This window comes from Epinephelus fuscoguttatus, linkage group LG6 (genome assembly GCF_011397635.1).
Source record: "Epinephelus fuscoguttatus linkage group LG6, E.fuscoguttatus.final_Chr_v1".
Taxonomy (NCBI): Eukaryota; Metazoa; Chordata; class Actinopteri; order Perciformes; family Serranidae; genus Epinephelus; species Epinephelus fuscoguttatus.
Window position 1 is genome coordinate 32,629,607 of NC_064757.1, and position 54,913 is coordinate 32,684,519.

The window sequence follows — 54,913 nt, forward strand, 5'->3', positions numbered from 1 at the left end:
AACCCTGGTGAACGTTCAGGTCATGGTAAGTCTATTCTTATCTTTCCCTCTGAGGTAGGGAGGGACAAAAGGCAACTATTAATGCCTAGCCAGATATTCCATGTGGCAACCATTGCGCTAATGATTAGCTCCCAAATAAACGGGAAACATACAGACCGACCACAACAGAATGGGAGGGAGGGGACTTCCGTGGTATGGCCTGTAGATGCTGACATCATTTCCTAATATCACCACATTACTGTAGAGCTGCAACATTCCCTGATTGCAGGAGAGATTGAATAGTAAATACGCCACAAAAAAAATACGAAAATAGATTTGTCATGTTGCTCTGCATCACTACGGCCCATAGGTTTCTGGAGGGCCTGAGTGTGTGCGGAGGCAGAAATGTGAATGAGGGAGAAAAAGAGACATGACCTGTGTCTGACCACCCACTTCCCTCAGTAATCATCCACAAACACACTAATCAATGACAGCTGCCTTGATGCAGGATCAAAAGACCGCAGGGAGAACATTAACACCACAGGCTTCCGGGCCTCATGTTCTCGTATCCCGCCTCTGTGAACATCCATCTCAGCGAGGGCATGAAAAATCAGGAGAGCAGACCAAGACAGGAAGGTGAGAGATCGTCTTCACTCTCAAATTTATCCAAGTCGGCCCTTGACTGTGGCTCCGGATTGCAAACAACAAAAGGTGAACTACAGGAATCCAGAGTACAGAAAAGCCTTTGCTTCAGGCTGTAGTATGTTGTCCTTTAATGTCTTCTTAAGGAATCACCACGACGAATGATTAATACCGAGGAATGCTGCAGAGCATTCCACCATGACAGTCATGGCCAATGGCAACATATGGAATACTATTTCATGACCATCTCTGCACCATACACAGCAGTGACTATTGCATTTTCCCTGCTCTATGCAATGTGGTGTGACTGCTGCACCTCTGAGGCCAGATTCATAACAGCACCCTGTGGATAAACCTGTAGATTTACCTGTAGATTAGGAAATTCAAAATATCGAGTGCAATGTCATAAAGAATATAAATGAAATAATCTAGAAGTCTGTCTTTGACTAAATGGACTTAAAGCATTTAGATTTTTGTATTCCTTTGTTTATTTCAAAACTAAAATTACAAGAAAAACCCAGCTGGCACCGGACGTCAATATTACGTCAGAAGAACATTGAACTCTTACGTTGTACAGGCGTAAAATTTTGGGTGAAAGGAAAATCAATTTTAGTCTCCTGACATGACAACCCAGCCAACTCAGCCAACTCAGCCAATTATCAACATCTAATGACAAGCAAACCAGCAAGTAACACACATTAGGAAGGTTAATTTGGTCTCTGGTGTGAAGCTATACCACACACAGCCTCAATAGACTTAAATTTGTCCTTAATTGCTCTGTATATACCTTAATGATGAAGTTAATAAATCACCAGGGATATAAGCTACATGTGTTCTGCTCAGACTTGAAACTCCACATTTTTTTTTTTTTTTTTTTGCATTTAAAACCCGTGGCGATGAGTATTCTCATGACCCCCCCTCAACACTGATCATCTGTCACCTTGTGCATTCCTGAGATTTGTGAATGTTTGAACTCTCTCCAAGACACTGACACGGAGGGAAAAACTGCAATAACTGCAAATAGGGGCAGTAATCAGTTTATCAAAGTGGGTCTCCGCATTTCTGGCGCGGGCATTCTCTGTGGCATAATGTGATCCAGCTTTGGGAAACAAGTGGAAAATGACTGGAGGCTAAAACAACTAATGAATACTTACACTGAGAGGTCTGGTGCAACACATGTTTGTAGTGGGCAGCTACTGAGAGAGTAGAGCAGGGAGAGAGAGGCACCTCCGTGCGGTTTGCACGGGTCCAGAATTTCCTCTATGATGCGTAAATGTGTGTCAGTTTAATATAATTATCCAACTCTTGGTGCTTTGGCAAATATTTTAGATCAATGTTCGATTACATAAACAATTCGACAACCACACAAACTCTTTAACGGATCTGTTATTACTCACTCATGTTGTGCAGACAACCACTGTCTAAACCCACAAACAGGGCTAACAGTAGCTACACTGCAGACACTGAAGTCATGTCCTCAGCATTTTTTGTGGGGGGAATATTACACAAGCTAACTTCACATAAAATCCAACATTTCCCAGTGCAAAAGCATACACTTTTTTCCCTAAATGTGAATAAAGGCAGAATAAATAAAATTTAAAAAATCATGAGCTTTAGTATTTCTCTTCCAGCATCCCTGCAAAGTAGATGGTTTTTTAAAGCATTAACAAAGATCTTGTGGCAGATAAATTTAAGAATAACTGAACAGCTGGATTTATAAATATAATGACAACAGATTTGATTTACAAATTGTGTTGGGGTTTTACTGGAGGGATTTGAACAGCAGCTTATATGGAATGATGGTCTGGAAACACATCTTCACAAAAAAAATAGCCTTGTTATTTTATAAGTTGCTTTATGTTAGTTTATACTTTTATTTCATTACATTTCAGGGAGAAATACTGTACTTTTTGCTGTATCTTATCACATAAAATAATGTCATATACTAGCCAACAATAGCTGAAATTAACACTATCTAGAGCAGGGGTGTCAAACTCCTTTTAGTTCATGGGGCTTACTTGATCTCAAGTTGGCCAGACCAGTAAAACCACTGTAGAATAACCTCAAAATAATAACAACATTCACATTTTTCATTTTCTCTTAGCGTAAAGAAGTACAAGTACATTTTGAATGTATCTATTTAATAACAGATGATGAACAGCCTAAGATATCTTAACAAAAAAAGTGCATATTCAACAATATGTCTCAGTTTTTCCACATAATACTGGCATCACCACACCAAACTAAAGTGGAAGCTATTGAAGAAGCAGGTTAGGTGATCTGTCGCCTTACATACAATTTACTTATCTAAAGTTTTGGCCGTACCTTAGCTGTAGGGTTCCACCAAAAGTATTTTAAAATAGAAGTCTGACACTGAGTCTTTTGTACTGGAGCTGCTGGTTGACAATATTTTGCACAATGTTCAGTATCTTAAATATGACCACAGTAAGTATTTATTGTATTTTCAGAGAGCTGTATTCTGGTCAGGGTGGAAAAGCCTCTGAAGCAGCATTTTATATGAAGTAGGATACTCATTTAACTTGCTCCTGAAAGCTGCACCTCTAAGCCTTCACAACTGCTTCAATATTAGATGTGCAAAGTCATCTAGTGGGCCGGATTAGAGCTGGCCCCATGTTTGACACTCCTGATCTTGAGCAACTACAACAGTAAAATGCTACTTACACAAGTAAGCATTAGTAATAATGATCCAATAATACAATGTTCAATTAAGGAATACTCACAGGCGGCATTTTTTGCATGGTGAGTGATATGTACTTTTCCAACTAATACATGTACTTTTAGGGACTGTAAGGAAACTATTAGGGTGGAGAGTGGGGTTGGATCTTGAATTTCATTATATATATATATATATATATATATATATATATATATATATATATGGATGTATTATTATTAGTGCTATTATTGTTATCTATCATAAATCTTAAAAGGGAAGAATTAATCTAGCAAAAGAAAAAGGTAAAAGACCCTCACAGCATTAAAAAAAGAAACATAACCTGACCACCGCCACCCTTTATCATTGTGTACTTGAGTAAAATTGTGAATGTAGGACTTTTACCTAAATACATGCATATTTAATTTAGGTATTTCTACATTTACTTAGAGGTAAATAATCTAAATAACCTTACCGTCACTGATGAAACTGTGCTGTATTTTGAGTCTGCACAATGCACCATTAATGGCTGCACTTCCACTCCGCGCCACAAGAGGGAGACACTTGTATTTTGATATCACGCGCTGTCATTGATAATCAGCGACAGCGAGTTTGTTGTTAAAGGAAGTGGTCAAAAAAAGTTGTGTATACTGTGATACCAACCGACAGAGGGAAAAAACACCATGAAAGAGAGATAGGGCGTGTTTTGTTGTCATATAACACAAGCGATTGCTTCTACGCAAAACCCAAAGCGGTGATTATCTTTTCTTCGTCTTTCTCTGATGCTGCGTTGAGAACAAGCGAGCAGTCATCATGAACGAGAGTTTCGACCGAGCTCCTGGATCGGGGAGAAGCCGAAATCTCCCCACAGACCCCGGGCTAGCTGATATCGTCGGGGACGGGGACACCAAAACCCAGCTTTTCAACCAAAGGGAACCGCTGAGGCAGCCGCGAACATCCCCGCCTTTCGCTGAGAACAACATGAGCGCGGCCAACGCCATTGCTGCTGGAGGTAGGGAGCTGTCAACTAGGCTAACGGTAACTGAGCTAATTTGGCTAAATAGCTACTTTCAGATTCGGTTTTGTGTAAATGCAACTGACATGACATGGCCACTAAAGGCCAGACTGTGTTTCCCTGAATTTAATAGTAGCTACAAAATTTCCTCTGGCTGACAGCTTGTCTAAGAAGCACGTAGTGGTTGAAATTTTCGTTTAACCTGTTGTTAATCTGGTGTTGTCAATTAGTTAGCTAGCTGCTAACTAGCGTTCCATTAATGTTAGCTTGTTCAACCGTTAGCATTTTGGCGTTGCGACATGCACCTGTTGGATTGTTATTTCATGTGTGGTAACGCAGTGTCTAAATAAAGCTCCCACTCAAATGTCACATCGTTGGTTAGTTACGTGTCACAGTTAAAGCTGTCTTACCCAGCTAAAACTTTGGAGAGCTAACATCCACTGCAGCTAACTAGCTTAGTGTAAAGTTAGCATAATCAGAGCAAAGGGGAAGAATCAGTTCCCCTTTTAAATCTGATCAAGTATTTGGCCTTAAATTGGAGGGGAAGTAAAGTAACAGTGAGGTAAATCACGGTGTAGATATACTGATAAAACCTTATTCTTTGAGTATCAGTTTCACAGAATAAGACCAGTGTTTGGAGCATTGGATGCCCTATTGTGATCTGTTTCTAAAGGACTATGCCTCTGTATGGCCATGGCCAAAACCACGTGATTACATGGGCAGGTCTGAAAAGCACAACTGCATCTGTATTAAAAGTCTCCTAAAGTACATTAGTATCAACCAGTATGGGTGGAAAATGTATATATAATTCCTGCATGATCCAGTACTCATTTCTGGGATGGTAGCCAACCAACCAAACACTATCCCACTCCAGTAGGTTGATGTGCACTGCACTCGAGCTGCACCTACAGCATGACCTTAAATGTTCAGTCAGGCAGTTGGGAGCTGTACCTGCACACATGCATGCGCTGCAGCACTGGGGGGCAGGTGCACACACACTCTGCTGCCAACATTAGTCTGTGTGAAACATGTAGTGTGCGCAGCAGCACTAAAGTCAGTGGTACATAGCAGGGAGCATTATGTATTATGTGCTGTATTGCAGCTTTACACTTATTTTTTGTACTTTCTAAACCCTGCAGGACAGTGCTGTGTAGTGGTGTGTTCCGTTTAATTCTGGTGCACTATGCCTCTGATTTCCTATTGATCCGTGTTCGTCAGATCTCATAAAACGGCTAAAACCAGTGAAGAATTTATTCTACTAACAAGTAGTCTGTGGTCTGAGTAGCTAAAGTATATTGGTATAGCTTATTCTTCTGTGTGGAAGTCTCACATTGCTGTCCAGGAAGTATCAAAAACACATCAATGAGCCACATTTTTGCAATGGGTGTCTTCATTACTATAAACATGGACATTGTAGGGTTTTTTTCTTTATGTTGAGTCAATCCCATTTACAGAAACCTTCTGCTGCAAATGCTTGCTGGTGCAACAAGTCTTTGGCTGAAAATGGTCTCAAACAACAGCACAACTTACTCCTGTTTGACTTAAGTTTGCTAAAATTACAGTGCCCAGCTGTTACAGAGAGTAAGTCAGTCTTAAAGTATATTTGTGAACTGTTTCGAAGGATCGAAATTTTTGAGTCAATAGTTCACAACAAGAATATATGTAGTATTACCAGCTTTGTCTTTAAAGAAAAAAAGAGAAAGTGAACATGTGGGTTGAGTGGTGTCGCAGAGGCCTAAATCAAAGACTGAGAACATTTTTCTTCTTCCTCTTTCAGACTTTAAAAGACAGAACAAACCCCAACAAAGTGCGAATGCCAACAGTATGTCTGCCTCCATAGGTTTTAATGAGGTGGATTCCTTGGTCAAGTCATCAAAGCTTTCAGCCAGTGCCCCAGAGTTTGTCCCCTCGGGAGTCAGCCAGTATGAAGTAAGAGGCATTTTACACTATCACTGCCTTTACTCTGATGCTATTGCTCTTATTGTTTTATATTGTTAAACAACATGTATTGTAATGGTTCCAAGCTTCCAAGTTGGACCTGTGTCAGTGGTGCATCCATCATTACATCTGTAAAGATCAGAATATCTTATACATTTAGATGTCTAACTTAAATGTTACTTGGCTAATTTGAAGTAGCAAGACAAAGTGCTTTGGATTTTTTTTATTAATTTTTTACTGTGATTTTTGTGTAGGACCCCTCTTATTATGATGACAATGAAAGCTACTACAGTGAACCAACCTTGGCTGAAACGGTCACAGACTTCCTCGGCCACCTGAGCTCCTCACCAGGGTCCTTCGAGTCAGATGTTGAACAGATAACTGCCATGCTCAATTCCTGGGTTACTACTGAAGAGTTGTTGAATGAACTGGTGGAACTGATCTACACACAGGTTTGGGGCGACATATTCAGTCCAAATTGAAACAAAACTTGTCTAAACACAGCATACACTTTGAATTTAAATATAAATGTATGTTAGTGACAAAACACACGATTGTATAAGGTACCACACTGGGTATTAAGTTTTCTTCTCATTGCAGTCGACAGCCATTCCAAACTTCTCTTACACGGGCGCCAGGCTCTGTAACTACCTGTCCCATCACCTCACTATCAGCCCACCAAGTGGCAACTTTCGACAGCTCCTCCTGCAAAGGTGATTTATTTCTGTCTTTACTGGATTTAATGTGGGTTAAAGATCTCATAACAAATATTGGCTTAACTTGTCATTAAATACAATTTCTTTATAGTTAGAATGTTGAAACAAAGGTGACAGTGTTGTTACAAGATGATGCAAAATCATCTGATAGAAATTTTGGTATCACACAAGCAGTAATACAATTAAAATAATAATAAGGCCAACATGCAGAGCATCTTGACCTGTCACTGTTCAAATGAATATTAAAAAGGAAGAATGTTGTCTGCTCTAGATGTCGAATAGAGTATGAACAGAGGGATGCAGCTGTTCGCGGAGAACTGGAAACCCAGAAGAAATTCCACTCCTTTGTGCTCTTTCTGGGAGAGCTATACCTTAACCTGGAGGTAAGAGGTTCTCTTGTTTAAATGCATTTATTTAATTTGTGTATTAAATTTTACACAACACAATCCTGACTTCCTATTTGGACCATGGTTGTTTTGGTAACACCCTGCTTGAATTGCTGCCAGACGTTTAGGATGTCTGGTGATGCTGCTGGTGCTTTCCGTTGTATTCTGGTCACCTGTATACATGTTGTAGATCTCAGGGGAGGGATTAACTTTGCAAGTTGGGTTCATAAGCCATTAACACAAGAATAGTTTGCCTTCAATCTTTTCATTTTATTAGTCAGTCGTTGTAATTTGTGCCAATCTGTTTTTGTGTCTTCAGATTAAGAGAGGGAAAGGACCTCCAAGTCGAGCAGATATCCTCCTCAATGGTCTGAAGGACCTGATGAACAGCCTGTTCTCCAATCCTGTGGATGCAAATCTCATCTGCGCTGTGAAACTGCTTAAGGTTTCATATCTCAATATGTTTACACATTGGTATAGAAAGCTTTCCAGGTAGTTTTGTTGTTTAGGGGGGTAATGATAATGTGTTTTGCATTTGCAGCTGACAGGCTCTGTCCTGGATGACGCGTGGAAAGAAAGTGGGAAACCACACATGGATGAACTGATCCAAAGAATAGAGACTATTCTACTGGATGCCACCTGCAGCAGGTATGTATATCAATGTGGTCTTTTGTGTGCAGTGAATACTCCAGGCTTATGCTTAAGGTTACGTTAGATTTAAAAAGCTTGGAACATCTGAGATGCTGCAACTTTGCGGAGACATTCACAGAGGTGTCTGCTAATATAGTTGCACCTAATGATCATGTGTGACAGTCATCCAGCATCAAAAAGCTATGGATGAATAAATATTTCACAAAAAATGAATCAATTATATACAGATGAGGTCTTAGGTTCGGAGTTTTATGAACAATGGTAATGAAGCCAATGTTTACCCGAGTGTTATGTTTTAACACACACTGCACTTGAAACGTGCCATCATTCAAAAATCAGCCATAACCTGGCAAAAGACTAAGCAGTTAAGAGTTAAACCCTAATAAAGGTCCTGGGTAACTCGTGTTGATATGAGCATATTTTGTCTTCAGAGATGTCAGACAGATGCTTCTAAAACTAGTGGAGTTGAGATCAAGTGACTGGGGCAGAGTCCGTGCTGCCGCAGCAGCCAGCAACGCCACACCAGACAATGACCCTAACTACTTTATGGTGAGTGTCAAATGTACCATACTCACCACTTTTCTTCCTTTTTTAAAATATTATTATTCTTTTTCATAATCTCTGTATTTCTGTTTGTCATTTGTTTTTCTCCTATTAGAATGAACCTACATTCTACACAGAAGACGGCACTCCTTTCACAGCAGCAGATCCAGGTGACTCAAGAAAATATGAACATGACAGATCAGGACAGGCTAGCATTGGCTGTGTATCAGCCTGTCTATAGCTAGCTGTGTTTAGTCAGTCACAGGCACAGTTGACATGTAAGATAACTCTCTGGTGTCTGCTTTTAAGTAATAAGTAAAAAAAAGAATAAAATAAAACGGTTAAAGACTAAAAAAAGAAGGCGTAATATTTCCTAATTTATTTTTTGATATTAGAGTTATAACAGTTATATCTATAAAACAGTGGTTTTATAAGTGAAAGAATGAATCAGTTCTATAAATTGTACTGTTGTTAAATGTTGTTTAGTATATTGCAATCGACGCAAAGGAAAAATTGGCATACTCATTTATATCAATCATGTGCACAGTTAAAACTGAAGCTATGCCGCCTTTTAATTCTAGGCAAAAATTCAAAATGGAAACAGTGTTGATAGAAATGGACTTTACATTTGTTTGCGATGCATTATTGTGCTGATTGTAAAAAAAAAAAAATCAGTTCTGTAATTGGAAGATGGCAACATGAAGCAGTATGCAAACAGCTTTTTATTAATACTTTTGTTATTTTTATTATTAGCATTTAAATTTATTTATTTGTTATGTGATATGTTATTCTCCAGCTAAACTACTATTTATTTGAAACGTTACTACAAAATATGCTGGTTAGAAAACGGACGTTGCCTCACAAACACACTGCATAATTTATTTTAGATAACAATATTTGTAATAAATTTGCATTTTGGCCTGATTCATCCTGTTTACTCTTCTCAGCCATCTCACTCAATAAGTCTTTTAAATTGTGGAAAAAGCAGTCATCTCCTACTTTAAATGGGAAAACATCTGCAGTCATGTTCTAGCCTCTTCTGTGTTTAAGTGTCATTGTCTCTGCTTTTGCAGAATATGCTGAAAAATACCAGGAGATCATGGACAGGCAGCATTATTTCCATGACATTGATGGAGAAAATGGAAATGACCTGTAAGTACATATCATAGGAGTAAAAATAATATAGGTGGGGCATGCATGATTTTCTTTTAGTGCACAGCTACCAACTTTACTGGATGACCTGTTGATGCTTGTTGCTATGGATACCTTTCATAACACATACTTTTCCGCTTATCTGTAGTGATTTTTATAAATCTATATTTTTTTGGTGCGAGTTGCTGAGTGTTTGCAATATCAGCCATAGAGATGTCTGCCGTCTCTTCAATACAATGGAACTAGTTGGCACTCGGCTTGTGGTGCTCAAAGTCCAGTTTCATGTAGGGACTGTTGTCTTTCTACTGAACTACACCTGCCAACCACATTTCTGTGCAGAAGGAAGTGTGCATCTCTTAGCTCACCTAGCGCGAGGTGATGCCATGTAGATGTTTACGTCTCGCACTGTCACGAGCCTCTCGTAGACGCACGCCTCCTTCTGAGCAGTGAGCCGGTTGATAGGTGAAGTTCAGTAGAAAGAAAGTAGCTCCTGCATGAAACGGCTCACAGCAACATGTACAAGGCAAGTCTGAGAGTCATTGTCCCTTTCCAACACAGAAGCTGAGTGTCACTGTGAATGAAACTGGTCCTATCATATATACTGTATATTTCTGCTGTAGTACGTGCATTTAAAAATGTCCTCAAAGTAAGAAGTTGGGACAGTTTCATTTCTCATATCTGTGTTATTCTTCACCAGCCTATTGTTATTTTTCAACCCATATCTATAGAGGTTCAACAGTACCACCGTGCTGGTACATCTTGGGTCATGTGACTACATTGTGGCTTCACACAGGTCATATAACCACCTGTGGGCCCCTGAGCTTGGCAAAAGTGTTTGACTGGCCCACAATGCAACAGGGTCGACCGTTCCCTCAGATTCAGTGTAGTCAGCAGTTCAGTGTCAAAGAGGGCTTAGCTCGCTCCTGTCCTCTCTCTCAGAACTGTGCATGTGTGTGTGAGCTTGTGTTTTTGTGTGTCGTGTAAATGCCAGTTACTTGCACATATTATCATTAGTAATACACACTCCATCTGCACATACAGTTAAAAGTAAATCACTGGTTTTGTTGTGTTCACAGATACGACTCTGAAGACGAGATGGAGCCTGAGATAGAAGAAGCTTTTGAGAATTTTTGTTTAGAATCAGAGAGGAAACGACAACAATGACGTGAGAGTGAAAAATCCGTGTGACACAACAGGCACATACTGTACTTCTCCCACTCGAGTTGCTGGAATGTTGAAAAGCGAAAGGAAACTAGCATCAGATAGGTTCAGACTTCTAATTTACTGCAAACAAGCAATTTAACAAAAAGAGCTGTTCTTAGTTGCACTTCTGACACTTTTTTCAGTCAGTGTTGATTAGTAAACGGGGACGATCAACAGGGTTTACTGTTCGGAATATTGAGTTCTAACTTTTTTTTTTTTTTTTTTTTTTTTTTGGACATGAAAGTTCTTTTGTTGTTGTTTTAAATTCTTTCAGAAACTTATTTCCTTTACGCCTAAACTAAATGCCAAGAGGGAAATAGTGTGCTGTGGATTTTTTTAGAGTTTTTTTTCCTGAAAAGACGGATTTTATCAGATGTGTGCATAATTTGTTGAATACTAATTAACGCCCCACGCAAACAGTGCAGGCCAAAAAAAAATACATCGTCAGAGATGCGTCATCTTAATGTAAAACGCACTGTAGAAGGGTAAGGTGGTTGCTTTACTACATATACGTTGCATTTCCAGCTTTCATCTTGACTTTTGAGAACTACCGTCTCTCGTCAGATTGCCAACACTATATTCAATGCTATTCACTTTCTCATCTGGCTGCAGTTGAGTGGTCAGGAAGTCTGTGAAAGGCTGTGCAGTTTGAAACCTGTTGTAAGAAAACAAATACTTAAATTCAGTTTTAAACAGGAAGTGAATATAGTAAAACAAAGGTAAAATAACCAAATTTCTAAGAATACAGTGTATCTAAATTTAATTTGTTTCCTGAATGTAGCTTTAAATATCTAGACATCTTGCAGTTTGCAGTGGTCCAGGTGACATAATGCAGCTGCAACAAAGGATTTAAAGTTATCCCAAGACTGAAAGACTGTTTACCAGCAATCCATGGAGCCCATGAAAAGGAATGTTGTTTTATAGTTTGTAAATATTATTTATGGTATTGTTTGCCTGCAATAAATTCTTTATAATGTGAGAGTTTATTTGCTTGATTTGTCTTTGAGCCCTTTTGAGTCAGAAAGAGATATTTGATGCCGAGAAACCGGCCCAATAACACAAAGCTCTTGACATCCTGTCAGAGACAAACTGCACAAAGTTGTGTTTTTGCCTGTATAACTAACTCCATCCTGATCTGATGTGATCACAACAAGAGCTTTAAAATTATATAATATACAAATAAAAACATTTCATATCAGAATAAACTAAGAAATGTCATCGTAATTTCTGTAACATGTCATTTTAAGGGTCTTCTTGTGGTCACATCAGATTGGTATATAGTTAGTGAAAAGGGCATTTGCAGAATTTGTCCTGTTGCAGTGTTAAAGGTCAAATTCTGTTGTCCTTAGCATCATGAAAATGTGACTGGTTGATAGATTATCCTCTTAAGATTTGCAATGACATATGACTTCATGAAATTATGTGTGTGTTATTCTTTTATACTGGCTCTATGTGTGAAATGGGGCAAAACATAATTGTAATGAAGGAGGGATGAAAAACAGGAGTGATAGCACATACAGTACTAAGCTGCCATTGGTGCAATGCTATCATGTATTTCACAACACTAGGGACATACTGTAGACCTTTAAAAATAAATCACCATGAGATGTGGTCCCTCAAAATTAGCATGACAGCCACATTCTGGGGGGGGTTTGGCTTATGGACTAGGGGAGGTTCACTCTGTATGTGCTGCAGCCTAAAAGAATAATTATTTTTATGCTACAGTCACATTAAACATGAACAAACTGGCTTGATTTCTTGTAAAAACAGAGGAAGCAGGTCGTGAGCAACGGAAGAAGGAATGACCAAAATAATTAGCAAGAAATTGGTAAAAAGAGAAAATTAAAAACTAGTTAAAAATTAGTTAAAACAACAAAAACAAAACAAGGAAATGGCCTGGAAAGAGTGCTTTAAAGATTCTAATAATTCTCTGACATAATTTTAAAATGTAATAATTACTATACATATAGTCTTTCCCTAGCTTTCCCCAAATTTTTAAAGGATAATTTTCCAAATCTATTTTTTATTGCAATTTATGGGACATTTCTTACCAAGTTGCTCATTGCCTTTTTTCTCATGTCTTTGGCAGAAATTGAACCAGGGTTCAAAGGTTTCAATACTTACTATACTGCACAAGAAAAGTGATGTCGCTCCAGGTTTCAAAGGGTTAATGTTCCAATCCAGAGATTCTTTGTGAAGGGACTTAATGGCTGTGATCACAGCAGTTATACTGAGTTACCAGTTACTCAGGTGCAGCAGAACATAATTCATATAAAAATAATATATTAAAATTGCAGTAATTCCAACCTTTTTTTTTTTAAGTGTATCTTTTTTTTACTTTCAATGCTGTCAATGAAAAAAAAGACTATAGATTTGCATCTATAGCACCTCTACCATATGAAAATAACGTGATAGATACTGTATTTTTTTTTTAAATAAATAAGTCCCTTTTCTTAGGATTAATGAAAATATTGCAGCAAATAAATTTGATCATGCTGTAAAAAGGTAATCGGATAATTGCTTTAATTTTATTTTGAAAGTAACCTGTCCTGTTCTGCTCTACATCTATATGCTGTGTAATGAATTCAGAAATATTTCCTAACTTCGAACAAGTCAATCTGAACCAACTCTGCCATCATGTGGTGACTTTGTGTCTGTGCAACACTTTGCAGATCAGACTTGCACAAACAATCACCTCTGATGATTAAGTTACTGCTATTAGGACAGGAAAACTCTAAGATTTGTAAATATATTCTGTGTCCTGATAAAAGCAAGAACAAACATCATGCTCTTACAGTATCTGTAATGCAGATAACAATTTGCAGTTCTTAAGAAGATTGGTGCAGAAATACTACAGCATGCTTGTTTACGGCAAACTAGTACATGGAAAGAGAAGGCTGATTTCATTCACAAGTTTCAGACTTTTAAATGGCCCAGTTCGCCATTGTTTTGTGCATTATGCAAACCTTAAAGTATCTGGTTCATCAGAAACAACAACAATTGAAATATTGATAGACATGGATAATATTTTGACACAACAATAGAACTGTGTTGCTTCATATTTCAAGAGTGAATCAGTCAGAGTTCACCATTTGTTTTTGAATACAGTACAGTATGAGCCCAGACATTCAGGGATTAGACACTCCACCACACTCTAATTATCTAATTAATCAAATCTGTGTAATTAATTTTCTTAATTCCACATGGTTTTTATTTTGGTTTAACACGTATTATCTGTACTCCAGTTTGCAGCATTTCAGCTCTATGAGCATACAAAATGGGCAAACATTGACAGTAAATGAAATTGTAATATTGAAGGTATAGTATGCAGGAATTGTCGGCTACTCTTTGTAAACAGTCTCCCCAGTAAAAGTGAAGTGAACACCAGCCCCAGATTTACTGCAATTTGCATTTCTGTCTGTGCTGTGTCCACAACATGTGTTATGTGGGATGCATGTTGCTTATGGCACCCAGCACCTGGTTGCTACTCAACCTCACCTGCACGCTGTGCACAGAAACATCCCTGCAGAGTCTCTGAGTGAAGACAGATAAATGCACCACCACACACTTCTAATGGGTCATAAACGATGACTTGAAGGAATTACTTTTGTATGAGTTCATACATTTATTTTAGGAAACTTCTGCAGAGTATATCTTTAAGAGTATGTTTGCAAAGATTCATTTTTACCAAAGGGTTATTACTGAGGAATATTATTTTAAAATCTGTCAGTGTGCACATTATGTTTAAGCTTTTGCTGCCACCTGCTGACCAAATTGAGTAATGAGTGTTTAACCATCGTGGCCCAGTTGGTCAGAAGTAATCTGATGAGATTTTGGTTATCAGATTGAATTGAATCTTGAAAATAGGATGTTCAAAAAAGGATTCTGAAATCAGATTAGATCAGGTAATCAAGTCTTGATTTTGATCTGGCTCATATCCTCAACATGTGTTGCTTAAAACCTTTCAGCAGGATTGGGATACCTTTGATCCAAGAAATCAGGATTACTAAATAGATTTTTGGTTTTAAGTTTAAAAAAAAAGTTAAAAAAGATGTTGTCCTGACAACATAATCCCCCAAAGATCTATCAAACAAAAAAATATTTGGTTATAATCTTTGGTGGCTGCCTATATTGTGACGTGTTGTCCCATTTAGAGCACTGTTAATCTGGATTTAGTAATCTTGAAAAGTTTCCAAACTGATCCAAACTAATTTTTTTCTACAACCGGGGACAGGTCTTTATTTTGATGATCACTATTTATACCATTGTTGCTCAAAGTGTGGCCTGCAGGCCAATGGCAGCCTTCGGAAACATTTTATGTGCCCTCTGAACATTATCTGAAATGCATGCATTATATGTCAGTCATTTGCAGTCCATTTCAGTCCTTTTACTTTCAATAGCTTATATTTAATACACTACAAAGAGATCAATGCTGGCGCTGTTAGCTATAGTTAGTGATTTCGGTGGACAGCTCCCGTGCAGCCCACAGTCACATGCTGGCTTCCTAAACTGGCACTAGTCATCAAACCTTTGAGCCCCCCTGATTTATATTGGTCAAGTAATACAAGTGAATGCAAGCGTCTGCCTTCTCTTGTTTTCCACATATAAAAAATAAAACATCTTCGTTGCCATGTCAGAAATTTGTCGTGTGTTCAGAATGGCCTTGAAAATTCCTAGTGGTTGCCTGAGCTCAGAGGAAAATGACAAACAGACATACCATGACATTGCTTTGCCCTCAATGACACACCACAGCTATTTTCCCTGCTACAATAAAATAGCTCCTTTGTGCTTTCAAACTCTCCGAGCACACATGTATGTTGAAAGTGTAATGCACACATCTTGGATTACACTGAAGAAAATTGCATTCTTCTCTGTGCTACAGTCTATATTTTTTTAATTTCTGTGAGGGGTACTGCACACTGAGGCATCCTGGTGACCCAGGGATGCAGGATGCATGCCATACAACCACAACGGCTCTGGTTCCAGCCCTGTTTGGGATCTTGTTGCGTGTCATCTCCTCTCATATTGAGTGTCAGAAACAAAAATCAATCATGGGGCACTGCTTGAAGCTAGGTAACACACTGTACTGTGGTTGCCCTGTCACATTTTAAATGTAGGATGTCATGTTCTTAGCATACTGTTTCACTGTACTTACAATGCCTCGCCAGGAGGTCATGTAAATTGTTAGCATCTGCCAGTTGTTACTACTGTGGACCATATTTGGTTTAAAAAATGGAAACACTCTCTCACAAGTCTGTCTCCAATTTATTGCCAGCAAACACTTGTAGCACTTATCAAGACCAAGCACAGCGTACTGTTTCACCATAGATGTATATACTCTATCTGGGAGGACAGAAATAATCTTAACTTGCATGTGAATGTGTTTTTAATGTGTGTGAGTGTGTGTCATCTGTTGAGGAAGCACATTGCTCCCTGCTGATATCTTAATCTGCAAACCACTGGCTGCCAACTCATGACTTGCATAACATAATGTATCCTCTTGCTCACATTTACAGCATTCATCACTTCCTGTGCTTCTCTTGAGGATTGTTGGGATGCACCTGTGCAAATCTAACAAAAATATTGGGGGGGTCATGTGACAGGACGGTAGCTTCACCCGCAAGTCACATTGCCACCGTGTCTGTGTGCAGTCATTGACTCGTGAGCCCCTCTGAGCCGGCTGGATGTGACTGCTGTCTGGCTCACAATGCAGCAGGGAAAACCTGGGCCTTAGATTCCCATTGGTCAGCAGATGGGTGTGAAAGAGGGATTAGCGCTGTGCTACAGTCCACCCAGAATTTTGTGTGTGTGAGTGTGTGTGTGTGTGTGTGTGTTTCTGTAACTGTATTCATGTCTCTGCATATTGCATAATGTTTTTTATAACATAGGAATTTGAGACAAAAGCTGTCAAACAAGCGCTAGACACAAAATCTGTTTAATACATTTCATAAATATTTCAATTTTATACACGTTATGAGTTTGTTGTCCGTTCGCACATATTGTTTTTGTCCTTCTCATACATATCTAATATTTTTCAGTGTAGGTTTGTCACAATATATAACAGTTTTTATTTTATTTCACTGTTGGTCCCTTTTTATTTATTTGGCATTTAAACTTTTTTTCTTGTTATTAAATATGTTAATTATTCGAAGTATACATTTATGTCATTTTCATTTGCAATTTCTGTCAATGTGGTTTTTTGTTTAGTAGGGCTGTACCAATATATCATGTGACCTGTGTCAGACCTGTTTCCAACGCATTTTACACCCTGATGAAGACTCTCTAGTTGAAACACAATGGATTATCCATGTATTGATAAAGGATTTTTAACTACAGTCAGAGTACCTCAGATGCATTTTTGGACTGCCTGCCTGTACTATGGACTTTTACACTGAGTGAGCTGGTCAGTCGTTGTAGTCTTTGCCCCATCCTCAAAGAACTAACGCAGAGTCTTAATCCAGTGCAGTACTCCCTATTTTTTCCTCATTTTCAGAGACAAAATCTGTGACTTCAGTGTCATTTTTTTGCAATAATGTTTACAATTTATTCTGTGTTGCTGAGAGTATACCCACCTATCATCCAAAAAGCTACTGGATATAGGAGATTATACCCTCATTCTCCTTGGTAACCTACATCTACATAGTAGTACACCCACTTTATCAACTACCACCATACCACTGGTCTTAAGTAGTAACTTTTGTTGGTAAATGTGAGACTTTTGTGTTGCATCTTCACAACCTCAAACAAGGAAGTCAGACTGATGATGTGGAAATTACTATCATTGGTCAAATTTACAGAGAAGTTGTGGTAACTGGACAAAACTGCAAGATTACACAGAGCTGCTGGCATCACAATGTTGTAACACCTGGGAGGGAGTAAAAAAGATATTGTCTCAGAAACAGGATCTAACTTTATTTCTGTGGATATGTTACCGTTTAATCTTTTAAATATAATCTTTCAAAGAAATCAAATCAAATAAAACCAAAACGACTTAGAATTAGTGTACAAAACTATAGTTAACTTTTCACCTCCCTGTCCAGTACCGTCATCTTAAATGTACTTCCAAGAGGACACTCTCTGGGATTGTGACAAAGGCAAGTAAAATAGTTGGCAGTGAAAACAACCCTTGACCCAATTCTTTACAGAGAGGACGAGGAGGAAAGCAAGGAGTATCTTGGCAGATAGCTTCTGTCCTCTCTTTAGCCAGTTCAGGCTCTTGAGCTTCAGGAGGCGATATAGAGTCCCTCTAGCAACTAAAATGTATTTAATGTATCCTTCATCCCAAGTGCCATCAGTGTCCTTAACTCAACAAAGTCACTGACGAGTTTTAAACCACAGACAATGAGCTGATTTAATATGTTTTGTAATGTAATGTTGTCTTTTGTGTCTGGTGAGCCAAAGACTAATTTCCACCCCTGGTAGACAATAAGGATATAATCTATTCTCTTTTGTTCTATTCTACTTAAATGGCAAGATGCCAACAGAAGCAAATGGAAAAGACTTTTTAAAATAACATGGTCTAGTAAAAAAAATAGACAAAGGCTTGTGCTGTGATTAAAAATGGTCCTCAAACATCCCGTCCGACTTCAAATGATTCATAGTCCTCCTCAGTGGGGATTTTTAATCACGTCCCCACACTGCTCCATTATGTCGAGGCCTGACAGGAAAAAAGACCACAGGCTTTGCTTTTTCAAGATCCTTCCTCAGATTGTTCAATGTAATTTAACAGGGTGAGAACTTTCTGCGCTGTCAGTGACATTATGTATACAAATGAAGGAATGCAGGATCCTGTTAAAAGGGAGGGGGGTTTTACACGTGTAGTGAGTGAGACTCACCTCATAAGTTTTTACCCGTTTTGACTTCTGTCCAAAGTAATCGGTTCAGGATCTCTTGTCAACAAAACAATTACAAAGAAAAGATTATCCTTTTCCAGGAACTGCGCTGTGTCACTACCACACAAATGCATGAAGTGGCTCATTTTGAAATCTCAAGGTGCTCTGGCTCACCAGATGACTTACACACGAATCATGACTGCACAAACAGAGCAGTAGGCGTAGGGGTTCACAAACTGAATAAGGTAGAACATTGTTTCATCCTGGCCACAAGAACCCATTGAATCAACTTATCTGAATCACATAGCTGTGGGTTGTGCATCTGTGGCCAACCTGCCTCCCTAAAGACCACAGTTTATCTGGACACTGAAGTCTGATACAGATCATCTGCTGCTTCAGTGCATTTCAGCCCCCACGGTTACGACTGCATTGGGAATTCTAGAAAACTTTTATCATCTAAACTTTTATTTGCCTCACAGCTCCTCGCAGACTGTGAAATAGAGAAGTTTGCATGCTGATTTTTGAAGACCAGAGAAAGCCTTTAATGAATTTTTGTGGCTGATGACATGAAAGCTGAAAGTTTGGCAACTTATAGGGTACGCCTAAGTTCATAACTGTGATTTAAGATTTGACCTACTTGGGAGGGTGGAGATAGATAATGTTTAATCATCTGTGTCATCAGTCAGTAAGTTCACTGGTCTAAGCAAGGACAGCAACATAGAAGCACCACAGTGTTACAGTAAAACCCATCTGTAGGCAAACGTTAATATTGTCACTTAACTGTATGGAATAATGTTCCTCTACTGAGACAAAATAATGAAGTAATTAACTACATATATGATATAAGTCCAGTCAAATGTCCAGTCTTTACATCACAAACTGCTGCCTGTGCATCTCTGTTCTGACTTTCACCTTTCCAACAGACTGTGTCAAAGTAAAAGTGGAGGTTATAGGACCATGATTAGTGAGTGTCAGTCAGCCTATCAGGACAACAGCAGCCTTTCAAAGCAATCACACTGTGATCATTAAGTTAATGGACAAATTATAACCAGTAGTGTCTGGTTAAATGAGTGCAGGACTGTGAGAGTGGTTAAAGGAAAAGTTCACCCCCATATCAAAAATACATACATTTCCTCTTACCTGTGGTGCTATTTATCAGTCTAGATTGTTTTGGTGTGAGTTGCAGAGTGTTGGAGATATCAGTCGTAGAGATGTCTGCCTTCTCTCAAAATTAATGGAACTACATGGCACTCCATTTTGTGGGTTGTGGTGCTCAAAGTGCCAAAATAATACTTCTGAAAAACTCAACTGCAATGTCTCTTTCCACAAATCCTGACCCAGTTCCTCAGATAATCCACAGACCTTGTTGTGAGCAGTTTCATTGAGGAACTATTTAACTGGGTTGTGATTTCTGGAAAGAGACATTGCTGCTGAGTTTTTCAAATTAATTTTTTGGGCACTTTGAGCACCACAAGCTGAGTGCCATCTAGTTCCATTATATTGGAGAGAAGGCAGACATCTCTACAGTGAATATCTCCAACACTCTGCAACTCACACCAAAACAATCTAGACTGATAAATATCCTCACAGGTTAGAGAAAAAATATGTAATTTTGATTTTGGGGTGAAATGTCCCTTTAAAGAGGTGCTTTAAAGTGGCCTTTTTACTCCCTGGCCACCCAGATCAGACAAACTGAACTGGGTGGCTTCTTCTATCACAGTACTTCTGCAAAAGACAGCTTATCTCTCAGTGAAGTCAATAAAGGTTACATTTTAAAACTGACTATAATCATAGCAGCAGAGATACTGTATCTGGACTTCTAATCCCTTATATATGTGAGGCTCAGAAAGCACTGTATCCTATCCAGTGTTTCCCATAGTGCAATCAAAAGCATCTTTTCCTTTCCACCCTTCCTGCCCGGTAAATGCCCACATCTTTCAAATTCCTTAACCCCACTTCACAATGCAGGCTTTCTATTAAGAATCTGTAGCTGAGATGATGTCATCAGAGTCATTTTCTTCTCCAGACTTCTCCAGAGCCACAAAAGACGTCACACAGCGGCTTCCACAGGCTGAGTTATACCTCCAGTGACTACTACACTGTTGTGAAATGTCCCTTTAATAATAATAATAATAATAATAATGTTGAAACTTGACTCATTTTTCTCATCAAACAATATGACATCAGAGGGTGTAATAATCTGTGTGGATGTTAAGCAACAAGCACCAGCTAGCATTCTTTCCAAAATAGCTTTCTGGAATGAAACCACTCATTGAAAATTAGATGTCTTTGAACTCTTTCACCACCCTGCTTATTTCCTTTACAGTCTCTCACACACATGCTCCAATAAAAGCTCTTACATCATTGTTTTCCAGCAAAGAAAAAAGGCTTTGGATGTCCCGCTAACTGTAAGACAGCCTATTGTAAAATAGAATAAAACATCTCATAAAAACTGTTTGTTATTCGGGGTCTTCATATTCTGAATTTCTTATTCATGTCTCAAGCAGAGCTCTCTGCTCAGCAATGAGTTGTAAATGCAGAAATTAAAGGGTTCAGGAGGATGAGAGATGAGACAAGACTTAAATGAAGTTTATTTTTATTTTATTTGTCATTTGATTTAGTGTTGTTTGTCCATTCATGATGTGGCTCTGGAAGGATATTAAAAGTTATTCAAATTAACACTGATGGGCGGGGGCTTCTTTTGAACACTTTTTACTTCCGTTGAATTTACATTTGATTTTCTTAAGAAGTAATTAACTTGGACTTTCAGCTTGTGGTGACGTATATCTGCTCTTCCTGCCTGATCACACCCGGGTTTCAACCCACAGGATGTGTCTATAGCCTCCTTTACTCAGCCTAGACTTTATGACAGACTGAATTTCACACCCTTTGACAATACGACTTGGGTCAAAGTTTGGATCTGCAGGTAAAGGCAGAGCACATGTCCTTATTTGGTCAGCGTGTCCGGTGCGTCACCGCTGAGTCTCCGCGCTGCGCAGCCACAACTTTGACAAGTGCGGCGGCTTCATTTAATCAACTCATACAAATGGAATAAAGACGACCATGGAGCTCTTCTGGGGACATTTAATCTTCACTATAGTCGTCATCAGTAAGTATTGAACATGTTTTTGAACTTTGAGCGTGTTGTTGTCACCCAAAGAGTAAAAAGACAGGAATATTTTCGCCACAAATAGCGAGGGTTTTATATCGTTTTCATAAGATTAGAGTGGGTACAGTTTATTAGTCGTTTGTTATAGCGTTGTATGAGATTGTTAAATGTTTTCATACACTTTAAAGACATCTGAAGAGCAGCAGATGAGTGCGTGCTCAGTCTGCAGCCCCTTTTACTGAATGAATCTGCTTTTGTTTTGGAATAGATTTCACATCACCCTGCAGCGTTTCTCCCTCTGCAAACGCATGCATGATCCATAGTCAGCCAACATGGATTAAATAACACCACAGCGGTTGTTTTACTGTGCATCATCTGGTGTATAGTGTAGAAAAGAAGCCACATAATACACAATGTTTCTCGATGTTTGCTGTGTAACCAGTGGAGGGTTTCAAACAGCAGCCAGACAGAGACTTTTGATTATTCTCCCATATATCTGAAATGAAAGGAGATGTTAATGTGTTGTGGGGTTTGCAGAGTGCTGCTCTGTGTTGCAGGTAAGCAGGCGTGGCAGGAGTCTGTGCAAGTGAAGGTCTCTTGAGTCCAGTACCCATCCACATTCCTCTGGCTGCTGATTGAGGGGAAGGCAGGCTGATAGCTGAGCTCTGCCTGTATGGGCTTGTGGGTGTGATTCTGCAAGACTTACTACTAGAAAAAAATTCCATGTCCTGAGGGGGTTCAGAAGGGCTGTGTTTGAAGGTGGATTGTGTCTATGGTGAAACACACTGTTCCGGGACGAGCAAGCGAGTCTCTTCGCGCAATCTTTGTATGACCTTCATGTGTTGTAAAGTTCCTTTGGTGGGTTGTCTCGTCCTTATGAGTCAACCTGATGTGAGTTTTTAAAACATACATGATTCAGCCACAAAACCACCCCCTTGACTCTAAAGAGGAAGTCATGATGCTGGAGATTTAACATGACATCCTCCCTTCATAAACAACCAAAGTCATGGTAACAATTTTGTTTAGAACATTTAGATGAAATTATTGGTGGTGTTGATACAACTGTTTAGACAGTGTCATTATTATCAGTGCAGAGAGTTATATGATGATCAGTGTCACTGTCATGCAACCTCATCCTTCTCTTCCTCCAGCTGACAGAATTTGGCACGCCACATGCTTCAACGTCGGCACTGCAGGTGCCAAGATTTTCAGCGGACCAGCTGCGGAAGAGTTTGGCTACACAGTCCAGCAAGCGACAAACCATGAAGGCAAATGGTATTGATTTTAAGTATTTGTTTTATTGTCTGAGTCCTAGACTGCACTGCTTTTATCTGTGTTTCCATCTCAAACGGCGTCCTGTCTGGGTGCTATGGCTTTCAGTTCAGTTAATCATTCATTTAGTTAATATTTCTTTGCAACTCCTTTGAAAAAGCAATAAAGGTGAGGAAGATAATGACATCCCATATCCCATGACATGCAGAGAGCAGTTTTACACATTCAGTGGGACACTCATGTAGACTTCGTCAGTACAAGGCTGTACATCTGAACGGGCTGAAGTCCAGAACAAAAGGCCCAGTGTGTAGGATTTGGGGGGATGTACTGGCAGAAATGGAATATAATATCATAAGTATGTTTTCTTTAGTTCATAATCACCTAAAAAATACGAATCATTGTATTTTTCTTACCTTAAAATGAGCCGTTAGTATCGACATACAGAGCGGGTCCTTTCCTACAGAGTTTGTCATGTTGATTCTACACTAGCCCAGAATGGACGAAGCCAAAGACTGACTCTCGATAGGGCACTGTGATGAGAATGTGAGAAACTGCTTTATTCTGTGTTTTAACCGGTGTAAATCACCGGGTCAGTTTGTTTTGGAGAGGAAGAGACCTCTGTGGATAAGTCTGCTCCTCGTAAAAATCTCCTGAACATCTCGATCTTAAGTTATCAGAGACAAAAGGTGAGCGCACATAAGCAGGCGCTGGGCTAGTAGCTAGTTTGTGACCTGCTGAACAGTGTTGGAGAAACGCTGATTTGTATCATGAAACTGCTTCGCTCAGTGTTTTCACTGGTTTTAATCACCGGGTCCATTTGTTTTGGAGAGGAAGAGACCTCTGTTGATAATTCAGCTCCTGGTTAAAACCTCCTGAACAAGAAATTCTAACCTGGAGATGTTTCAGCAGGTTGCAGTCTGCATTCCTCACTGCTAGATGCCACTAAATCTCACAAACAGATCCTTAAACAAGGTGCTTGACATGTTTCACAGGACAAGCACTGATGTTGGTCCTTACTGACTTACCTTCAAACAGCTGCGTGTGTGTGTGTGACAAAAAAATCCTTGTAGCTAATCTCAAAGATGCAGGGATACTGAAATTGCTTTGCCCTGGGGGCCACTTTTACAAAAATGACAAGATTCCAAGGGCTTAGTAGACAAACTGTAATAATAATTATTAGCAGTATGTAATAAATGAATTGCTTATTATCAAACTTTCAGTGTTTGCTGTCCTCACTCATCTTTGCAAAGATGTAAAGCCAGTTGCAGCAGCTGTGCACAGATCAGGTGTACGCAGGGGTGTTTCTAGGATTTGAGGACATTTGGGGCTTACCCCAGACATCTGTCAGGTATTTTTTGGATAAACAAGCTCTTTTTTGATGCTTTTGAAATAGAATATGGTCAGCAGGCCGCCTGGCTCCCTATCCGTAGGTCAGACTGTGAATTGAGTATCACTTCTCTACAGGGCTGAGATCTTAGGCTGCTGTTGGTGTACACTATCTGTATCTGTAATATTTCTGTATCTTTGAAGTACTATGTGTCACATCGTGGAGAATTTTCCTGGCAGAAGTATCTATTTTGCAAATGAAGGCCTGTTGCAGTAGAGTGATGCACCTGGTCATCAGTCCTGTCCTGGTGTTCAGTGGCATGTAAACAACTCTCAGAGCTGTCACACTGCCACCACTGCAAGCCTGTGCTGGTGACAGCATGGAGCCAAGGGTTCACTGTGCAGTCATCAGTTTGTTGCCACAGACACCATGATTTAAGAAAACATCCCGTTTCATGCAAGTCCAGTTCAGCTGTATCATTTTGCTTTTAAATGAGGGGAATGAAAATTGTAGTGTTTCCTACTCAACGCACTTCAAGGTTGGAGGTGTAGTGTGTTGTTAAATGCGTCTCTGCTCTGTTGTACTATCACCTTTTTAGATGTGCTCATGGCACAGCTCTAGGGATGGCAGTGTCAGTCTGTCAGTCAGCTGCCCAGTCCACCAATCCACAGATATTCATCTCCTGACTTTCCCCCTAGCAACACCAGTAAAATGGCATTTGTGTTTTTTACTGAAATATGAACATGTTAGCATACTGACAAAGCACAGGCGTGTCTAATGCTGCATTCATGTGCTCCTCGGATGGTCCCATTTCCCAAGTTGAGAATTTGTTTTGCAGACTTTGTTGTGTTTATGAGTTTTATGACGTAATGTGGAACAAAAGGGATGCTACAAAGAAGTTGTGCTGTATTTAATTTGTATGAACAACACACTGACAGATGTTTTCTGTATTTGTGTGACAACGAAGAGTCATACATTCATAAATTCCCTAAAAAATACAAAAATATCACTTTAACTGACTTATAATCAGGGCTAATGCTAATAAATAGCTTTTCTTACTAATCTAGGTCACTCTACGTGGACAGCAACTATAGCGGTTACAACTTTATACCATATTATAAATTACATGACAGCAAAAAATTGGTATGCAGTATGTAAAATACTTTAAAGTTTCCTATTATCAACCAAACATTTACTTTTGTCTGCCATGTTTCTGCATAGATGACGTCAAATTTGACAAATCTTGCACCAAAATTTTTGCTGACTGCCCGAGTTGTTTTGACTCGAGGGGGCATTCACATCAATCGTCCTAGTCGAGAACTAATTTTTCTGATTATTCGAACATCAAATTAATGCACTATAGGCACAGCCTCACAGAGCAGCTTGCTAACATGGCTGTAGAGTCTTTTTCATGTCAAATACCTGGGCATGTGAGTGGATGTAGTGTAGCAGGCTCTGTAATCCAGCCTCTGGCAGCCAAGTTACATGGATATATGTTGTTTATCGTAATAAGTTTGTCCATGTATCATTGCTTGACCACCTTGGCAGGCACAGTTAACAGAGTGTGATCCTCACAAGATGACGCCCCCTTCCAAAATAATTGAAGACACCTTCACATTCTCCACAGCAGTTAGTAAGTATTACACAAGATTTTTAAGGTGGATGCAGATTTTATCAGTCTAGCTCCACCGATAAGTTGATGTTGCAATACACTGTTGATGCTTCCTGGGTAGATTTCTGTAAAACTGCAGAAACTGTGGTCTTAAAAACCCCTCAGTGCTCAGTTTTGTTTGAGCTGCTACAATCTGCACGTCACACAAACAATCCTGTCACCTTTAAAGCCTCCTACACATTTGTAACACTTAGTTAAACATTAACTGAGCTTCTCCGTGATGTCTGGATGTTGTGCTCTCTGAGTCACTGTCTCATAGAGTAACTCACTGTCTGGAGGAGTGTCCCATTTGCATGAGTAGGGGGAGTGTCCAGTATCTGATAGCGCTCTGTCACTCCATATTGCACAAAACTATCCATGAGAAAGCAGCAGTGGCACATCCTGTTTCCTGTCCTGTCTAGCTAATAGAGAGGAATGATGTGTTCCACTTCTGGAGTCTTGTTTGACACTGTGGGAAAAATACAATATCTTTAGGTTGGGACTTACATATTTCTGTTAGCGGTGGTTTTGGATTTTGAGAAATGTCTAAATCTGAATGGTCCAGTGTGTAGGATTTAGGGGGTTTATTGGTGGCAATTGAATGTGATACAGTAAGTATGTTTTCTTTAGTGTATAATCACCTGAAAATAATATTTTTTGTGTTTTCATTACCTTAGCATGAGCCGTTTATATCTACATAGGAAGCGGGTCCTTGTCCACAGAGCTCGCCATGTTGCACCACCATATTTCTATAGTAGCCCAGACAAACCAGATACTGGCTATAGGGCCATGTTTTTACGTCAGCCACCGTGATCTGCAGCCCCTCCGTGACAAGCTGATCAGCACTGGTTAAAGCACTGATTTTTAACATGAAACTACTTTATATTTGCTTTGTTTTTGAGAGAATGAGACCTCTGCAGATAAAAACTTCCTGAATGTCTGGATCTTAAGTTCTCAGAGAAGAAACGTGACTGCACAGTAGCAGGTGCTCAGCTAGCGGCCTGTCCGCGACGAGCCTAACAGTGTCAGAGAAACACTGATTTGTAACGTCAAATTGTTTTATTCAGTGATTTTTATGGTTTAAATCATCAGAAAGAGACCTCTGTGGATAATTCGGCTCCCAGTAAAAACCTCCTGAACATTGAACCCTGAAGAAAATCTAACTGGTTTCAGCTGGTTGCAATCTGCAATCCCCACTACTTATCCAATATGGATGCATATAAATCCTACACACTGCTCCTTCAAGTAACAGCTTGATCAGCAGCAAGCAGCATCTGAATGTAGAGATGTGGAGAAAATGTGTTTGAGGTGGATATTTTCTGTGTGAACTTGCTGAAACTTGTTTGTTGTTTCTTAAAATGTTAAAAGCATGAGATAACTGACTTGTTGCCACTTGCCTAGAACAAGACTACGGAAGTGCATTGGATTCATTGAATAAATAAAATTATCTCGTAATTACGAGATAAGATGTCCATTTTTAATATATACAGTCAATGCAATGCTCTTTTGTACAGATTACTAGTTACCTGTTCGAAATGTAATCCATAATTTTTTTTTTTAAAGATATTTTTTGGGGGGGGGATTTTGCCTTTAATTTATAGAACAGCTAAGCGTGAAAGGGGAGAGAGAGAGGGAATGACATGCAGCGAAGGGCCACAGGCTGAAGTCGAGCCCGGGCCGCTGCAGCAACAGCCTTGTACATGGGGTGCCTGCTCTACCCACTAAGCCACCGACGCCCCATAATCCATAATTAAACTATTTTAATGACTTCATCATAGTACTGTACCTTATTACATTTTATTACTTTTTGATTATTTTCTTAATGTTTTAATTGGGCAATAAAGCTGAATTGAATCTATGAGATCCCTTTATCATAATTCAGAGATCCTTATCTATGAGATAAGGTGGATTTTTTTTTTATTATTCAGTGAATGCAATGTGCTTCCATACAAGACCATATAAAGTACTGTTACAATATTAAAGACTGATATTTATGTATATTACATATTGCTTTTCTATTACAATTGGCCCAGAGGTTACTGCAGTCTGATTCCTGTTTTATTTTGACGTATACTAGCAGGAACAGTAGTAAAGAAAACAAAACAAGATATAACAACAAATAATTTGGATGACTTACATTCAACTGCTGTATATAAAGCTGGTCATGATCTGCACCCCAAAACATCCAGAGATGACTCTTGTGTTTATGGGAGTGGTGACGGATATTGTTGTTTTCTGTAGGCTCCTGGTTAGTGCCCCATGGAGTGGCTTCAGTCAAAACAGGAAGGGGGATGTTTACAAGTGTCCAGTCTCAGGGTCCAGAAACAACTGTGACAAGCTCAATCTTCAAGGTAAGGTTTGGTGTTTTACTGTTTAACCTTTGACCTCTCTACCAAACATTGGCCATGTACTTAAAATGCCTAAACTGAACTGAACAGATACGTCATCTTAAAACATCTGGGAGGTCTCCAGACATTTAGCTTTTTTGTTGTATGTTTTAAAATATAAATTGTTTTACAGCAAAGCATTTGTATTAGTCGTACTTATGATGATTATATACATTCCAGATTTAACAGCTATGATGTGAACTTTAAGAGTATTTTCTTGTCTTGCCACTTTATCCACAGATTCTGTTCATATACCAGATGTTAAAAGTGTCGATGTCAACATGTCCCTGGGTTTGACTCTCACCCGGATGCCTGCAGTGAATGGTTTGATGGTATGTGTGTATGTGTGTGTGTGTGTGTGTTTGTGTTTTCACTCAAAAGATAGAGAGGAAGTCATACTGTTCCTGTGATAAGGAGATTATATCTTTTCTTTTTAACCTAAAATACTACACGTTTACTATGAATTTATTTTTTGCCTTTGTGTTGGTTTTACATTATGATACATCTTTATTAACATGGCCTTTGATTGACCTTGACCATGACCTTGATTTCCTTTGAAATCTCTCGGCTTAAGGAAATGTGTCAGTGGCTTCCGGTTAATAAGTTACTGTAGCAGGAAGTCGTGTCAAGATACTGCAAAACTACTAATGTTGCAGGTTTCACTTTGTTGTTACTTAACCAGTGGTGGAATGTAACTAAGTACATTTATTCCAGCACAATATTTTTAAGGTACTTGTATTTTACTTGAATATTTCCATTTTCTGCTACATTATACCTCTACTCCACTACATTTATCTGACCACTCCGGTTACTTTGCAAAATCAGATCATTAATACAAAATATAAATCACTTAATAGAATATGATAAATTGTTCTAAGCTATGCTACCCAGCATTAAAATAATTTAACCAGCTGCAACATTAAAGTGATTAACACATTTTAATGTATCTTACTATATCATGACAAAAACTCTGTTTGTCTGTGTGTCTGTTCCACGTTTTTCTCCTCACTGACTTGGTCAATCCATGTGAAATTTCGCACAGTGGTAGAGGGTCATGGGAGGATGCCAGTGAAGCAATATTACATCAATTGGCCAAAGGAGATTGAAGTTGCAAACTTTGAATGGTCATATCTCATGCCCCATATGTCGTAGAGACATGAAACTTTGCACAGAGATGCCTCTCCTCATGAGGAACAAATATGCCTAAGAACCCACAACTTCTGGTTATATAGATTTTCCACCATTTCGAATTTTTTGAAAAACACTTAAAATTGACCTCTTCCTAGGAAGTTTGACCGATCTGCATGAAACTCGGTGAACACAATCTAGGGACCAATATCTAAAGTTCCCTCTTGGCAAAAGTTGGAAAACTGACTAAAACTGAGCTTCTATAAGGCAATGAATATTGCGGAGGGCGTGGCTCATCACATAAAAGTGTATAACATCTCAAGGGTTTCACCGATCACCACGCTACTTTGTAGGCATATGACCACACATAATCTGAGGGGACCCCTCCATTATTGACCCCATCAAACAAAATGGGGGAGCTAGAGAGCTAATTTCTTATCTAGGCCTAACCGCCATATGGATTTTTACTAAACTTGGTAGATATGTAGAACAGGACGCCTCAAGGTGACTGGAGAAATTTAACTCTAATTGGCAACTGAGTGGCGCTATAACAACAGAAAAATGCTTTAAAATGGCTAAAATGCGACCGATCGCTGTGGCTCCCCCTGTGGACCAATGTTATTGTTTTTTTCTAATTTTTGGTATGACTAAGTCATGGTATGGTATGCTGTACATAATCACGGAAACTGTCAGTGTGCCATTCTGTCAGTCAGTCATTCTGTCTGTCCCACGTTTTTCTACTCACTGACGTGGTCAATCTATGTGAAACTGCACATAGGCATTGAGGATTGGCATAGGTAAAAGGTGACAAAGCTGACAGTGGTTATGGACTAGTATGATTATGAACAATGAATATTGAATACTTTATATTTGGTAATTCAAATGTATTTCTGTAAAGAGTATTTCTACACTGTGCTATTATGATTTTGAAAAAAAGAAATGCAACTGGACCGAGAATCTCACCTTTATTTTTGGTGATTATTTAAGGGGAGACTTTTTATACATACTTGCATTGACAAAATGGTTTCAAGTTTCAGTTAGCGTAGCAAAACATTTGTTAATCTAAAAAAAACCCTTCCATTTTCATTCCTTTAAGTGTCATTCTGATAATAATATACATTTTCTGAGACTGTTATCATACCGTGAAAATCTCATATCGTTGCAACCCTAGCATTTCACCTCTTTGTATTTGCGCTTTTTTTGGCCCTGTGTCTCTTCAGTGCCTGCGGCTTATGGTCTGGCACCTGGTTGCTACCATTTTTATAAAGCCCCAACTTCACCTGAGCATTGTCGGGGTACACCCCCATAAATGTCCTGAACACGGAAAATAAGAAAATACAGGCAGAGAGCAGAGTCTCTGCAGAAACATACATGGCCACACACTGAGAGGGATTACTTCTGTATGAGACCATGTATTGTTTTTTAGGAACATCCTGCATAGTCTATCTTTAAGGGCGTCATCATAAAGGATGTGGTGTTAGAGAGGTATACTTGTTTTTCTGTAGAGGCCACTATGTTTGAATAGTTGTTGTTTTATTGTCGATTTTTGTATTATGTATCGTATTTGTTGCATTTTAAATGTGGTCTGATTGGCTGCTACCTCCGCCAGGTCTCTCTTGTAAAAGAGATTTTCAATTTCAATGGGACTTTGTGGTTAAATAAAGGTTAAATGAAAAATAAGTCAATAAAAGTAAGAGATCTTAGAACTTCTCCTGCCACTGTTATTTACCTCCAAAAACACTTAAATATGAGTTAAGTCAAATTTCCAGCTAACAGCAGTTTAATTAACTAGAACAGTCAGACATAAGAGCTCAGTGAGAGCTTTTAAAGTCAGTGACACACTTTCCATTAAGTCTCCTCTCATCTGATACAGACATGCGGTCCTCTCTGGGGACAGCGCTGTGGCAATCAGGACTTCTACCCAGGAATATGTGCAAGAATGAGCCCCCTCTTTCAACCTCAGCCTGCCTTCGCTCCCGCTCTCCAGAGTAAGAGCTGTCATTTTTTTATATGATTGTGGATATTTTGAGCTGAGTATCATTAGATGTCTCTGAGACAGGCTTTAGTTTATATCAGAATAAATCCATCACCGTGACATATAGTCTTTCACGATGTCTGTATGTGCTGATGCTGTTAGGGACAATTTTGTTTATGGGAAACTGTAACATTATAGATTTCAGAGTTGGGTTACAAACAGACAAGTCTGAATTATTCTATGCAATTTTAGTCATTGTTTGTCTGCTGAAAATCATATTACTTATACCTCAGGCATGTTTCAAGTCTGCAAAATGATAAAATTTAATTTCTGGCATAATCTGAACCCAGTGGCTGCATGGAAAGTGGAACATAAATTAAAAACTGTCAGTATGCTTCAGAAAATAGTCAGCACTAATATAAAGGATATGACCACAGTTACATTCATCACTGCTGCTTAAATGTCTCATTATATGTCTCCTCTCATGACATTTCCAGCATGTGGAGGGCCTATGGATATTGTGATTGTATTGGACGGCTCCAACAGCATTTATCCTTGGCAACCAATGACCGCGTTCCTCACGAAATTGATACCAGGGCTTGACATCGGGCCCAAAAACACGCAGGTGATATCATATTTGTCGACCAAAAACGGGAAATTTAAGCAGAGATGAAGCAGGGGATAATCTTGCTGTCATTACTGACAGCTTTCTGTGCTTTGTCACACCATGTGTTTTTTTTAATCATACCAGGTCAGCGTCATTCAGTATGGCACTACACCCAGGTTTGACCTCAAACTGAACCAGTTTAAAACCAAAGATGAGGTGATCGCTGCAACGTCCAAAATCACACAAATGTACGGTCAATCTACCAACACCTTCAGTGCGATAGAATTTGCCAGGTTTGTGTTGCAGTAATACTGCCTTCATTTATTTACATATATGTTTATTTGGTTGATAGTCTTCTTGTTTTTCTTATAATTTGTCTGTTGCTTGGTCTGTCTGTCTTCTCTGTTTATCTTTTTTAGTATTAACAGATTAGGAGTGAACATTTTTTCAATGTTGGTCTGTCAGATCTCTTAAGAAGTATTGTGTCTGCTCTCTTCAGTGAGTGGGGTTTCCATACAAGTAATGGCGGCCGACCAGGCGCTGCAAAGGTCATGGTGGTCGTCACTGATGGGGAGTCTCACGACGTGTCTAAAAGAGAGGCAGTCCTTGCCAAATGTGAAAGACAAGGCATCACCCGCTTTGGTATCGCTGTAAGTAACTATCTTCCATTTACTACCAATTACTTTCAACTGCTTCCAATTTAACAGCTGATAGCTGCAGTTTGGTTTCTAATTATCATTGTAGATGTAAATGATGCCTGCTGATTGCATTGCGCTGGATACATTAATTCATTTTCCGTAACCGCTCATCTTGTTGGGTGTTGTGGGCGGGCTGTAGCCTATCCCATCTGACATGGCTGAGAGGCGGGGTACACCCTGGACAGGTCACCAGACTATCACAGGGCTGACACATAGAGACAGACAACCATTCATGCTCACATTCACACCTACAGGGAATTTATAGTTACCAGTTAACTTAGCTTGCATGTGCTTGGATTGTGGGAGGAAGCCGGAGTACCCCCGAGAAAACTCACAGAAGGGCACCTTGACCCCAGGGTTTGGACCAGGAACGCTTATGCTGTGAGGTGACACCACCGTGCCACCCATACCTATGTTAAATTCCCAAAAGCTTACATTTATATACATTTTTGGTTGATTTGATGTTTTGACATGACAAGTTATTACCTAGACGTTCTGAATTTGTGGTGTTGTGGTCTCCTTATTTCCCCAGGTCCTGGGTTATTACAGCAGAAACAACATCAACACAGACAAACTCATAGAAGAAATCAAATCCATTGCCAGCTTACCCACAGAGAAGTACTTCTTCAACGTGTCAGAAGAGGCAGCCCTCTCCACCATTGCCGGAACACTGGGGAACCGCATCTTCAACATAGAAGGTGCATATTACTCTTCCTCCCTTCTTTGTTTTTTAAAAGGCTGCACTGTGTGTGTAATCTACTTGACACTACATGTTCATTGCTTCTTCCAAAGAACCTCAAAAAGCATGTCACAACATGTCCATCATAACTGCAGATCACCTGAGAGATCAAGAGAAATGTGTTTTTTTTTTTAATACACATCTTGCACTTTGTATGACTCTTTATCTTCTCCTCTCGTATTTATTTCTTGTGTTAATGCTGTTTCCAAAAGGCACTGGAAAAGGGGAAGACAACTTCAAGATGGAGATGTCCCAAGTTGGGTTCAGTGCTCACTACTCCAACACACAGGTACAGAGCGCTGCCTCTTGGTTTAGTTTATTAGTTTATTTAACAGGGGTCATGCACAACACAACTGTTGAGCCAGAGTTAGCTATATAGCTGGAGCATCTGCAGTCCACTGGCAGGAAAATATTAAAAGACAGACAGACAGTACAGACAATTAAAAGCAGAACAATTTGCAAGACAAAATATTAATTTACCGCTCTTACGCCAGAGTGAAAACATTGAATTAAATTAAAATTAAATTTAAAAAAAATTTAAAGATATTTTTTGGGCATTTTTGCCTTTATAGATAGGACAGTTTAGCGTGAAGGGTGGGGAGAGAGGGGTAATGACATGCAGCAAAGGGCCACAGGCTGGAGTCGAACCCGGGCCACTGTGGCAACAGCCTGGGGCATAGGGCGCCTGCTCTATCCACTAAGCCACCTACGCCCCAAATTAAATTAAATTAAATGTTTCTGTCAATTGTGACAAAGGATGTTCACACAAAAAAACTTAAAGGGTTGTCTGTTGCTTGTGGCTGTGTAACATGATAAAGGAAGTCCAGTCTGAATGCTTATCAGATGTCAAGATGTCACACATTGTACTGCTTTTGAGAGAGAATTTTTACCAGTGTTGTAGTCAAGACCATCTAAACTGAGACTAAGTCAAGATCAAGACCAGAGTGCATTGAGACTGAGACAAGACCAGAAGATAATGAAAAGGCATGCAGAGGTCAATTTTTTATGTGGGAAACAAACAAATACAAACACTAAGGAGCTGAAATCAACATAACCATCGTTATTCAACACTCTCTTTTACACAGATACTTTTGTGATCTCCCCGCAGTTGTGGTCTTGAGTGGTCTTGAAATAAAATCCTCTTTATGTGAGGCCGTGACAGGTTGAGTAAATTTGCAGGCGATTTCTGAGAGAGAGACCAAGATCTCCAGAAAGAAGACTGATCCTGAGTAATACAAGAATGAATTTTACAAATCTGGAAAATGATCACAGCAGCGTTAATCTTAAGCACATTAAATAAGGTACATGCAAAATGGTATATTATAATACCTGGTTTTTGCTCTCACGTGTATTTAGCCAAAGTGGTGTGTTGACGGTTGGAAACAGTTTATGCTTCATTTGTGTTTTTTGTTAAACTGCAATCTGTCACACATCACATACAGTAATTCTGTGACACTATGCAGTAAACAGTGGAAAAACACTGATATACTGACCAAATATTAAGTGTAACTGCTCCACATTCAGATGTATACACCCCAGTTTCACAGCCAACAAAGAGTCTTGAAAATACTTGTGATAATAACTAAATACAGTTAAGTAGTAACTTATATGTGACCATAGCGTGAAGTGACAGTAAAGCTCTTTACACAATATAATGTGAAGCCACAACACCATCACAGCAGCCCCCCTGCTGTTGTTCTCACATATTTCCATTTGTGGTTTTTCCTGGGGAAGTCAGCTGAGTAACTCCATTTGATACTGATGAAACCTTTGACACTGAAAAATTGGTTGTTTCAAGCTGCTCAGTTTATAACCCCAACCATAAATATGATATAAACGCTGTGATCTCCAGAAGTATTTGTATCTGTGTGGTGTCTGTTGACTGTATCTGTGCTGGTTTAAGGATGTGATGATGCTGGGAGCAGTGGGAGCCTACGCATGGAGCGGGACTGTTGTCCATCAGACCAGGTCAAAAGTGGACATTCTCCCTTTCTCAGCCTTCGAGGGAACACTTCAAGACAGAAGCCACAGCTCGTTACTGGGTAGGCAGATTTAATGCAATGTTTTGTTCTTTACAAAGCAGCCATTGTGACACTGTGTTACTATTACTTATTTATTATTGACTTGTTACTGATGCATTTAAGTAGACAGAGCAAATTCTGACTACTCACTATAGTTTGGTGGTGTAATCCAGTGGTTCTCGAATGGTGTTTTGCAGCACACTGGTGTGCCGTGGGATTCTGTGAACCACACATTATTACTGCAATATTTAACTGCGCCTATACAAAAAAAATATTTTTAACTGACTTTAATTCAATTTAATTTAATTAAAAAAACCTTAACCTGGGACCTATCTGTCACCATTCGCACGTGGGAATTATAAGTGTGTGACACATCAAAAGCCCTGATTGGCAGCCAGTGTGAGAGATGAAAACATTTACAAGGAGAAAGCCGTGAGTGGGACAGTGGATTGCTTTATTGTACGGAGCAAATTATAACAAAGAACCAGTGAAAACAACCTACAGCTGAAAGAAAAGAGAAAAAAGTGTTGGTAGACAGTATCACTAAAGCGACCTGTCTTATTTTATCTTATTTGTATTGTCTTATGTTGTGATCAGAGTGGTAACACACGTTAGAGAAGCTGTTGTGCACAGATATGAATACAGGTGTTGCCTGTTGCCTGTTGCCTTGAGCACAAACAGTTTTTAAACCACTGGTGTAATCAATAATAACACATCATAGTTTCTAAAATGATCACATACTGTATTTTGTATATAAAGCTCCTAATCCATGGTCAACAGATGTTATCACCACTATGGGTGTGTACAAACAGCTCCTGAGTGAAATCTCCTTCACACTTCTCTTGATATTATTGTACCTGTTGAGGCAGGACAACTTACCCTGTTATTATTCATAGTGTTTAGTGAAATCACCTAATTCCCAGCATAGCTCCACCCAGCCTACACCTGACTAAAGGTCTAATCGGCTAGAATAATGTGTCTGTGAGTAAGTATATGTGTTTGCATGCTGCTGGACACTGTTTTTGATAACATTTCAGCACCTGTGTAGGTGTGTAGCGCCTTTGATTTGCAAAACATAGCAAATGTACCTTTAAAAGAGATGTGTGGTGCAGTGCAATGTTTCCATTAGATGTTGGCATTGTACGTTTCTGCAAACCACTGATATGCTACTGTGTACAGTATGTTTCATATTTTTGCCTTTCTAGTAATCCTACAAGCAGCTCTCTTGGGAAGTTTTCTTGTACTTCCAGACCTCAACTTGACCACCACATTTCCTGACATTTCTTAATTACTTCACAAACTGAGGAAACAGCTACCTGACAACACTTTGTGTCTTCTTATAACCTTCTCCTGAACTGAAGAGTGCTAGGCAGCAGTTTAGATTAGCCCATGGCTGATGATTGATGGGACAGGGTTTCAGGAGTCAGAATATTTATGAAGCTTTGAAATTTGCATGGCTTGGCCTTTCCTAATGATGACTGTGAACAAGCCAGAAGCCTAACAAGCTAATTATGATCTGGGACCCTGGTCAAAGTCGTCTGAGAGCTTAAATGTTTTGCATGGTGCTCCTTTTCTTTAAATTTTTTTTCCACAAATCTCCTCAAATCTTAAATGTTGAACAGCATGTTTCTTCTCTAACGTCATGCCTTTTGGAGATCAGTTCATCTTCTACTCACTTAACTATTCACAGCAAAATAAATTTTAACCAGGGGTGCCCAAACTTTTGCATGCCACTGTATATTAGCAGAGCTTCTTATCAAGAGAAGGAGAGGAGGTGGATGGTGTGAGACTGCTGTTCAAAACCATTGAAGCAAATATATTTTAACGACAGGTCGGGACATGCTCGGCTGTGTTTGTAGCAACCAAACCAGGTATTTAAGCCAAAAGACGATCTTGTCCTAACTCTTACCAAGTGGTTCTGTGCCTAAACCTAACCACACGTTAACTACAGTGATGTCATGACATAAAAATGAAACGTTAAGCTTCAACATAGCCGCTACATATGAAGTGTACAAATGTAGCATATCTGTGGTTTGTAGAAACGTACACTGCCAATATTTACGCTGACGATCGGGTTCCCCAAGTTCGGAAGTCCACTAATAAAATGTGTCATTTGTGGTCATTTCCAGGTTACTCCGTTACCACACTGAGCGATGGGTCAGTAGAATACTTTGTGGCTGGTGCACCTCGCTCTAACCACTCGGGACAAGTTATCGTCTACACCGTCAACGCCCAGAAGCAAACTGCTATCATAGATTCAGAAAGAGGGAAACAGGTACTGATTTTACTGGATGTGTTATTCACATTTTCCCAAGAACCAACTGTATCTGTGCAGAAACAAGTTTAGCTTGTGATTAATAAACAGCGGGAATTTTTTTTCCCAGATTGGGTCATACTTTGGAAGTGTCCTCTGCCCCCTGGACGTGGATAAAGACGGGGTGACGGACCTCCTGCTGGTTGGTGCGCCCATGTTTATGAGCGATCTGAAGAAAGAGGAAGGCAGGGTCTATGTCTTCTCTGTCACCAAGGTAAAAAAGAGCAACATGTCACTTGGGGGGTGTACTGTAACTAAGTTAGAGATATTCTCAAATCTGGACTTCATTTCTTGAATTTAAAGGAACTGTAGCGTGACGTTTAGCTCCACTCTGTGTCTTATTATCTGAAGGGTATACTGAACGAGCAGGGATTCCTCAATGGTCCGCCTCGTACTGAGAACGCACGTTTTGGGATGGCCATCTCCGCCGTTCCTGACCTGGACCTCGACGGTTATAATGACGTTGTAGTTGGAGCTCCACTAGAAGACAAAGGAAGAGGTGTCATCTACATCTACAACGGGGAGAAGAAGGCGTTAAAGAAGCAGTTCTCGCAGGTGCGGAGAGAAACGGCCGTGTGTAATATCTGACTGACAGAGAAAGCAGTTTAGGAAGTTTGTTGTTTTAGTTGGAGCTAAATAAACCGCTTACTGTCTCATTTGATATATAATTTAATTCATTAAGCTCTCTTTCAGAGAATCCTTGGCTCCAAACTGGATCCTCGACTGCAGTATTTTGGAAGATCCCTAGACAGCTATCAAGATCTGAATGATGATACAGTCCCTGACATCTCCATTGGTGCATATGGAAAAGTGGTGCAGCTCTGGTGAGTAAGGCAACCTTTGATAAAGTGTGAATGATTAAATATTGACTGAATTCTATAATTATTTACTACATTATATTACTTTTATTCATGTTAGTAAATGATTGTTTATAGAATCAACAAGGCTGGTGATGATTTAAAATTACACTTTGCCTTTCAGGTCCAGAGGTGTGGCGTCTGTCTCAGCCAAAGCTTCTTTCAACCCTGATAAAATCAACATTATCAACAAACCCTGTGACATTAATGGACGCAAGCTGTCGTGTTTCAACACCAACCTCTGTTTCAGTGCTGCGTTCAGGCCCAAGAAGCCTGTTGGACCCATTGGTAAATCTGATTACCTGTTAAGCTTCTTGAGAATATCCAGATTCCTGTTTTTTAAAGCAACAGTTTAACAATTTGGAAATAAGCCTCTGTGCTCTTCTAGCTGAAATTTAGATGAGAGGATTGATACTGTATTCATGTCTGTACAGTAAATGCAAAGATACAGCCAGCAGCTGGTTAGCTTAGCTTAGCATAAAGACTTGAGTAGCGGTTGCTTGCATGGATTTGTTTCTTTCAGACAGAGCTAAGCTAACCGTTTGCCCGTATTTCAAGTCTTTATGCTAAGCTAAGCTAACTGACTGTGTTTAATGAACAAACACAGGAGCAATATCGATCTTCTCATCCAACTCTGAGCAAGAATGGCAAACAAGCGAAATTCCCAAATTGTTGGACCATTGCTCAGCGATATTCAAATCCCATCCACATCATTATCAAGAAAACTGAGTGTCACATAGGGTACTGTTTTCACTCCCTTCAGATATATCCTATACTTTGAATCTGGACGCTGACTTGCAGGCCTCACGAGTGACATCAAGAGGGATGTTTACTAAAACCAACGACCGCTTGCTCACAGGAAAGGCAAAAATATCATCTACACCCTTTTGCCAAGATTACCAGGTTTATGTTCAGGTAAAGGATGAAAATCATCAGTTTTGTGTTCTTAAAGAAGATCAATGACTGTTTTTATGTGAGCACCTTGATGTGATGAGGCTTGTAGAGATATTACTTCATATGTTGTTTTCCAAAATAGGCATGAAGTGTTTTGAAAATGACCTCTTGATTTCTTTGTATATGTTTTTTTTTCTACAGGAAGCACCAGACTTTATCAACTCCCTCAGTCTGAAAGTGGAAGTCGAGCAGCAGAATGCAGATGCAAACCCTGTGCTCGATCAGTTTTCTCCAACTGCCTGGGAGTTCTTTGTAAGTGACTGACATAGTACATGACATCTCTGAATCAGTTAGTCAAAGGTCTACCGGAAACACATCAGGTGACGAAGAGTTGAAGCATAGTTGTTATTTTGCAGAGGCGTTTGTACAGTCATCTAAAATGACACGGTGTGTGATGATTACTGGCTTTTAAAAACTTAGGTGTTTCACAAAGTCACGCAACAACTCAGATTTACATCAGAAGGAGTTTCCCAACAACATCAGAGCTCATCCAATGGAGTAAACATATAATAGATTTCCTTTATGTTACATGTTCTATTCTGAAAAATAATCTAACATAATCAAATCAATCTTTATTTATATAGAAGCTTTCATACATCATAAAGTGCTTCACAGAGCAGGAGTAAAACAGCACAGAAAAAGTAACAAAAATAAACGATAAAATATTTTAAAATAAATAATATTTATAAAGAACAAATAAATAGAAAAAAATGATGTAGAAAATGCCAAAGACAAGATTTAAAAACAGAGGCAATATAAGACGAGGCACCATTAAGTAAAAGCCAAGCAAAGAAGATATATCTTAAGGTTCCAAAATCCAAATATGGAAATAAAACAATAAAAACAACTAAAACAATAAAATGATTTTTTTTAATGAATTCAGATATAATTTAAAAATGGGAAAAAAAAAATTAATTATTTATTTATTTATTTTTATATAATTTATTAATCCCAGAGGCGAAATTTTGAACTTAGCCACTTAGACTCAGAAGGAAAATATCCCTTATTTGAAGAATTATACTGTAAGACACTAAAACAATTTTAGTTTTTACTCCTTACTGGGTAATATGGGAATGGAGACCTGTGGAAGATGTGCACTGGCCCATGTATTGCCTTTGGCGCCCCAGTTCAACTGCCCAGTTAACAGACGAGACAGGGGGAATCGAAGAATAAAGCAGAATCCCTCACTAAATTTCTGCTCTCTTATCATTTCAGATCCCCTTCACTAAAGACTGCGGCTCTGATAACGTGTGCGTCAGTGATCTGGTGCTCAGTGTGAAGACAGACACGAAGGGGACCAGGTAAGAATCACTGACTTGTCTCAGATGTATAGTACAAGATGTAATGCTGGTTGTCTGTCACATGTAAGTGTACAATACACAGGTTAGATGTACAGCTTACAGTTTAAAGTAAAGACAAGATGTGTGCTGTTTCATGATTGTATCCTCAGGATAAAGAGTGTTGTTGCTGTTCATTTAGAGTTGAAGTTGAGATTAGAAATAATAGTGTGTGACAGAACAAGCTTGGGCAAGGTGATCTTTTCCTTTGCTGTGAGTTTGTGGAATGAGGATAAGTGAATATCTAAAGGTCCTGAAAACCTATTTTCTCAATCAGCTCTTTGCTATATACCAACTGATAACACAGTACCATCCTTAAAGCCCTATACTTTTCTGTGACATAGCTATGATCTCACATAAAGGCAGTGTCCAACAGTGTACACATCTATACAACAGAGGAAAGAATTGTGTGAGGAGCAAATTTGGCAATATGTGTCTATTTAATGTTATGCCCTGGTTACTCCTGACAACCATTGCACCATTTTCTATTTTCTCTGTTTTATGAGTCTGATTTAATTGCCAATTGCTGCACAAATTAGAGTTTTCCAGTTCGCACAGTAACTTCATAGCCCATTAAACGTTCGGGTCAGACTTGTGAGCTTGGTAAAAACATGCAAAGTTTGGGTGTTACATGCCCAGTGAATTAACTCAGATGAAAGGATGGTGCAGTTCCGCAGCTGCTATTCATCGTCATGTTTGGAGACTTTTCTATGTGCTGCTTTTTGTGTCTCTTGAGCTAAAGGAAGGCTTTGAGATTCATTGCTATATAAATACTATATTATGCATTTTAAGGTGGAGGTAGCTACAGTATGGTTCAGGTAACTTCTGGCCTGGTAAGACCATCCTGATGACGTGAGGTCAATACTGTTTCGCTCTCTGTGTCAGCCTGGACCCTATGCTGCCTCAAACACTTTCAGTGGGCGGGAGTACTCGCTATGACAGCTCCTTCAGCCATTCAGCTCCATAAAAAACCTGGGGGCATCTTCACCACTGAAGCAAGCTGATAAATTGAGCTTTCAAATTCAGTCGAAAGAATGGGAAGAAATTTTTTTTTTCCTCCGAGAAACTTTTCAAGTGCGTTCTCTTGCTGTTCTGCAAGCTGCAGCCTGCAGTTCATATCATCAACTACAACGCAGTCCCCGATTGGCTACTCACGTTGTCAACTACAGTGCGGATCCCTGATTGTCCCCGATTGGATTTTAATTTCTGTTTGGTGTGGCATTGAGTCCAGAATGATACAGAGAGCGAGACAGAATGTTGACCTCACGTCATCAGTATGGTCTTACCAGTTTAGGTAACTTCTGTTTTAGATGCTGCTGTGTTTCCCCCGTATTTATAGATGTTAAGGGGGAAAAAAAAGACCAACACACGTTTAAACAATATTGAATACATCATGTTTTAGTCAATCACTTTAACCATCTCTTCTTATTTCTCTCCCTCTGTTCAGTCAGACAATGCACAGACCGTGAGCATGCTCCTTTAATCTGTGACATGCAGAAATGAAATCACGTGAATGCATATACAGTAATTTGTTTGTTGCAGCTCAGAGCCCTACCTGGTCAGCGCAAACAACCGAGAGCTGTCATTTGAAGTGGTTGTGAAGAACAAAAAGGAGAATGCATACAACACTCAGGTCTTGGCCACGTTCTCCGGCACCCTCTACTACTCCTCCGTCTTTCCTCCTGTGAGTGACAAAGGCTTCAAAAGCTGCCGAATAGTTATTTGAAAAACATTAAAAGATTCTCAACTGTATGATAAAGTATTGTCAGTGTATTAAAGCCACATCTAAAGCCGCAGTTATGAACTATTCTTATCTGTACTTTCGCAGACGGATGGAGTCAAATGCACCTCAACACAAACACAAACTGTCACCTGCCAAGTGGGATACCCAGCATTGAGAAAAGACGAAGAGGTGAGTGCAAGAGCAGAAAGATCTTTACCTGTGCTAACCGTTTTTAAAATGTTTTCCTATATTAAGTTCTTTGTTCGACTAAAAATATAAAACGTCATGTTGTTTAATTACAGATGAAATTCAGGATGAATTTTGAATACAATTTTGACCAGTTGGATAACCAAGCTGAGGTGAAATTTGAGGCCAAGAGGTACACTGAGATAATTACACATTCAATGAAAAATTGTGACTGTTATTTAAAAAGGTTGACATGCAATAATGTCTTGTCCTTTTTCAATTTTTTACAGTGACGGTAAAGAGGACAGACCTGCCGACAACAAGGCGGACATATCCATTCCTATCCGATATAATGCAGGAGTTGGTATATCGAGGTGATTTTTTACTTTCTGTTACCGTGACATTATTATTCCTTGTTTTAGTCGCACTGGAAGATTGATGGTTGACAATGGTAAATGCTTCGAGGTGTTAATTTTCATGGCGCTTTTGTCCTAGGGAGTCCAATATTAATTTCTACGTGGCGGATGCTGATGTTCCCGTGGTAACAACAGTGAAAAGTCTTGATGATATCGGCCCAGAGTTTAACTTCACAGTAGAGGTGCAATAAATGAATCTGTCTCCTAAAATATCACCATCTAATTTCTAATTATATTTATTTAAAATGTATTAAAACAAATTGTATTTAAAGGTTTCCACAAGTAACTTCCCAGTCAGCCTCCTGTATCTGACAATTGCTCTGCCAGTGGCCACTAAAGGTGGAAATCCGCTCCTCTACGTGACTGGTGTGGACACACAAACCGTGAGTACTCAGTTACCAAATACTGGCAAGTTTCAAAGAGTTTAAAAGCGGTTTTACTTCAAAAATATAAGTTTACACCCAATCTGCAATGTATACAAGCTGTAATTGAAACATTACAGACATTCAAACAGTTCTGTAAATATAAACAGTAAGTTGATGGTAAACTTATTGCAGAGGTTAAAGTTACAGCAGGTCAATTTTATAATAACTTTTTGTCATATTTGCTGAAACTGTCACTATATCTGTGAAAAAAATAATGTCCCTCTGGCTCCTCCTAGTGCTGCCAATGACATTTGCAAGAATCCACCACCACTGAACAAAACCAATCAGAGTAAGGAGGAGTCTCTAACACTGTGTCAATCACTGCTCGTACTTTTGAAACAAACCAAACTCGGTCCTCTTAAAGTGCACCAAAAAGTGGACCTACAGGAAAGGAACCCTTTTTTTATGTGTGTGTGTTCACATTGTCAGTTCATTTGAAAGATGACCCAGTTCTCTGTCTGGTCAGCTTTCTGTTCACACCACAGTTATAACATATATTGACCTAGTTTTGTTCTTACTTTGACGTGGCACTGCATTGCAGTCGCTTTCAGATGAACCCAAAATTGGAGGAAAACCTTAAAGCACCTCTGTGTGCTGTGGACTGTTGCCATTTGATGTATTCTACATTCCACATCTGAAGATGAGCAGCATGATCCATGGACCAAACTACTCCTTGTCCTATGGCCTTGCAAGCGTTACAGGCTAATGTGATTTCGTCTGTTTTCGTAAGTGCAAAGTGAACCTGGAGCGCTTTGTGTTCACACGGCACAGGTTAAGTGAACCGCACTGTGGAGTCAGAGGGGTCTGAGTTCTATATGCGCAAAAAATGCTGGGTCACTGATTTGAGTCCGTTTAAAGGACTAAAAAGAGCCGTGTGAAAACACCCTTGAGAAATGACAAAACCGCTCATCCATGCTTTGCCAACAGTGTACACTGCAGAGACAAATAAACAGAAAAGGGCAAAGGACAATGAAAGGCAAGTTAAAAAGAGTCACACTGAGCCTGAGCCAGTGATGGTTTTGAGTCTTCCCTTTCCTGTAGCTCTCTCCACCTCTGAAAAGCCACTGCCATGTTTACTCTTGTTTTATTTTAGGCTTGGTTTTACACTTTCTCGTAAGCTTGGTTGTCGTCATCGGTCTGTTTATTTGTCTTTGCTGTGCCCTCTGTTGTTGGCAGTACGGTGTGTGCACCAGCAGTGATTGACACAGCGTTAGAGACTCCACCTGGCTCTGATTCTTGTTTTGTTCAGGCACAGTGGATTCCTGCAGATGTCATCAGGTGCACGAGGAGAAGCCAGACAGATTTTTTTCACAAATCACCTGTTTCATCTACTGCTATCAGGACATAATGACAGTTTCAGGAAATATAAAGTCACTTACTGTAGCTTTAACCAAGCATAGCATAGCCCCTACATTAGTTAGTATTTCCTGAGTAAGGCAGTGGAAACATGATTTTAGTTTTAACTGATTTGCAGTGTGATATGATATCTGTAGAATAAATGACCTGAGGCTTCTCCACCTGTAGGGAGGTGCTGTCAGCTGTGACTCCAGCAGCCTGGCTCTGATTCTTGTTTTGTTCAGGCACAGTGGATTCTTGCAGATGTCATCAGGTGCACGAGGAGAAGCCAGACAGATTTTTTTCACAAATCATCTGTTTCATCTACTGCTATCAGGACATAATGACAGTTTCGGGAAATATAAAGTCACTTACTGTAGCTTTAACCAAGCATACCATAGCCCCTACATTAGTTAGTATTTCCTGAGTAAGGCAGTGGAAACATGATTTTAGTTTTAACTGATTTGCAGTGTGATATGATATCTGTAGAATAAATAACCTGAGGCTTCTCCACCTGTAGGGAGGTGCTGTCAGCTGTGACTCCAGCGGCCTGGTTGATCCTCTGAAGATCGGAGTGAAGAGCCATGAAGCGTCTTTCTCAGAGGAGAGTCTCAGAGGCACAGAAACACTGGTCAGTCGCTTATTTCTTTGTACGTTTTTCTTCTTTATATGTTTTTTAGAAGACATTTTCTCATGTCGTATTTTCACCTGAATCATAGAGAAGCTAACGATGCACAAATCAAAATCTGCACACTGTGCACATGATGTATATAATGTAAATATTTGTAAATGTGATATAATAGCAAAACATTTTGCACACAAGTCAGTTCATCATATTTTCATATATATTTTTTCATTCATATTTTATTGAACTTTCTGACAAAAACTGTCACCGAGTATTAATAAATCAAATATATGTGCATACACATGAGGGGAAAAAACACAATAACTAAATAAAATAATAACATAAAAATGCATAAATAACAATACATAAGTAATTCTTAAAATAATAAAGAATAAAATATTAAAAAATCCATATTCCCACATAAATATGCACCACAGTCTTCTCTATTATTCTCAAATATTTGTAAAGTGCATAAACAGATGTTATTTATAACTGCATACATTATGTTTTAATTATCCTTAAACAATTTTTTATTTTAATAAATATTGTATTTATAATGTATTTAAATTAGTACCTCTAAATCATCATGTATAGTTGTAACTAATATCTATACCCACTGTTGTTGTTGTTTTTTACTAACCAAGAAATTCGAAATTGTGGTTGCATTAAAATTTAGGCTTGTGCACTGACTTCCTTTTGTTAACGCTGTTCTTTTTTTAACCAACAGGACTGCAAGAGTGCAAAATGCGCGTCTATAAAATGCATCCTCAAGGACACTGAACTTCTAAACGACTACTATGTGAAAGTTAAAACAAGAATCTGGAGTGGCACATTTCTGTCGGTAAATGTATTCAATAATTTAATCATAATAATACTGGTTGTTTTGTCTGCTTTGATTCATTTAATTCTCTTATGTTACTCATTAATGAATCCACTGTGATACTTTCAGTGCACTCATTTCTATAAATTTGTCCTGACAGGCCACCTATCAGACCGTCGAGCTGACCTCCAGTGTTGATGTTGAGACTTCAAGCCCTGACCTCCTCATTGTCTCCCCCAAACAGCTGCCAGTAAGATTTTCATTTGGTGCCTCACATAAACAGAGAAGGAAAAGATTTGTGATAGTGTCAAATTTTATCTGTAACCTTGAAAATTTTTAAGCTCCAGACTGCAGCAAAAATATAACATATTTCTCAAATTTAGTGGGCAAACTCTGACGTGTGAACTTTGTTGTTTATTAATCGTTCCATATCTGAGTGAGACAGACCATGTGTTGACCTCTCCTGTCCTCCTGCTGCCCAGGTGGTGCTGACAGTCAGTAAACCTGGAGAGAAAGGTGAAGTTCCAGTGGGAGTGATAGTTGGCAGCGTCATCGGCGGACTGCTGCTGTTAGCTCTGGCTGTTGGACTGCTGTGGAAGGTAACTGTTGGTCTGTCGGTCTGTCTGTCTACGATTTGGTGTAAATAATTTTAACACAGAGAGGACTATTAGTTAAGTATGTCCTCCACCAAGGTTATGTTTTCGGTCAGGTTTGTCTGTTTATCAGCAGAATTATGGAAAAACTACTGGCTGGATAATTCATGAAACTTGGTGGAAGGGTGTAGCATGGGTCAAGGATAACCTGTTCAATTTTGGAGCGGATTATCTCTTAAATCACTTATATCTCTTAAAATGAGCAATTCACCTCTGCCAGTTTGAATTGGAGAATCAACCTGATATGTGTGTGTGTGTGTTTCTTTTAACATATAAACTGCTATACAGCATTACAAAAGAAAAGGAATGTAGTAAATGTATGCATATGCACAAGTACACACATATACAGACACCTACATACATATAGAACCTTTAAAGCAACAGGCATTTACAGAAGATAAAGGCCTAATCAGGGCCTTTTGTATTATGATCAGCTACGACAAGATGTAAAAAAAAAACCCAAAAAAAAAGTTAATGTGATTTTCTTCACATGGAGATGTCAGTAAAGTGAGGGTTTAGAGTTTAGCTTTTATATAGTCCAAGAATGGATTCCACATTCTCACAAATTTATCAGAAGAACCATTTAGGATCTGGGTGAATTTTCATTTTAAAAATATCTGATAGTGTTTTGAAGATTGAATCCCAGTAAGTGAACAAATTAGGACATAGCCAGAATGAGTGTGCTGAGGATGCAGGAGAAAGTCTGCACCTGTCACAAGTGGAATCAACATCTGTGAGCATTTTAGAGAGCTTGACTTTTGAGAAATGAAGATGATGCAACAGTTGAATGAGGCCATGCCAGGCACAGATTGAGGCAGTGTGGACCCCCTCGAGGGCTCTTCCCCACTGCTCCACCATCACAACCACCCCCAAATTGATCTCACATATAGACCTCAGATATTCAAGTGATTCATTCATCTTCTAACCGCTTCATCCTCTTGAGGGTCGCGGGGGGGCTGGAGCCTATCCCAGCTGACATCAGGCGAGAGGCAGGGTACACCCTGGACAGGTCGCCAGACTATCGCAGGGCTGACACATAGAGACAGACAACCATTCACGCTCACATTCACACATCTGTGAGCATTTTAGAGAGCTTGACTTTTGAGAAATGAAGATGATGCAACAGTTGAATGAGGCCATGCCAGGCACAGATTGAGGCAGTGTGGACCCCCTCGAGGGCTCTTCCCCACTGCTCCACCCTCTTGCTGTGAGGCGAGAGTGCTAACCACCACACCACCGTGCCGCCCTATTCAAGTGATTAGTTTTGTAAATTTGATCCATGGGTGTTTCTTCAGGCAAGTTGGGAAAAGAAGGTGTATTACTTTTAATATAACTACGAACTTGGAGGAATCAGAAGAAATGAGGTTGAAATTTATTTGGCAGTTGTTCAAAGGTAGGAAGTACTTCGTCTACAAAAAGAGCCTTCGTATTTCCTATGCTGTTCTTTTTCCTGATCTGTGTTTTAATAGAAATGTGGAGCTTTATGTTTATAGATTCAAAAGAAACTTGATTTTCTTATAATCAATCAACAAAGCAACAGAATGCTGTGTATTTACTATATATATATGTACATTTGGATATAAGGAAAATAGGTGCATTATGGATATATTCTTACAGAAAATTGACTATATATATATATATACATATATATATATATAATATGACTATTGTAAAATACTTAGTTTGTTTGTAAAATAGGTTTGCAGCTGATATTGGAACATTGTCTGAACTGAATCTGTTTACTTTACAGTTTGGGTTTTTCAAAAGAAAGTACCAGCAGCTTCTGAGGGAGGGCGATGAAGACACGCAGAGCCACGCACATGTGGACGAGGTGTTGTGAGCTGGAGACAAAAACCCACAGCGCTCTCTCTTCACTGGATTGTTTCCAGTTCTGGTACTTGTCACTGGTTCTTGTAAAGTGCAAATGGACTTCAGCTCAATCACTGGACGCTGGGCATTTTAATGAAAAGGAAGCTGTTCAGTTTGTGGAAAACTGGGACTCGATCCTCTGTCCATTTGACAGAGGCGTATTCTTAAAAATATTTTTTTGAGAGCTTTGTGGACTGTATCTTGACTAGTTGCTGTTGTGCACTGATTTTGATAAAAATGTAAAAAAAATATTTTTTCTCTCAAAATGTCAGAACCATATAAAATCACATTTTTTAGGCCTTTATGACATGGATTAGGATTTTTACACTGTTAAGGCATCTAATTTCTGCATTGCCTTTGGTTTTGATAAATTCTGGGCAATGTGACGGACAAATAACATTTTCAGTTGGAAAAAATAATAATTTTGTTTATAGCTCATTTGTCAAAACATTGACGTTTTTAGCTCACACGCTGTAGCCAGTCAGACTGTAGCATAAACTGAGATCCACCGTCGCCTCTGGCACTCAGGGCTCCTGTCGCATTAATAATATGGATAACAGTTTGTATGCAACAGGAAACGATCGCTATTCTGGAAAGAGTGAAATCTGTCACTCCTCTGTTTCATTGTGTTTGTACTGTATATACTGAAGATAAAATGATCTTTGATATTGGGTTTTATATGTTGAAAAGATTTGAGGTTATATGGGTCCATGGGGTAGCTACTTGTGTTGTTGATATTGATGATATTTTGTTTTCTGTTTTCATTAGTAGCATAGTTTGCAGGTGCTATTATTTTGCAGCATATTGTGTTTTCATAATTTGCCGATTATTTTCTGGATTAGTCGTTTAATGGGTCTGCCTATTAAATTTCAGAAAATAGTTCAAAACAATCTACTTCCTGGTTCCAAGGTGATGTTTTCAAATTGGTTGTTGTGTGCAATATACAGTCCAAATCCCACATTACTGTCATATAAGACAAAGAAGAGTAGTTTGAACCAGCAAATGTTTGGCATCTTTTGCTGAAAAGAATCCTTCCCAAATGATCATTTGTATATCAATTACTCATTCTGTGTTATGTTGAATTCAGAAAGAAAACGTTTTCCTCCCATGCCTCCACAGTGAATGAAGAATCCATAAACTGAAAATTCTTGATGAAGTTATTTAACAACAGCAAAACTTTTTAAAAATATCCATTCACAAGCTCTCTCACAACTTGTGCAGTATGATCCAAGTTTCATTTATCCATTTGTGCTCAAACATGCGTTTTCTCTTAATCCTTACAATTTGGAAAACTTTTGCATGATCAGCACAGGTGCACGACTCGTGTGTGTGTGTGTGACCATTCATGCAGAAGTGTTTTAAATTGTAAGATTTTAATAAAAATGTGTTTTCGAAGTCATACGACTGGTAAAATGATGCTTAGATTATACTGCACAAGTTATGTGAGAGGTTTGCTGTTGTTAAACGTGGACCAATATGACTTGAATTTATCAAACATGCAGTTTTTGGATTCTCCCTTCACCATGGAGGCATGTGAGAAAACAACGTTAGGTGACTAATTGAAAGACATTATTTGAGGGGTTAGGTATTCATTCAATCCATTAAATCAATTATTAAAATGGTTGCAGATGCATTTCCTGTGAGTTAATTAGTTCATTACTTGACTAATTGTTTCAGCCAGAAAATAGTTTATCTGTAGGGCAACATGTGCAAGTGTAATTCACTACAGAGAAAAAAATGTTATAGACTCACTTACTTTCTAAAAACACCCAGTCTGTATCTTTCTTTCTGAGTTTTTGAGAACACAGATCCAAGCTAATCCTGCAGGATCTAAATGTGTACTGGCACAGTTTCGCCACAAGATGGAAGCATGATATAGATGACCTGTTTGCACTGTTGTGTATTTCCCCACTCTCCTCTCCTCTCCTCTCCTCTCCTCTCCTCTCCTCTCCTCTCACTAGAACACCTTTTAAAAAAACTTGCTGCAAGGAACCTTACTTGGACCACCTCCCTCCAAACATCAGTATAATTGAACTTTTCCCTCAAACTCGATTAATTCCTTCTCACATTTTTGACTGTCATGTTCTCCCACAGTCCCACAGTCAGGTTAGCCTGTCCCTCGACTGTGCTGGAATGCATTTCTGAACGTTATCCCTTTTGAACGAGCCAACTCCTGCAGAGTCTTTAGCATTCATCTCTCTGGATCTGACTGGGTGGAATAGGCTATTTGACTCTAATAAATAGCATATTTTTGGGTGGAGCCTGGGCTCGAGCTCTCCCTGTTGGAGGGGATATATAGAATTTTGATAGATGATAAGTGCTCTGTTTTACAATTACTCATGCGCCACGGTGTTGTGAAACAGCCTTTGGATTGTGTCTATATGTGTACAGGGAGCTGTGTGGAAATAGTTGTTGAAATGTGATACAGTGGAAGTGTTCGAACACCTTTGTAGATTCGTTCCCTTTGGGGTTTCCTGCAGATGATTGGCAGTTACAGCCAAACAACTCAACCATGCCACAATGGGATGATTGCTCGCAAATGGCTGCAATGTTGTAAACCAAAAATGATGTCATAGCAAATTATTTAATAACTGTTGGCCTTCTTTTGCACTTTGTTAGACGTTTAGCGTTACGGTGATCTTCATTGTTTCATCATGACTACTTTTCAGACTTTTGAAATGTTTTTCTTTTTAAAATGAGGATTCTCATACACTTGACAGATCCTTAAATTTTCATTTATTTCATTTGATGATAAAAACTTATGTCATACAAGGTCACAGTAGATGGGAGTAGCTAAAGCCACACAGCATTACAGCCAAAACTTTAGGCTTCTTTTAATGCAAAAAATTCTGTATCAAACAAACAAAAAAATAAAAGTCATCCCCCATGGCATCAGGGGTGTGTGCAACCGATCAGTGCTGTATTATAATCTGTGACATTGATCTTACTTATACTTACAGACAGTTCCAATCAGTGCAAATCATTCGCAGTATGGGTCCGTCTGAACCAGAATCAGCTCAGAGCCAGGGACAGGGAGCACAGGTTGTCCCTCTGCTGATGCCATTAATGGCTTCAGGAAAACAGCCAGCACTTTAAAGTTGATACAGCAGCAGGACAGAAATGTACTTGCATATCAAGTGTTTTGGAAGCTTCGACTCTTCAAAGACTCTGATCTCACTAATCACACACAGCAGACGCTGAATGATTTGCCAAACATAACTCGACATCAGGTAAACATTTTTCAGATTTGTTGAGAGAAGTTAATTGTCCGTAGTGCCGCTTTTGCAACAGTTTGATGTTGTGATCATTCTTAAACACTGAGAGACACGACAACTACTATTTTAAGGTTTATATGCAGCTTCCGGTTTGCTCATTTGAAATCAGAGTAGTTTAAATGGTCATGTTTACTAATTTCAATTGGTGTGACTTAAGTCAGATTCGTAATCACTACAAGGGATAATTGGGTAAAAATATATCAATTTCCACACCCAAATGGGTTACTCTGCTTGATAAGGATTAAAACTAGTTTCATAAAAGAGTAGATTTCTTCAAGTGTGGTTCCAATGTAGCTGTGAACCTCAGACAGATCATTTCACTGATTTATGTCACTCCATCCAAAATGTTCAGTCTGATTCCAGAAATGTGAAATTTCTTGAAAATTCATGATGTCTTTTTGACTCATATAATAATCACCACAAGCAGGAAATGTCTGAGCAAAAGGTACTTTGGAAGAACAGTGAGGACTGCATGTTATCACTAAGAATGAGGGCAAATTGACAAAATATTCCCACACAAGATTACAAAATAGCCGATACAGCAGCTGGAAAGAAAATGTTTTAACAGCAACGGCGTAGGTATTGTGTCAATACTGGGGGACGCACATATGAAGTGGGGTTTTGAGGGTCCTCTGCTAAGAAATTTCAAGCATCAAACACTTAATTTGCTGCATTCTGGTGAATTTGACTGCACCAAATTGGAGTTTTTCTATCTTTAAGGTGGAAAATGTCTTCATTCTCTCAACATAAAAGTCCTCTGCTGATGTTTTTTGGGGTGAGGGAGGACAAAGGCATATGTTCTAAATATTGAAGGGGCCATTTCCTCTGCGTCCCACCCCCCCTGAAACACACACGCACGCTCACACAGTCTAAGCCTACAGTTAACAGTTTCATTTTCTGGGCATTCAAAACCATTTGAAAAATTGATTGCATCCTTGTTTTTAAGTCTTCCCACTGACTGCTGTTTCTGATTACAGTGTGAAGCACGTAATGTGATCTGTTAGCTGTCCTGTAAGTTGAGGATAAACACATCTTCCTTCTCCTCCTCCTCTGTTTGTTCTCTTTGAGCACAGCTGTCTTTACGCAGCACGAACCGAATCACTGGATCACAAAGAAGAGCAAAAGAGCGTGCCATAAATAACGCTGCAAGAACCTCTTCAGAAATGAGTGCATCACTACAAATCAAACATGCACACAGTGGGTGGTCTTAGTGCATAATATGGAAGAGGGGGATGTGATTGCAACATGGATTAGACTGTATGATGATGATGATGATGATCATAGGTGTCGATTTTGGGGGGATACAGGGGACATGTCACTCTCAATATGTAGAACATATGCTTTTACCCCCCACCCCCCAAAAAATGTTAGTTTTGACAAAAATGTAAGACTTTAACACCATGATATGATGCAGAAAAGGCACAAATGGTGCAAAAAAATCACCAGAATGCAAAAATTAAATTTAGGTGTTTCGTGTTAAAAAATTTCTTGTGGAGGACCCCTGTTTCATATGTGGTTTGTAGTAGTGGGGCATTAATTGATACTGTTTCTGTGCACCCACACTCACAGCTCTGAATATACGGGAATATTTCATCTTGGAGTACATGTGGCCCAACTCATGTTTGGTAGATTATGACGCCTAAATGGTGTTTCACTGGAATCTGAAAAAAAAAAGTGGGGGATTACAGTGTGTTCTTCCTGGTTGACAGATAATTAACTCCCTGGTGTCTGATTCACACTGCCGACACTTTGCTCTTTGCTCTGGAGAGCTGTAACCAGAGTTCCGCTGAAGAGGTCGCGCAAGGACTTCTGACGGAGTTCAGCCTGTCTGTGCGTCAGTGAGTGAAGAGCTGTGTGTGTGTGTGTGTGTGTGTGTGTGTGTGTGCGTTTCATTCAATGAAATGCAACACCCTGCTCCTCTGTCTGAAGCCTCTTCGGAAACAGGTTTGATTATATTTAAAAGCTTGACCCGGGAGAGAAACCCAAACAACTGTCTGTTCTAATATTAGCCGTGCGGCTGCGGACTACTATGAATTCTATTATTGTCTGGGCTCGGACATATTCCAAAAGGCAACTCTCATCAAAAGATTTACACTTTTGACTGCAGTTGGTGGAAAAAATATCAGTTACCAACAAGTAGTACCCTTAATTTGAAGGACTGCTGGTATGTCCGGATGGGCATGTTGGCAGTGGGCCTGTTAGATTATATAGCAATAAAGGCCTTGATACATGAGTAACAGTGACATTCATTATCACTACTATTATTATTGTTATTATATTATTATTCATATTTTTTAGGTGATAAAAGCTTTAAAGACGCGTTTCCAAGCCGTGCGTAAAACCACCTCTCCGCCTCACACTGGTGAAAAATCGAAAACGATTAAAATTAAACATTAATGACATAATTTTACATCAAGACAAAAATTCATGTCAACTGACACATTTATTCTGATCTGCTGTTTGCTTCTGTGTGACTGCA

General features: G+C 39.2%; 2 protein-coding genes across 4 annotated transcripts; both read left to right on the forward strand.

The window, feature by feature from the left end:
- Positions 1 to 3,903: 3,903 nt before the first annotated feature.
- paip1 (poly(A) binding protein interacting protein 1) lies at positions 3,904 to 11,878 on the forward strand. 2 transcript variants are annotated; one of them, XM_049579343.1, is made up of 11 exons: positions 3,904 to 4,307; positions 6,151 to 6,239; positions 6,503 to 6,700; positions 6,849 to 6,961; positions 7,236 to 7,347; positions 7,670 to 7,795; positions 7,892 to 7,998; positions 8,433 to 8,550; positions 8,660 to 8,714; positions 9,618 to 9,696; positions 10,773 to 11,878. In XM_049579343.1, exons 1-11 carry the CDS (start codon positions 4,109 to 4,111, stop codon positions 10,858 to 10,860), a joined length of 1,284 nt encoding a protein of 427 aa, XP_049435300.1. In that variant the 5' UTR covers positions 3,904 to 4,108; the 3' UTR covers positions 10,861 to 11,878. The 2 variants fall into 2 exon arrangements, with proteins under 2 accessions (XP_049435300.1, XP_049435298.1); XM_049579341.1 differs by having other exon boundaries at positions 3,906 to 4,307; positions 6,088 to 6,239.
- A 9,652-nt stretch (positions 11,879 to 21,530) lies between these two features.
- itga2.2 (integrin, alpha 2 (CD49B, alpha 2 subunit of VLA-2 receptor), tandem duplicate 2) lies at positions 21,531 to 49,837 on the forward strand. Of its 2 annotated transcripts, XM_049577946.1 has the most exons (30): positions 21,537 to 21,840; positions 22,992 to 23,115; positions 28,332 to 28,441; positions 28,718 to 28,809; positions 31,479 to 31,593; positions 32,078 to 32,205; positions 32,332 to 32,480; positions 32,687 to 32,837; positions 33,418 to 33,583; positions 33,837 to 33,913; positions 35,528 to 35,666; positions 37,775 to 37,920; positions 38,030 to 38,173; positions 38,311 to 38,514; positions 38,653 to 38,783; positions 38,941 to 39,104; positions 39,580 to 39,731; positions 39,912 to 40,022; positions 40,986 to 41,071; positions 42,650 to 42,791; positions 42,936 to 43,019; positions 43,133 to 43,209; positions 43,307 to 43,390; positions 43,512 to 43,614; positions 43,705 to 43,815; positions 45,713 to 45,823; positions 46,545 to 46,658; positions 46,798 to 46,887; positions 47,120 to 47,236; positions 49,041 to 49,837. In XM_049577946.1, the coding sequence occupies exons 1-30, from the start codon at positions 21,795 to 21,797 to the stop codon at positions 49,128 to 49,130; spliced, it is 3,558 nt and encodes a 1,185-aa protein (XP_049433903.1). In that variant the 5' UTR covers positions 21,537 to 21,794; the 3' UTR covers positions 49,131 to 49,837. The 2 variants fall into 2 exon arrangements, with proteins under 2 accessions (XP_049433904.1, XP_049433903.1); XM_049577947.1 differs by lacking the exons at positions 45,713 to 45,823; positions 46,545 to 46,658; positions 46,798 to 46,887; positions 47,120 to 47,236; positions 49,041 to 49,837 and adding an exon at positions 45,382 to 45,624 and having other exon boundaries at positions 21,531 to 21,840.
- Positions 49,838 to 54,913: the final 5,076 nt, after the last annotated feature.

Excerpts from the sequence above, each read along its gene's own strand:
- paip1 (XM_049579341.1), top strand. The coding sequence starts at position 4,109 with ATGAACGAGAGTTTCGACCGAGCTCCTGGATCGGGGAGAAGCCGAAAT. Across the intron at positions 6,962-7,235 it reads CGACAGCTCCTCCTGCAAAG|ATGTCGAATAGAGTATGAAC; the intron begins GTGATTTATTTC and ends TGTCTGCTCTAG. Across the intron at positions 7,999-8,432 it reads CTGGATGCCACCTGCAGCAG|AGATGTCAGACAGATGCTTC; the intron begins GTATGTATATCA and ends TTTTGTCTTCAG.
- itga2.2 (XM_049577946.1), top strand. The coding sequence starts at position 21,795 with ATGGAGCTCTTCTGGGGACATTTAATCTTCACTATAGTCGTCATCA. Across the intron at positions 42,792-42,935 it reads ACTCCTCCGTCTTTCCTCCT|ACGGATGGAGTCAAATGCAC; the intron begins GTGAGTGACAAA and ends GTACTTTCGCAG. Across the intron at positions 43,391-43,511 it reads GCAGGAGTTGGTATATCGAG|GGAGTCCAATATTAATTTCT; the intron begins GTGATTTTTTAC and ends CTTTTGTCCTAG.